Genomic DNA, 72,089 nt, shown 5'->3' with positions numbered 1-72,089 from the left:
GTTTTTTTGGAGATAAGGGAGGACATAACACTCATTAACATGACTTAAAATTTGTGTCCCATCAAACAAACTTTGGAAAATATCCCCTGTATTCATCAAGCAAATTTTGGTTAGTGATTTGGTTGCTCACAGAGAACTTTCTACAGGAGAGAGGATTGCACACCAGTCAACATGTCTATTTGCAACTCAGGACAAATGTATAAATTAGGATTTCTCTATCATGCTTGAATTTGGTTATCATGCATTAGTCCTCAGAGCCTCCTCACTTGGGGCAAAAATAGCAAGTACTTAATATGCAAGGCTGAGCTCCATGCCTTGGATGTATGGTAGCCATTCTATGGAATGAGGCAGGCCTTCTACTGATATTTTCTAAATGTAATAGATGTACATTATTTATTTATTTACTTTCTTTCTTTCAGAGGTAATTAGCTCTCTACTCTAAAAATTTGAGATTTGTCATGAATCACTAGAAGATAGTTTACCATTTTATACTTATCAGACTCTTTTTTTAAAAATAAATGTAATTATTTATTTATTTTTAATTTTGTCTGTGTTGGGTCTTCGTTGCTGTGTGCAGGCTTTCTCTAGTTGCGGTGAGCGCGGGTTACTCTCTGTTGCGGCGTGCAGGCTTCTCCTTGCGGTGGCTTCTCTTCTTGCAAAGTGCAGGCTCTAGGTGCGCAGGCTTCAGCAGTTGTGGCACACGGGCTTACTAGCTGTGGCTCATGGGCTCTAGAGCACAAGCTCAGTAGTTGTGGCACATGAGCTTAGTTGCTCCGTGGCATGTGGGATCTTCTTGGGCCAGGGCTTGAACCAGTGCCTGCATTGGCAGGTGGATTCTTAACCACTGCCCCACCAGGGAAGTCCCTATACTTATCAGGCTCTTAATTAGGAATTTCAAAAATTTCAAGTGGAGTTTCCACAAGTGTCTTTGTTGGATTCTGGGCACAGTGCTGTTTGGAACCTAGGGAGCCAAAATTTGAAGAGTGGGTACTCACTTCAGCCCTAAGCTCTGTATGCCTCTTGCTGCCTTAAGAATGATAGGTCTTGGGAGTCTCCAAAAAGAGCCCCTTTTACTCTGATAACTGACCCTCTCATAATGGACTCCATCAAAGCAATAATGCAGAATCTTTCTGGAGAGAACCTCAAAGACAAGGTTGTATAGGAATAACCTCTGTTCAAATAAAAGTCTACTGACCAGAAAATAGATACAGAGGGAGAAGTTGTTTCTTTTCGTTGCAGAGTCACTCATCCATACACATGGCTTTTTCTTAACATCTATAAGCTGCTTATTACCATATTTCTATTTCTAGTCTAGACTTCATATAAGAACTATAAATGACATATAAAATTACCTATACAATATGTCAATTTAAATCTCTCAGAGGTATTCAAAATCAGCATATTCAAAACTTAAAACATGCAAGAACCTCTAAAATGTCACCCTCTTCCAACATTTCACATCTCAGTGAATAGCACTGTCAGCCATATATATAAGTTGGCAATCTTTTCCCTCATCTCATATTTCATCCAACACAATATATTTGATCTCCTTACCATTGTTTGATTCTGCTGAGTTCTTTCTCTTTCCAGCCCCACCACTGAGTGGAGATTACCATTAACTCTTACTTGAACTACTCCAATTATCAGAATTCTGTATTTCAGGCAACAGAAATCAACTCTGGGTGACTTACTTAGAAAATTAATGTAGGCTTAATATTGGGTAGGTAACTGATGGTTGAATGCTGGAAAAGTGGTTTTAGCATATCAACAGAAACCATGGGAAGTAAGACTACAGATATCAAAGCCAAGGTCTCTTCCTTCAAAGTCACACTTCTGTTTGAGAATATTTGATTGGCTAAGACTAGGAAATACACCCATATCCCAAGTATCAGGGGATGGACATATCTGACTTATTTTGACATGAGAGTTTCCTCCAAATTAGAAAATAGACTTTGATGAGATGACAAAAATCATGTTATTCTCATAATTGTCAACTTCCTCTCTATGGTAAATTAAAGATGGTTCAAAATTCTTCTTCACCCATGGCAGGAGAGGGGGGATTGTGTTCTAAATCTCCTCCTCGTGAATCTGGGCTGGCTTCTCTGACTGCTTTAATTCATGCTGTGCCAATTTCGAGACTCAGGCCTTAAAAAACTGGCAGCTTGTACTTCTTATTTTTGTAGTATTTGCTCTTGGAACCTTGAGGCTACCATGTTATTAGGAGCCTAATCCATGGTCAGAGACACTGGAGGATAAGATATCTTGGAGGGAGAGAGAGGTGAGGGAAGGAAGAGAGAGAGAGAGGAAAGGCGTAGGGGGAGAGAGGAAGGGAGGGAAGGAGAGAGGGAGGGAGGAAAGAAAGAAAGAGAGAGAATGAACCAAGGCAGCAGACATTTGATTTTGGAGGCAGATCTTCCAGCCCCAGATGCCTAAACTGGCACCACACGAATAAGAGAACTACCCAGCTGAATCCTTCCCAAATTCCTGACCCATAAAATATGTGAAAAATAAAGAGTTGCATTAAATCACTAAGTTTTGGAGGTAGTTTGTTAGGAGCAATAGATAACTAGAACAGCCTCCTTGCATTCAACTTTGAATTTCTTCTATTTTCTATACTGCAGCCAGAGAGTTTTTTAAATGTATTTTTATCATATTAATATGCTGCTTAACACTTTTCAATAGCTTTCCAATGCTCTTAGGATCAAAATCAGTTCTTCAGCATTATCTTCAAGGTCTTGAATGATGTATCTCAGCTGTGTCTCATCTATTTCCACTGTCTGTCTCACTCTCTGAACTACAATCACATTGGCTATTTTAAGTTCCTCCAAAATGCCGCATATCTTTCGGTCCTACAGTCTTCACATTTGCTCTCCCCTCTTCTAGAAGCCCTTCTTCTATCCACGGGCTTTTCCCTAGCTAACTCTTACTCATTCTTAAGATCTTAGTTCAAACCTCAGTTTCTCAGAAAAACCTTCCTTCATTCCCCAGATCTCTCATAGCTCCTATACTTCTCCAACAGAGCGATCATTATATTCTAATTAAATGAGTCATTGTAAAAGAGTTTTTACCATGTCTTTGCTGCTAGAAGTACAAACTTTATAAGATCTGTACCTATTGTTTTTCATTTTATCCTCAGTGCCTTGAACCATTCTCTGCACACAGTAGACACAATAAATGCTTATTGAAAAATGGATACATGAAAACTGACCTAATATAGATGAATCAATGCTTCCCAAACTTCAAATGTGCAGATGAATTATATGGGGATCTTGTTAAAATGCAGATTCTGACTCAGTAGGTGTGGGGTGGGGCCTGAGAATTGAGTCTATTTCTAACGAGCTCCTAGGTGTTGCCATTGCTATTGGTTCTGTGGATCACCCTGAGTAGCAAGGCTATAGAAGAATCATAATTAAGTCGTGTGGGTAACATGGAGCAACCAGTTGGGATTGGTTAATATTTTAAACTTGTGCTATCATTTTAATTTGATTCAATTAATTTCAACAAACATTTATTGAGCCAACTATTTCCCAGGATAGGCTAAACATGAATAAGATATGGTTAGTGCCCTCAAAAAGCTCACAGTATAATGGGCATAACTAAAACATAAACAAACTAATGTGAAAAATGTACTATAATAAAAGAAGATTGAAAATACGGATTTGAGCACAAAAGAGGCAGTTGCCAATTCAATTTGGGGAGCTCAGAAAATTTGAAACACATTGGTGATCTGGCATGAATATAAACCGCTGTTTTGTTTTTGTTTTGTCTTTTGTTTTGTTTTCTCATTCTATATATGTCCATCTGAACTGAGTTATTGGAAAATTAGTGATTTAAACAATTGGCCTAACTTCCATATTCCATTTTCAGAATGAGCTGTGTAACTCTTTAGTCCTCCTCTGTACTATGGAAAACATGTTTTTGTTTGTTTCTTATGTCTGTTTATCTCTTTCGTTTTCAAGTTACTGTACAATCTGTCATTTCTATCTTCAACTTGGTAAATCCTTTCTAGTCTTTATAGTTAGACTTGAATTAGAAAACAAAATATGCTAGAAAAACAATACCAGAAAGATGAAATGGACAGGAGCTGAGGTGGAGTCGGTATTAGTTAGGGTTCTCCAAAGAAACAGAACCACTAAGATATATGTAGATATACATAAAAGGAGATTTACCATAGGAATTGTTTCACATGATTATGGAGGTCAAGAAGTCCCACAATCTGCTGTGTGCCAGGTAAAGGCCCAGGAAGCCTAGCGGTATAATTTGTTCTGAGTCCAGAGGTCTGAGAACCAAGGAAACTGATGCTGTAAATTCTGGTCCAAGTCTGAAAATCCAAAAACCAGAAGCCCCGACTTCCAAGGGCAGTAGATGGGTGTCCCAGCTCAAGCCAAGAGAGCAAATTCACCCTTGCCCTGCCTTTTTGTTCTCTTTTTTCAGGCCCTCAACAGATTGAATAATGCCCACCCGCATCGGTGAAGGTGATCTTTTTTACTCAGTTTACAGATTCAAATGGGGATCTCTTCTGGAAACACCCTCACAGAGATACCCAGAAATAATGTTTTACCAGCTATCTGGGCATCCCTTAGTCCAGTCAAGTGAACATATAAAAGCAAGCATCACAAAGTCCTTTATTCAGTAACTTGGTCTGTAATGAGAAATAATTCTTTTTTTCTTAAACATTTTTCTAAATGTTTAAGCAATAGGTTGAGCTTTTTTTTTAGACAGGTATTTCCTCATTCACAGGTTGGGATATAGAACCTCATTCAATCTCTGTGCCCACCCTTAGCTTTATTGCACTAATGATCACCTGGCTTCGCTAAGGAATAGTCATCATTCTTTTAAGTTCTTCCCTTTCCAGCACAACACTTTCCTTAAACACTTCTAAAACATCATTTCTCCTGAGAGAAAGCTAATTAACTATATCCTTCTGGTTATTATTTAATCATTATTTTTGGAGTACCCCAAATGTGTTAAATATCAGCCATTTCTAGCATCAAATCATTACTCAGAGTTTAGTCATTTCTTAATTTGGGGCCTTGACACCTCTTTATTTATCCCATTTATTAATATTTACTAGGACCCACATTGGGTCCTAATAAATGCTCACCTTTTTAGGAAAGCCACATTTCTTGTCCTCTAAGAGTTCTCCAGGCCTTGCTTCATCTCACTTTTCCAATCAACCCAAGGTGTTACTTCAAAATAGTCTCTTTGACCCAACTCTGTACTCTTTGACTTCCCTCCCCTATTGCATGCATCCACTAGCTTTTCACTGCCCAGGATTGAAGTATAAATTTAAATTTATCTGTGTCTCAAGCATTTATTTATTTTTATTTTTTCTTATTCTTTCTGTATCAGTCATCTTCTACAATTCATGCCTTTCTCAGAATGTCTGCTGTCTAAAAGAGAGATAAACAGAGGGGAAGATACCTCCAGGCTTGGAGTTTTGTGCCCACTCATATCCCTTTAGATAGAGGCCCACTTTCCTCAAGGTTGTGATGGTAGCTATTTAACTCAGGAGTCAGTGATGAAATGTTTTTACATAATGTATGCCTCTTAGGAAAACAGAATGCCTCTGTTTAGAAGAATCAGCACATTTTCACCTACCACTTCCCAAAATGCAGCCATAGTACTCAGCCCTGAGCTTGCTCTGTGTCAGTGTGATGGAGGGCACAGTTTCTCCGTTGGGGTTGTAGATCATATTCTCAGGGGTTGCATTTTACTACAATGTTTTTTCAGTTTATGTTTTTATATCTTCATTTCAATACTAATATAAATACAATTCTGGATTATCTGCTTGATCACATTATAAGTAGGTCCTGCGTATGGGAGTTCAGTGACCATTATGAACTTACTGATGAATACATTGGTGCCCATTGCTCTACACAGTGACAGTAATTTTAAGCTTTGTGGTATTGATAAGTACCACTACTACAATGAATGTTATATGCCTAATGACATGCATGTATATTTTTAAGTCTGAAAGAATTTTCAAACTTGAGGAACTTTCATCAATGCGTAGAACATGGACTCTGAGGAAGACCTTCCTATATTCTAATTCCAGTCCAATTTACTAGCTCATTGTTCTTGAGAAAGTTGCTTAGCCTTTGTAACTCTCAGCTTCCCAGTCCATAAAATGAGGTTAAAAAATGAGCTACTAAGACCACAGGAATGCAGAATGAATTCAGATCATACACATACGCTTATTTGGTATATAACAGGTATTTAGTAAGTGTTATCTATGATTATGATTATATTTTGTCCTGTGAATCAGTTTAAATTAAGCACCCTCTGCATTCTCTCTTTCCCTCTCAAAAGGAGAAGATATTTAAACTCATAGGCATAACTTTTAAAACAGAACTGACTTCTGAAGTGTGGCATAAAGCCACTGGCCACATACCTTGTATAGTATAGTACCTTATCTACTCTAAATATAGGTCTTTGTTATTATCACCTACGTAGTGTAGCAACTCGTACCCCAATTAAAGAGACTTCTGAAGGTGGGAGGAATAGAGAAGCCCAATCAGAAAAAATGAAAACCCAAAAAAGCAAGAGTAGTTACCTGCAGGATAAAGAATGAGCAATTCTAACACAGTTTTGCTATATTTATCTCAATATTACTTCCTGTGTGGTCCTAAACTAGTTCTCTTGTTCACACAGGCAGCCAGAAATCTTCCACTAGGCCTAATAAAATAAAAAGGGAAAATTGCAGGGGAAAGATATATCAAGACAGTAATCTATTGGTTTAGATAGATGAAATGCCTGCTGATATTGTTTATGGGACATAAGTGTCATCCCTCCCTGCTAAACTTCACTATTTTCTAAAATGAATCCACTTTGAGATGTGATTTTTTTCTCCCAAGTTAGACCAGTTGGATTCCATCGATCATAATTGTGACGGATAGCAAGTGATTTGTTTCATTATATTGTTAATGGCTGTAGTGGGAACATTTGAGCTATTACATGAAAAGCTGTGGTTGTGTCATTGTGAAGCTTCCAAGGATAGAATTTTCTCTTCACTCTTTGTTTCTGCAATAGTCTCCCTTTCCCCTAACGGGGATGCACATTGAGTTTTAAATCCTTTTCCGCTTGGCTTGAGGGAGTTTGCTTTTTTCCTGTGTGTCATTGAAAAGTCTGGTATACACGTACTTTGTAGCCAGCCAAGACATGAAAGTGGCACAAGCAATATGCTGGAACTGATGTAAAAAGTTACCATTCCTGATAGACAAATGTGGAAAAGAAGACATGCAAAAAGGAACACATGCATCTGAAAAATTCTTATGAACCTCTCTACTTGGCCAAGTATCAACTCTTACCTGTGTGGATCTCCTATAAATCAGTAAAAAGCTGAGTGGAGCTGGGCCCGTCAAAGATAAAATGCATAGGATGATGAACAGCATTTGTCTGATATATTCACAAAGCAGGTGGGCTGGTTTATGCCTTTCATGACAAGCATAATCTAAAACAAATTTCAACCTTAACTTAAAGATATTTTAATGTATTCATCTGACTCACAAACTCAAGCTCACATTGAACTTAAAAGAAAACCCCTCAGAGCTCAGTTTTTAAGATGCATCAAGTAAGATTTTATATATTTTAAAATTGGTCCAGATGTCATCAAGTTAGTTCCTAATTAACCAGTGTCTCCCCTTGAATCAGCGACAGTGGTGGTTACCGCTGGGAGTAAGAGAGGCAGAGACACCTCTGAGTCATTTTAAAGGTGATTTTAACATTCTCAGCAACCTTCATCCCTAAGGGTAAAACCCTATGTAATGCGGGCATTGAAACCCTAGCCCTTTTGAATACAGGTCAAACGTATTCACTTCCCCAGTAGTTAAAAATTTTAAACTAACCTACAAACGTATCCAAAAGTTGCTAATAAATATTTACCAGAAATTCGAAGGTGAGAATCATTCATTTGAATCACCTTGAATTCAACGATGCTTCTCCTAATGTTTAAAGTCCTTTCCTATAGGTTATATAATCCGTGTAATTATACCATCCTTGGGAAATTGGTAGGAGAGTTGGTCCGTTTGTCCCTAGTTTAGAAATGAGGAAAGAGAAAACCAAGTTGGTGACGAACTCAAGGTTATGCAATATCAGAACAAGAGCACACACTTTCAGCCTGTTCTCTGCCTTTAGACTGCCCGCTGCCCTAGTGGGTGCCTCTCCTCCCTTTGAGAACATACATATACATGTGTTTGAAGTCAGCCGTGGATATTGACACGGACTACAATGAGTTGAAAAGAGAGGGGAAGCTAAAAGAACGATTAAGACTACTGAAAGAAAATAAGAAATTTAATGATTGAAATGTCTTCTATTTCTTAAAGAAAAAAAAGAGAGAGAGTAGATGAACCAGATAAGATTCAAATAAAAAAAGAAAACAAAATACATGTAAAATGAAAAATGCAATTGGTTTTGTATCTTCAAATGCTTAACTTACAGGATGGGAGAACACACAATTTAGCTTGTTTGGGTTTAGTTCTCCTAATATATTCTACAGAGTAATTTATTTTCAGAAGAAGCCTCACTGCAGTGCTCTTATTATGATAATGGGAATTTATGCACATGAGTATTTGTGATCACATCGCAGAGCAATTTTTGGAAGAGCTAAGGGGGGGAGGAATTAGCATTTTAAAAATAGGGATGAAGGCTTAAAATAAACCTCTAAATTTTCAATCTTTCACTCAGTCTATCTACACACACACACACATGCACATGCACACACACACAAAATTCCACAGTGAATTGTCTTATTTGAGCTAAGTGCTTCTCTGGTGAAGAACAAAACTTGTGAGTGAAAAACAGCATAATGCAGAGAATGCCTGCATGGATTTGTTGACGAGAAGGTGGCCGCCCCTGAGATATGAAAACACAGCTCCAGCAGCCCCAGACCTCTCTGACCATGTTCACTTTGCTTACTCAGGAGCAGACAATGACAGGCAGGGACTTAGGGGGAGGGGATGAATCAAAGTCCCTCTTACCCTGTGTCTCTCTGCTAGAATTGCTGTCAAGCCTGGTGAGGTGACATGAAGTAGGGGATCAATCCAGTAGACACAGGATGAAAATGTAAACAGGGATAAGCTCTCTGTGCAGACACTCTCTTGCTCGCTCTCTTTCTTCTATCTCATTCTATATTTTTACACAAATTCCAGGCATTTGAGAGGGTAGGTGTTTTTTGCTGTCATGAACAAGAAAACGCTCAGCACTCAAAGTCACTGAACAGTAGGATCGTCTTCAGGGCAAAGCCACACTGCTTTTCGTGAATCGTGTGTGGCGATTTCAAGATTGTGTTACAGAGTGTGCCAATATCAGTGTGTATATTAGATCACTCCAAATACGAATACCCTCGGGGAATATTCTTGCAAAGTCACAGCTTGGGCATATTAGTGAAAATAAAGCTGATCGAAGTAGGTAAACTCATAGGTCCGTGCACCAGTTTATGGGCACAAGTCAGCTGTCACTGGGTAGGCAAAGGGAGACCTAATATTCCAGTCATTTCTCTAGTGGAAGGAACATTAGCCTACTCTCTCTCTTAATTGATATTCTGGGACTGAATCAAGCTCTGCTGATTGCTGACCAGCTCACACGTTCCCCATATGTCTCCAGATTGCTAAACTCAGAAACGTGAAACAGCATCCTGAGTTAGTCTGAGGACAGCCAACCTCAGTAGTGGTTGCTAGACCATTTGTTCCTATAAAGAACAGATAGATGCAAATCAGGAGTCTGGAAAAATGTGTATTTTCACAATTTTCACTGAAATTTATTATCTCATATATAAGGCACGACTCAAGGATTCAAATTAATTTCACTGAGCAAACATTATTAAATAGTGTCAATTTGCCAGAGTAGGTGAAATATACTGTACGAGAATTTTATTTTCTTCTTTTATATTTGTCCTTTGATGTACATTCCTGTTCTTATTTGCTTGTGAATAGTGGAAATAAAATTATGGATATAGTTAGCACAGATGAACTTCAGAGCAGAAAAGCTTGTATACTTCAAGTATCAATTGTTTACTAAAACTTGAGTTGTTAAAACCGAAAAGCAGAATGCAGAATTTCCTATTCTTATCAGAGTCAAGAGCTAAAACTGTAACTTCCTCAATCACACATAAAGATAGGCTAATATTTTACATTTTGTTTTATTTTTGGAAAAAGTATCAAATATAATGCCCAAAACCCCAAGATGCATGTTACTACTTTAAGATAATATCAGGGTGTATTCCCACATGCAAGGCCCTGAGCTCTTCTAAGTGTATTAATCATCCCAACAACCATAAAGGGCAGGGACAGTTCTCATTTTACAGATGAAAAACCAGGGGTTTATAAAGAGGTCAGTATCTTGTTCATTGCCCATAGCCCATCTATGGGAGAGCTGTGATTTGAACCCAGGCAGTCTTTCACTGGAGCTCAAGTCTAATCTCTTTGCTATATGGATCCTTCAGTAACATTAAATAAATTCTTATAATTGAATCTGGCAATGTGTTTCATGCATTTTGAACATTGAGAATGTTTATCAAAATAGGAGAATGGGTACCATGTTTTAAACATAAATGCTTAAAAATGGATTGTATCTGAGGTCGCTGTTATGACAGATTGAAAAGTAACATATATACAAATATATTTAATCAATTTAACAAAGGGGACTTACCTTTTAATTAACCTACTTTTTATTATTTAAAAAAGGGAGAACATGCTAGGTTACTCACAGTAATTAGGGGTCTCATATGTGTTTACATGGTTAGCAAGTGTAAATTATGCTGACCTGCTTAGGGCTTGCAAATAGCTTAGATATGATGATGGATCATGGTGTGACTTGCTGTGAGATCTCCTTGATTTTTGCTGGGAATATTTAAAAAGTAAAGGATGTGGCTTTCCCATAGGGATTATAACACTTCTTTGACTTAATCAGTTTGCTTTATGCTCTCAGAGAGAGAATTCTCTAGTTTCATTCATCTAGAGAAAACCATACTATTCTTGGTATTTGCAGTAGTGAAGAAAATCACTGTTTTCCTCAAGGGAAGCATTTGGTAAAAACTGTAAGTAGTTTCTCAGCAAAATCTGATTCGTTAATGTAATCGTAAAATGGAAAACCAAACAACGGAACAAAAAAGATCTTATAAAATTTAATAACCTCAGTACATAATCATGTAAACAGTAACCTCCTCTCTCATTAAAATCAAGGAGAAAGAGCTCCTAGTTTGAAGGTGTTACCATAAAACACAATAAATTGTTCTAAAATATTTTGGAGGAATTATGGTGAAATTTTTCAAGAGATACAAATCCCTTCATTTAATGTATTGGCTTGTGCTGTTCTTGAAATCATTCCATTTCTCCATGATGAGATAGGAGCCATGAGTCTTGCTCACTTGTTTTATACAGTAGCGTTTGAACAGAGCTATCACTTACCGCATGTTTGCTCTGTGTCTCAAGAAAATAAAGCAGCGAAATGAGTAATGCTTTATTACCACCAGAGTCTACTGAAAAGCAAATAATATTCTCAGGCCTAGAATGAAATCTTACTGAGTGTTGGTGAAGGAAAGGAAAAGAAAATGTAGAAAAAAAGATTTCCAGAATTTTATTAGGCAGACAGCTGAAACAGAGTCACAGGAAATGATTTGAAAGCATTGCTTGAAATAAAGTTTTTCTTTTCTGCTCATCAATTAAATGATTAGTGCACAATTCTCTCCTTTCTAGCAATGCTGAAGTTAGGGATGAGAATTCTTGATTTACTATTTTCTTTGTAATAAAGGTAACGTCCAACTTACAAATGGATTGTTTTACCAAAATGCATTTGTTAGATTGTCGTGTGGGACCCAAATGCCCTTTTCCAAAGAATCAATGTTATAAATCACTGTTTGATTTAAAGCCTGGTCCACATAAGCCTAGTGAAAGTGTAATGCTTCTCAGCTATACTACTGTAAGTATTAGCCTGAAGTCTGAGGTCTGAGCTGGGGGTAACTCATTTTGAACTAGAAGAGGGAGGAAGAGACTTTTTGTCCCTTTTCCTGGGCACAAGGCAATTCCAGGATATGGTGGCCATGCCTTCTGAATTAAAAACTGGGGCATATGGCCCAACATAGGAAGTTGTTTTCTATGAAAAAAATAAAATTAGAAAATAAGAAATTTTCTCCAAGGACATTCTACAGATATATGGAGATGATTTTTAAAATCAGTGCTACCCCAGAAAATCCAGTAGATTTGGATGCTCCACACTAGTAACATTTGAGGAGAGAAAGTTTTGCTTTGTTTGGTTTGGTTTTGAAAGCCCAGCTAGAAGCAGGAAGCCCAGGAGGCTATTGCAGTTGACCAGAAGAGAGGTGATGGAGACTGGAATAAAGCCAAGCCAGAGGGAACAGAGAGGAGAACAATTTATTGATATGATAGATATTAAAAGTTGGAAATATCAAAACTTGGTCTTTTGGTGTGAGAGATAGGGAGGAGACAAGATGCTTGGCGGAGCTGACTGGCTGGACAGACTGGGGGTGGTGGTGGATCAAAATCATCGGCGGGGGCTTCCCTGGTGGTGCAGTGGTTGAGAGTCCGCCTGCCGATGCAGGGGACACGGATTTGTGCCCCGGTCCGGGAAGATCCCACATGCCGCGGAGCGGCTGGGCCCATGAGCCATGGCCGCTGAGCCTGCGCGTCTGGAGCCTTTTTTCCACAACGGGAGAGGCCACAACAGTGAGAGGCCCGCGTACCGCAAAAAAAAAAAAAAAAAAAAAAAAAAATCATTGGCGGTAAAGGAAAATAAACCAATTAGCAGGGAAGACGAGTCTGCCCAAGGTCAGCTGTGATTTACACAGCTCCATTTTCTTCCCTACTTTGGACTTAACACATTCTCTAAAAAGCACTGAGATTTGGGCATTTGATCTTCACAACTATCCTAGGAGATTGTAGGTGATAACAAAGAATCAGAAAGGTTAAGTAACTCGCTCAAGATTATGGTTAAATGTCACTGAACTTCCATTAAAGAGATCTTTCTGACCAGTACTCTTTGCATTACTTAATCTTGCTACCCTTGTGTACACATCTAATCCTTCAATTCAATTCAATTCAATTAATTCATAAATTCAAAAAGTGCTTGATGAGTCCTTACAATAGGATATACTTGATACTGTCTCTAGGAATAGAGAGAACAAAGACATAGGCTCTGCCCTCCAGAAGTCTCATTAATGAGGTAGGCTTACAGAAATTTGAAAGCAAGGAGACCTCTCCTGAGAAAGAACCATATAAAGAAAGAAAGGAGTAGATAAACTTGATCCTCTGACTAGAGGTGAGGAATATTTCCAGCAGAATTACTCACAGACCCTTGCTGTATCATTAAGTGGTGGGAAAACCTTGAAACTATCAACAAAACCTCTATAAATCCCTGAGATGCAGGCAGTGCTGCTTTGGTGATGGTTGTCTCCTGTGGTGAAAAGAATGTAGACATTGAAGCCTAAGGACGTGGGCTTGAATTTCTGCTTAGTTAATTGTTAACAGTGTGACTTTGGGCCAGTCATTTAACCTCACGTGAAGTGGGTATAATGCTGTAAGAATTAGATGTGGTCTATATAAATAAAAATCCAACCTAGTGGCTACTATTATTACTACTATTAATAATAGTAGTATACTACTATTATTATATTTAGTATTATTAGATACTGCTCACCCACTTCTGAATGGTAAATGGGACAATTTAACCATGTTAAGGACCCCAGTTTATCAGACGCATGTGGCTGAGCAGGAGATAGCAGACATGGCAGAAGTGATGCCTTTTAAATGACTAATATGGGGGAAGGGGGTACTGGCAATGTGTGGGTGAGATGAGGTAGTTGGTAGCTATGGCAGAATCCAGAAGTCACAGAACTCACCAAAAGTTAGTGGTGATGATGCCCAAAGGATAGAGTCAGGCAAAGGAGGGGTGAAGAGGGAAGGGCGAAGTCCCACGGTAACTCATTCATGACCATGCTGGCGAATTCACTCATCTATTCCTTTAGTCCCTCAACAAATATTCACTGAACACCAGCTATGTGCTAAGTACTCCTATAAGCTGCAGGGATGAGGTGCTAAATAAGGTAGTCAAGAATGCTGTCCTCACAGAGTTCACAGTCTAATGGAGGTAAGAGAGATAATATGTAAGTAAACCGCAAATAGTCAAGATAAGAGAAATCAAAGTGAAGATGTGCTAAAGCACAGAGACTCCAAGTTGGAATGTATGGGAACAAAACACTAAAACTCTCTTTATATGCTGTTTGTGTCTATAAATTCATAATATTTAATTAATACTCTCCTAACACAGAGAGTGCAGCTGCTCCTGGGTCTGGCGTGCACAGTACATGATGCCCTGTGTCCTGAGAGAAGGGTGGGAGCTCTGGTCCCTGGGGACTAGCAGAAGTGTTCTCTCTTTCCCTCTCCCCATCTCTCTCTCTCTCCTTCTCTCTCTCTCCCTCTCTTTCTCCCTTTCTCTCACTCCTGCACTATTTATTGGTCTTCTCTGATAGATCTGAGACCTGGACCCCTTATATGGCACTCTTTTCAGCCACATTGATAAAAAAATGACAACCTAAACATATGTAATAAGAAATTGGCCAATATGTTTTCATATTATCAGTAAAGTTTGAAACGTGTATATATAGGCACAATGAACCTCACCCTGAGTGTAAATTTTACATTGTATTTATAGGCCCTATAGACATGGCATAGAGGTCATTTATGTAATGAAATAAAATATAATGTAATAAAATGAAAGTAATAAGATAACTTAAAATCAGACTTTACAGTTGTTGTATCAAAAATATTAAACAAGATTCTCTACCATGTGAACACAACCTTCTACATAAAATCAAGAAGTGGGCTCTCATCACACACCATGTCTGCTGGCACCTTGATCTTGGACTTCCCAGGATTGGGAGAAATATATGTTTGTTGTATAAAAAAAATTAAACAAGATTTTCAAAAATAATGAAGCACAATCACAGTGCTCTCAGCTAAAAATTAAAATTAATATTATTTTGGAGAGAGCAAAATTGTATTTACTTAATAAAATAAGTATCTTTAAGATATAAGCTATAATATCATATAACAAATAATATATCTAAAACATGTTCCAGAAACATAATGTTTTAAGAAAAGTGTATTATTACTTTCATGAGTTAAATTTCACTTACCCTCCACTCTGGAAATGAAAGCATTCGTATTTTTACTATCAGCATTGCTCAGCTATTTATAATCACTTAGAGACATCAACACCAGGTTTAGAGACATTTTCTTCTTTTATCTTTTCTTCATTCATTCTTTTTGCTTTTTTAAATTACCTACCGGGTTAAGACATTATCTAAAAAAAAAAAAAAAAAAAGAGATCACCCAAATAATGAAATACTCAAACTAGTTTGGACACAAGCCACAGTTTTAGTTCTAAACGTTACTGCATTTTTAAATTTCTCCTAATTCTCCTCGTCCATCGGTGTTAGGATAAAGTGCATGGAGTGTTGAGGTAGAGCAGAGGTAGGGGAGAATTATGAAGCTGCGTAGCTACGTTCTCCAGCTTCTCCCTCTCAAGTAAGAGCCCTTGAACTTTGTTGCCTGGCATAAAACGGAGTAGAAATTCTTCGCCTGTCTGAAGACAGGAGCTGGACGAGATAATCCATTGTGAAACCTGGGTGTTTAGGTTCTACCCTAAGTGGTCAGTAAAATCATTAGGAGAGTCTCCTAAAGTTGTTGAGTTATTCGTTTTTAAATTTTTTAGCTATGAATATGAGCATCAACTCATCAGTTTTGGCTTGGACTTCAGTCCTATATCTTAAAGAATAAATAATATAAATTTAATTATCTTCATCTAAATTGACCACCAATGCAGTAGTCATTTTGGTTATTCCTGGATCACTCAGTAAACCATATTTTACCTTACTAGTAATATGGAAGATTTAGAGATGAAATCCATTGGCTTTTGAACGCACAGAACACACGAATGATCCACTTCCTTTCGACATGCATTTAACCCCAGGAACAGTTGTTGATTTAGTAGTGGTCAGAGGACAGGGACGGTCCCTATGTAGAGTTCCATGGCCCTAGCAGGCCTTCATTAGAACTTTGCTCCTGAACTCACTGGCCCAGAAATGGGCAATGCTTTACACTAACTGGAGAGATAGGATCATTCAAAGCGAGGGCTGGAACATAGCCATTGTGCCAGCACAGAAGTGTCGTGGCTCATCACAGCATAAACTTCCCAGGCTGTAGTTCTCTGGAGAATGAATGACAGATTCCTGAGCTGCTGTTGTACAGTGGACCAAAGAGAAGCAAAGGCAGGCAAAGGAAAAGAAAATAGAAAAGCCTTGAAGTTTTCCTAGCTGCTCAAAGTCCAAGCACGTGGTGGGGATGCGGACCATGGGGGTAGACAGAGCAGTTTGGCATGCTGCAGTCAGAAGCGTGTGGATCTTTTTAAATAAAATATCTGGGCAGTCGATGAGTCTAAGAGATACTGAAAAGTAAGGAGCCATCTCTATATGTGGGAAGCATTATTGTACATTGGTTTCTTCTTCAACTCTTACATTTGGAGAGCAATCATAATGAGGAATGTCATCTTCAAATACTGAGGACAGTGGCAAGCTGCGAAGTGGTTTCGGGAGAACTTTTCTCATATGTGAGATCTGGCCTAACAAATAAACAAAAATAATGCCACTAGGTGAAATAATACATTATTAGAAATTCATCACTTTATAGCATCCATGGTTTTTATGTTGAATAATACTGTGGGGAAGAGAAGACTTCTAATGAGGGCGGTAACTCCTATTCAGAAAATATATTTATATTTTGCTTTAAAAAAAGGGTAGAAGGCTTTTGGTTCAAAATGTAAACAGTAGCATATATCAAAGAACGGATAAAGATATTGAGATTATAGTCTCTGTGTAACTTTAACATTTTTATCTTGGCATATTTAAACGCTAGTCTTGAGGTTTGTGTTTCATGTGAAATTTCTTCAGTCATCTCGAGGGGCTGTTACACACCTTCCAATCTTCCTGTAATTAAGGCAGTAGTTTTGTTGTCATCTTGTCACAACTCATGAGAAAAACTGAAAACTCAAGAGCATATTCAGTAGTAAGTCAGTATTAGACAGCTATATGTAATTTGACTTTGCATCTTGAGGCACTTCGCTACACTTGTGAATAGTCAGCTATTCCTTTCCCATTAACTACTTTTTCCCCCTAAAGATTCTTTCTTTTTTCTTAAACTTTCCAAGAGGCATCTTCCAGGATATTCCAGGAACTCAGGTGTTGGTAAATCTAGCAACAAACTCAATTTAATTTTTCTAGGATTCACTAAAATTAAGACTTACTCTCTAGTTTTAATGGAATTCTAAGTAATATATTATTATAAAATTAAGTCAGAGCTCATTTGGATGAATTTGTAACTATCCCATAATGTTGGCAATCATGTACTGAGAAATTCTTTTGTAATATTTAATGTTTATTGGTAAAAAAAAAACCCAGATCCTTTCACATAGAGAAAGATAATGTAGAATCTAAAACAATAAATTACAAACTTGTATTTATTATTTGATAAGCCTTAGGCAGAGCCATGTACACATTAAAAAAAATTTTCTTTGCTCATATTACTTCTAAACATTGAAAATATGTTGCAAATTTCTAGAGGTTAGATAATGACCAATAATTCATTACTAAACCAAAATGGCCTTCAAGGAGAATCCCAAAGATCTGAATTTATTTGGTTTTATTGGAACTTAGAGCAGAGATCTATTATCGACACAGTGAACACAGCTGGAGAACAAAATTATAATTGGAGATGTAGTAGGCAGAGTGACATTAAATCCCCCAATATAAGAAATCTCACAATGATTTCACAGATATAAAATTGGTCATGACTGGGAAGAGCACTGTGGATTAAAAAGATCTGAGAACTGGGCTTCCCTGGTGGCGCAGTGGTTGAGAGTCCGCCTGCCGATGCAGAGGATACGGGTTCGTGCCCCGGTCTGGGAAGATCCCACATGCCGCGGAGCGGCTGGGCCCGTGGGCCATGGCCGCTGAGCCTGCGCGTCCGGAGCCTGTGCTCCGCAACGGGAGAGGCCACAACAGTAGAGGCCCGCGTACCGCAAAAAAACAAACAAACAAACAAAAAAGACCTGAGAACTAACCCATGAGTCAGTAATGCCTGTAGGTAAGAGATTATTGGTCTTGAAAAATGTATAGATAAGGACATAGCATCAAAGGCCCCCCAGAGTGACTCTCCCTGTATCCAACATTGTTTGCTTGCCTTTGAACTCTATATTTTAATCAGCTGACAAGAGCATAAAGGGGGAAAGTGGAAATAACGAAAGTTCTGAAAAATGGGTAACAAAAGAATAGCAAAATGACTGGGGTTACTTGGTCTGTATAAGAGGAGGGGGATGATAATAATGTTGGGTCCATATAGTGATAGCATTGTGTATGGGAGGGTATACATTGTTTATCATTAGTACCAAATCTAGACTGTAATGTAACTGTTTTGAAATAATCTGTAATATTTTTCCCCTTAGAAAAAACTTTTTGATAAAAAAATAATGCCCTGGGACTTCTAAGTAAGTTAAGGGAAACAAAGGAGACTGATTAATTTATTGTTCATGAAATGCATACAAAGTTAAGTTCTTCACTTAAAATGGATAGATGAGATTCTTGGAAGAAATGGGACATCTGATGCACTTTAAATCTTTTCCAGGCCTTTTATCTTTGTGACAGCTGTAGCCAAAGTCGAAATTTCAGTCATTCCAATCCAGCTTTTTGAGCTCTGTAGACCCATGTGCCTTTAACAAGTAAAAAGAAATATTATAATGCCCTGAGAGGTACCTGATTCAGTTTCAGTGTAATTACCTTCCCGTTTCTCTTGCCTCTTTCTGCCATCCTGTATTTCTGACTTCCATGTTATACAATACACCTGTCATTTAACTTTCTGTGCTTTCTCAGCTTTGGAACAGTTGGTGGTAATCCAAACCTAACAGCAAGCATCATTCTGTAAAGAACAATGCTTTCTTCCTTTTTATCTTCTATTTTCTTTTCTTTTTAAAAAATAATTTCTAAATGAAGAAAGACAAATTGCTACCCAGTTTCTGTCACCTGTTCATTTCTTACTGTTATGTCTGCTTTCAGGTTTCTCCATGGAGTATCTTTGATGCTATTCCTCCTAGAGACAGGAAGAATCATCTCCTGCCTAAAATATTTTTTTCTGCAACATTCATTCTTGTCTGGAGATATGACACATTCATTTTGACATGTGGTGATAGAGGAGTTGAGACCAGCACTTACAAGACTGAGATTCTTGAGAAGGTGGAGATTAGGATCTTTGAGAGGGAATCTTAATCTTATAATGTAGGAGGCAGAAATTTTTACATTTGAGATCAAACTTGATGAAAATGCACTTTAGCAATTACCATTACGCAAAACATTGTTAATTTCATATATATGAACGTAGCATCAAGGACTCCACAGAGTGACCTCTGCTGTTAACTGTGACCTCTTCAAAGAATTTTTGACTTTTATTTAAGCTTTATTTTACCCTGGGGAATATTCTCCATCTTTTGAAGAAGTTATGCTTCTTGTGTGATCTCATATATTATACTGGTCATAGCCTCATTCTGATCTTTAGAATGACCTGAAGATTTGGAAATGAATTCATGAGGTTAAAAGAAAATTTAAAATATCCCTATGGATTTATTTATTTTCTCTTTTTTACCAATAAAGCTCAACATTGAAATAAATAGTTTAAAAGCAATTTTATTCATTTTAAAAAGCCACATTATCTTTTGAGTTTATTTTTCACCTTTATTCAGTTTTATTTCTTATTTCCTTATTCTTCTGCTTTTGATTATCAGATACTTTTATCATTGTCTTCCTCCAACTCAAATTGGTACCTATTTCTATTCCGTATACAGTTAATATTTACTCTGTTTAAGGATGTTATCAACTTCATGTTTTCAAGTCCTACTTTCTAAAAATATTTTAGTGAAATATTTCTAAAGATGAAAAATACTGTAAAGGTCCAACTACTTTGTATACTTCCCACTTCAAAGGTTTTTCTATTTAATTCTAAGGTAAAATCATCTCGATTTTTTTCCCCAAAATGCTTTTCTGTAGTCAATATAATAAAATTAAAAATTTTAATTTATATAATGCTGAAGAGAAAACTGTCATCAGACTTGCTTATTAGTTTGCTTTTATTTAGATTCAGCTTTCAAGATGTAAGAAACATTTTCTCTGTTCTTCCTACATGAATATTTGTGAACTGCTTGCCACCAAGTAGCAGGTTGTGTTATAATGTATCATATTCATACCGTTAAGGCTTCTTTCATCATTAAAGGAGTCGCTATCTTTAATTTTTGTAAGGGGTCTTAATTATTGGTGCTTATTTCATATTTTGATTAATTTTGGTTTTTAATTTCCACTACCTGTCATGGCATGTTTTGCCATGATCTTTCAGTTGGGTGCCATTTTAATTATTATTCCAGGGATTCATTTTCTAATTTATCATTACCTCAGTCCTTTTAGGTGCTTTCAGAGGGCTAGTATCAACTTTCAAGGATAAAGTGTGGAGAACAGATTGCCTTCACACATTGATCATTTTGAAGATTTACAAATTTAAAAATATGATTTCCATTAGTGCACTTAATAAAATTTGCTACAATTTAAGTAGTATAATCCTTGAAGTTTGCATTAGCAAAGTCTTAAGAAACCATATGGTGTACATCAGTAGGTACTAATAATATCTACAACTAATTTTAATTTACAGAAAGCATTTTAAGTGAGAGTAATGTAAAAAAAAAAATTACCAAAGCTGTTTTCTTGTAATAGAGCATCATTTGGTCATGAAATGGTATTAATCTTTGGTCTTGGGTAGAGAAGCTGTGTTTTACAGATTTAAAAAAAATTAGGTATAATATTATATGGAAGTATCATGACATAGTAAAAATAATTAGGATTTTAGAATTAAAAGAAGTGGACTGAATCTCTACTCTGACCATTATTACTTGGAAAGGTTATATAAACTGCATGTGCTTCAGTTTACATATCTGTAAAATGGGGACAGTTAACTCTAGCAAGTATGGGGGTCCTCTTTAGGACAAGGAAAACGAATTTAAGGTATATACCAGAGCAACTAGAATGACTGAATGACTCAAATGTGCTGTCAAATTACTGTTATACTACATATACGACTTATTAATTAACATATGTAGGAGTTTTATATCCAGATTTCTTCAGGCTATTTCTTCACTGGTGGTAATTCTGCATGCCATTTCCTTTGGAACCAACAGACATTTTTTTCAGAACAAGATGTGTCAGGTAGATTAAGAAGTGATTCAGTATGTTGGGATGCCCTAAATATGAGGTTCTCCAACATAGCACTACTATAATATTTTGCCCTAAAATTACAGGAATTTGATAAATTCCATTTTATTAAAAAAAAGAAAAATCCATGTTGGATTTATAATTATATTAGCTGTATATTTTAGCATATTCCTGACATGACATAACTTCCATTTTGACCAGGGATCAATGAGACATGAGCCTTCCACTTCTACGTCTACATTTTTGATGATTGGAAGAAGTTTTCCACAGAGTAGATTCTGTGCCTGTACATTTCCAATCTAGTTTGTCCTCTGTTGTACACGTACTTCTGCTTCTGGAGTCATAGGACATGGTCACATCATGACCTGAACTAGGCATCAGCTGCTGTGTTTGACCACTTTGGGTGAGTTGGCACAGTGGGGATATTCCTGGAAGCCATTCTTAGTCCCAGATGGTAGCAATAATTTAACTCCTCACAGAAGTGATTGCTAATCACACAAAGCTATCCTATAAACCCAAAGTAATATATTCCCAATTCACCATCCTCTTAGCCAGAGTTTAAAAATGCTTATAGTCATTCCAAGGCTACTCAACTTAAAGAAAAGTGCTATGGAGAAGAAGTCAGCATGGAAAGAGACAGGGAACTGAACTGATTGTGATCAAAATATCTTACATAACAAATTTGCAAAAATATATGACTGTTGGAGCCCACTGTCAGATCCCTCCCTGGGCCTTAGAAGAGGAGGGGCCAGAAGCTTAAGCTTCATTCGGTTTATGTTACATGTCTTTGAACCCTACCTACTGTGTAACAAGAGAAGCCTCAGGAAGTTAAAAGGCAGTAACTGGGCCAAGGAGGAAAAAGAGTTGAGAAATGTTTATGTGGTAAACTTAGAAGGACTTGGTGAGGGTCTGTAAGGGAAGGAAGGAAGGAAGGAAGAAAGGAAGGAAGGAAGGAAGGAAGGAAGGAAGAAGGGAATTTTAGAATGACCCCTAGTACTCTGAGTTAGAAACAGCCTGAGGAGCAGTAAGTTTTGACATGAAGAGGGTAGACAGAGGAAGAAATGATGAGAGAAATTTTGGACCATTTTGAAAATGTGGAAATATCTCTGGCACAGCCAAGGAGAGATATCTTGTAACATTTATATTCAATTCTGAAACTCAGAGAACACCCTAGGGCTAGAGATGGCAGATATAAGTATATAAGTTGTAGTTATAACCTTGAGCATGGATGAGACAGCCCCCCTGCCCTAACCCCTAACCCCTACCCCCAACACACACACATATCACTATGGACAATGACAATGTGCAGAGCAATCAACCACAGAGGGAGCCCAAGAACACTGGGTTTTAAAATGCGAGCAGAGGAAAGGATTTGGCATCAAGAGAAAGATAAGAGAAGAAACTGGAATGACCTATGCCAAGGAATTCCTGCAAATAAAGAGTTTCTAAAAAGAAAGAGGGTTCAAAACGGACAAAGTTAGAAAAGTTTTAGTTAAGTGGTGAGATTGAAAGCAGAGGCGGTGTAAAACACACATGGAAGAAAGCTGGCTGACTGAGAGAGTGGGAAGAGCTGGGCACTTGTTAGAGAGAAACACTGGGCTGATGAGAAGATTTTCCTTTCTTTTAGCGAGGGAGAAACTTGAGTATGCTTACAGAGTACAGGGAAAATATCAGTAGAGAAGGAGAACTTTGAAATTCAGGGATAACAGAAACAGCTCCCTAAGAAGCTCTTTCTAGCACTCCATCTTCTTAATTCCCTTCTACTTGCAGCATGGATTGAGTATCCCTTCTATCTGTACTTGTGACTCTTTATATATATATTAGACAATTACCTATTTATTTGTCAGTATATCCCGCTGGAGAAGTGGGGGCCCTATTTAGTTTGTCTTTAAACCTCTTTTGCTTAGAGCCACGTTTATTGAAGGAAGAGACAGAAAGACACAGGTTAGAGAGCAGAGAAACAGGATCTATCAACCAAGGGGACTCTTCATAATATTTTAAAATTTGAGTGAAATGATAAAGATGGGCTTAAATCTTGAGTCGAGTTTACAGAGTTCAGACCGTGCTCTTACTTACCACGTTTGCAGACCCAGATCAATTTCACCTCTAGGGTATCTGACTTTAATATTTTTTAGACTCTTTCCTGCTAGCCCCCTTTTTTGTGTTCTTTACTTCAGAGGCACACTCCTAGCTGTACAGTGCATGTAGAGAGAATATATAACAAGTAGTAGTGGTGAATGAGACCATCAAATAAAAACATTCTGAAACACAGAAACCTATGAGTATCTGAACTAATTAAAAACCCTCCAGGTCACTTTGTACAGGGAGCAACAACAACAACAAAACAACTCTGTTTCACAATCAAGGGCTACTTGTTTTGTCCTGAGCAGCTATTTCTTAAATTAAAGCTGTTGGTCACAAATTAGACAAGGTAAGAAACTGGGGATTATAGTCTACTCATCAGCGATACTTTTAACCCCCTAAAAGAAAGAAGAAGTAAATGTATGCCCGTTGTTTGTGAATCGATAGTGTCATCTTCATTTGCAAAGGACAGCGCATTAGAACATGTTGATTTAGAGTTCCTTATTCCTGTTGAATAAACACACAGGTTGCTAATCATCAGCTACTAAATATATTTTCCAAAGGTGAACAAAAGAAGTGGGCAATTTGATGCTTCTTAATTAAGCTCACAACACAGAATTTTTTATACTCTTAAAAGCATTTGTTTCTGAAAGCTAAATGGGTATAGATTTCTAATAGAAAGATTCCCATCCCCCCAACACACCAACAGCTGTGAGTGATTCTGGCTAGTAAATTATATGCTATCCTCTACATTGCCTTGTAGATGACCTCAACCCTGACCTTGATACAGCAGTATTTCTAAGAATAATAATTTATTCTCTGTGTTAGATGAACTAAGCCCATGGTGATTCTCAGCTATAATTCCATACTATTTACTGAAAAACTGGTCCTATATATTCAGATAAATTATAGGTGTAGGAAGAGAGAAAGACAGAGACAGAGAGAGACAGATAGGAGACATATAGGCAGATTTAAAAATAGAAGCATAGATGGATTGGAGGGAAGGTGACCAGGAGGTAGGCAGGGATAAATAGCTATCTTAGTAGTCATCTAGGTAGTGTGGTTTCATATATGTGAATTTTTCTAATTCCATGCACATTAATTGATTTAGTTATTTTTTTTTAATTTTAAAAATCTATTTAACCCAAGACATGCAAAATATTATCACTTTAAAATGTTGCTATAAAAATTATTGATATTTTACAGTTAATTTCTCATACTAATTCTTTTTTTTAACATCTTTATTGGAGTATAATTGCTTTACAATGGTGTGTCAGTTTCTGCTTTATAACAAAGTGAATCAGTTATACATGTACATATGTTCCCATATCTCTTCCCTCTTGCATCTCCCTCCCTCCCACCCTCCCTATCCCACTCCTCTAGGTGGTCACAAAGCACCGAGCTGATCTCCCTGCACGCACATTAATTTAGTGTTACTACACCTTATGTCAGACTTCAAAACCTGTTTTCCATTTGTAGGGTTATAGCCACAGATATAGGTATAGATATAGACATAATCTCTGAGGACTTTATAAGGTCATAACACTAATTTACATTCATAGAATTTCTATACCTTAGATTAACATACCTGCAATGAAAATTCCACAATTGTTATACTGACCCATAAACATTTCCATATATCACAGCTCACACTGGCCCACTTTAAAGCTTTGTTTACGTGTATGTAAAGCTCTACATTAATGTTTTGTATTCTGAAAATTTCACCCACACAGCACCAGTCACTTAATTGTGCTAATTATTATTCACACATTAGTACCTATTAGTCAGCATGGGTTTCTTTCCCATGTTTAAAATGTTTTAGCCAGCATTCAGATTGCACTTACTTGGCAGAAACGACTTGTTATAGTGGTTTTCAAAATCTGGCAGTAAGCCTAAGAAGCAACCTCTTTTGCTCTCTGAATTTCCTATTCCAGTCATCGTTACAGATCTAGACAATCTGTTAAACTCATTGAAACTTTATGGGGAAAACGGTGAAGAGGAACTTCAGAAGGTCCCCAAATTCTGTTGTCAAAGCAATGGAGAACAATTTTCTAGTAAATGGGGGTTCAGTTATACTGTGTTTGATATGCAGTTACTGGTAGGAATTCATCCTTTATAAACTGTTATAGTTTTTTTTAGTCAGTGTTATTTCACAGAAATCTTAGAAAAACATTTAAGCATACTCAGGGGCATGACCTGCCTAAACTGGATCCCAAATATAATGTATATTAAGATAGAACATTGAAGTTGTCTATAATGAAGATTGAGATTAATTTAAGAGTTTCGGTACATATAGTAATAATGAAGTTGAAGTAAATTATAAATATTATATGTAGCTTGCTGGGGATACTAACTTAAGAGCTGGCATTGATAGAGAGGCTATTGCATTAATTACTATTTCCTGTACAATAATAGCAGGCACTCTTATTTTTCTAAACTCTATTAATTAAAAATTTTTCTTTTGGTGGTTTAAAAAAAACCTCTCATTTTATGGACTGAATTCCTAGAAGGAAACAACAGATTTGTAGACAATAGGAGCAATAAAACAAACCATCACATTCTCCCATATGCTCAGTTTAGTTGACACTGTATCTTGCAGAATCTCAGACTTAGACGGACTTTAAAGAAAATGCCAGGAGAGAAGGAGAGGTTGAAGATTCATGAATGTCTTAGTCCATTTGGGCACCTATAACAAAGTACCATAGCCTGGATGGCTTATAAACAAAAGAAATTGATTGCTTACAGTTCTGGAGGCTGGAAGTCTAAGTTCAGGGTACCAGCATGGTTGGGTTCTGGTCAGGTCCCTTTTCTGTGTTGCAGACTTCCTTCTTCTCTGTGTATCCTTACATGATGGAAGGAGGGCAAGAGAGCTCTTTGGCGACTAATCCCATTCACAAGAGCCCTCTACCCTCATGACCTGATTATCTCCCAAAGGCCCTCACTTCCATCTCCATCATATTGGGGATCAGGATTTGGTCCATTGCACTGAAGAAGAGGAAGCCATTTCCTGACACTCTGTTCCCTCAGTTAGTTCCTTCCCCATGAGCTGAAAGTCTGTAAGTCTCTGCTTGCTGGTCAAGCTAAATCTGGGTTAAATCCTTAGCTCACAGTTCCTGGTTTACGCCATTTAAAATAAAGTGTTAACGTCATCTCTTCAAAATATACTATAGATTCTGGAACACTTGTTCCAAGGCAGTCAGTACTGTAGCATCCCAAAAGGATTAAAATGGAAATCTCTGGGCTCTTTGAAAGCTGGAGAGAACAGAGTGGAGCAAAGCCTTCAGGGAACCCAGATAGTAACTGTAGCAGGGCTGTCAGTATAATGCAGTACAGGTGAACTAAAAGAGTTAGGGGGTAAAAGCAAAATCAAAGACAAGGCCCAGTTAGTACCCACAGGATGAAGGAACCAGTGAAAGAAGGAACAAACTGGGAATCACCTGGATCTGTTGGGGTTAGATAAAAACAAGATCGCAATATAGAGAGGATTAAAGTCAAGCCAGAGTCATTACAAGGACTAAAGATCCAAGAAGCTATGAGAGCCAAGGAGCTGCTAAGAGGTCATTTTGGTGTGATAACCTGGGGGCTATTCCTGATCTTAAAGGATTCCGTAGATGTGAAAAGGCACTGGGATGGAGTGAGAGATTATCGGGGTCACCACCCAAAGCTTTTGCTGTTACCTTACATCTGGGTGAGAGCTCTTCTGGCTTTGTACCTCCATGGTACCTGGCTTGTCCTCTCTTAGGACCTGTGTTCAGCCACACATTCGTTACTGCCTCTCTCCTCACACTTTAAGCTCTAGAGGTCCAGACTATGCATTTATTCTGCAGTTCCTAGTGCACTGTTTTACAAAGTACTAGTCTAAATTAAACTATCGATATTAACTGAGATATAAATGGATTGAATAATAAATATGTCCACATCTCTGAGGTTGTGTTTCATTTCATGCAGTGTTTTTTAGACTCCTCTTTGGCTATTTAATTCAATTGCTTGGGGTGTGACGAAAATGATGCTGAGGTCACAAGTTCAGTCCTTGTGTGAGCAGCTTGCTGAGCTCTATTTTATGGCCACTGGGTCCATTGGCCAGCTGTTTTGAAAATGCGTAACACTGGCCACCAGAGGATGAGAAAAGATATGGGGGAATCAGAGGACCCTTATCACTTCTGATAACAATACACCTCAGAGTATTTGATTCATAATAAATCGGTCTTTGCACATAGGGTCCTGCTGTTTCCCTCAGGAACACTATTTAAAATATTATAGTACTATCCTTTTGGAAGTCCAGGAAGGAATGAGCCCCAGATAGAATTAGGCAGCAGAAAGGAAAGAGCAGGAAAATCCTCTTTAAGAGAGACCAAGGCTTGAACCTCATCTATGCTGCTTGTGGCTAATGTGACAAGTAGTCTTCCTGAGCCTCAGATTCACTATATGTAAAAACTTAATTTATAGGACTTTTGTGAGAATTAGAGGAGATAATATTAATGTCACAAAACTAATATCACTGTCACAGGTAAATACTTAGTAAATGTTTGCTGTTAGTATAATATTTCCATAACATCTTATGGAAAAACCCAAATGAACTTTTTGGCCAACCCAATAACTTAGAGTTGCAAGTAGACTAAAAGAAAATGGCTGGCCACATATGAGAATAGCAGGGGTGTAAGAATCAGAGTTATCACGGCTGTCAGGAATCTCAGAGAGATATCCAATCCTGAGTTTTACAGATAAGAAATGGAAGAATCTCAAGTTTAAGTGCCTTGCTTGGTCACAAACTGGCAAAGCTGAGACTAGAACCTCCATCTCCATGTCTAATCTCATCGCTCCTTCATTCTTAGCAGTAGGAGGCAGTCTGAATTCTAATGAGGAATTTAATATTTAGAATACCTTAGTAAGTTCTCTACTGAACACAGAACACACTCTAACTTGGTTACTTAATGTAGGCAATACTTATTGAGTGCTTATCTTATGCCCAACCTTGCCCTAGGTATTGGGATGTTTGAGATTTGTTAAGAGGAATATAAAACTGGCCCTGCCCTTGTGAGGACAAATCTCCAGAGAAGGATTACCATGTAAACAAACAAATACAAGTCAGTGCAGCAAAAGCCCAAGGAAGGAGCTGTACAGTAAAAGAAGTCCTGGAACTTCCCCGGGAGAGGCAATTGAGCTATGCCTCCGAGCAGCTACATGATGCTCTGCAAGTGCTATCAGAGAACGCCAGTCAGTCACTCCTTCTCCTCCTACATTTGCCCATAGAAATGTCTGTCAAATAATATGTTAAGAAAAACTGCCAGAATTTTACACATCATTTTAGTATGTATGGTTGCGCTATGGCCATTTGATAGTAGGATATGAACTTGAGATTCAAACAGAAAACAGTCTTAAGTTTACTTATGTGGCTTTTTAATACCCTGAATTGCTTGGTAATAGCAGAAATTCTTTTTTTTTTCTTCAGTGTTTATACTATTCTCACTCTCAAAAGAAGGGGGAGGCATTTACAACCATCCTTGCTCACCGTATGCTGCATCTGCCCTTGGGTCTTATTCTCATGTAGTCACTTACAGTAGGAAGCCTGCACTCAGGAAAAAGTGCTGGAATCATTGTTCTATTGCATTTGTTTGGAGGAACCAATGGTTAGATAATATTTTGCTTGGTTGAAGAATAACTCTGATACATTGTCGTAACTTTTAAAAGTAGATTTACAACCTTTTGAATATTTCCTCAGCATTACCTTCTGTGTTCTGCTTTTTGTGATCTTGGGCTGCTCTTTGATCAAAGAAATTATCCCTTGATCAAAAATTAATACTGACAAAAATAATTTGATGGATGCTCTGAGTACTCATGTTAAAATTCAAGAAACAAGAATTTGTATTATATTCAAGACTATAATGAATTAATCTAATTTGAAAAAAAGGATACATTTTCAATCTAAAAAATTAATTAAGTAGAACCCCTAATGTTGAATAGAAGTAATGCCCTAAGTAAAATAAGATACTGCTAAAAAGATTCTTGTTTGGTTTTTTAAAAAGGGGTAAGGACTGGGGAGGAAAATAATATTTTTCTTTAGATATTCAAAAAGATCTACATTGTCAAATGTTACAAATAACCCCTCCTGCCAAAAAATAAAAATTAAAATTAAAAAAGCCACCATCTTCGATTTCTTTAACCAAATTGAGCAGGTATCACGGTTTTGCAGCTTTACATTAGGTTAATGTAAAGGTTGTGTTCATTTCACTTACTGTATAATTAGGATTTGAGTCCAAATCCCAGAGTGCATATGATAGGGATTTTTCTTAAGGTGACTATCTGCTCTTCTCAAAATGGTCTTCTTATTTCTTGTGTTTCTAAAATCAGAAAAGTGAGTATAAACAAACAATAGATGACCTTTGTGTGTAAAACATCTGAGCATAGAAAGATTAATCGACCTGCATCAGTCAGTCATTAAATCAAATAGGAGCTTTTCTTGTACTTTTAAACCTCCGATTTACAGTCAGGCAAACTGTATAAAGAGGCTTGTAATACAGTGACGCCCAATGCCACTGGGCTTTAGAAAGCTGACAGTTCCTGTAAAATAGTCATTAAACAACCTCTAGAAGAGACTCATCAGCAGATGCCCCCAGGTGAAGGAGAGAGAAAGCTGAGAGAATGAAGGAGAATCTAACATCTTAGCATGACTGAATTAAACAGAGCATATTATGCTGATTTTCAGAGTCAGCCCAGTAATTTAATTTTCAGAGCAGTTCCTTTGATTGTAGCAACCATTTTATGAAACATTAATAAAACTTTGTGTGTGTATGTATAACACACATCTCTTTTCCATTTCATTAAGAAAAAGGAGTCAACATAGTCAAATTTGCTGACCATTCTGTAAGTGCCAAAAAAAGAAAGATTTTTGTTGTTTTTGTTTTTGAAAAAGCAAAGGAACAGAATAATATAGCTCCCACTGTATTATTCCATAGTAAGCACAAAACAGGGAAAGGAAATAAAGTACATAAATTTATTACATGTTGGTCCATGGGATTTTACATTAAGACTCTGAGCTAAATCATTACTGTAATGTATAATCCAAATGTGATTTTGTACCTCCTGGATAATGATGTCTACCGTGCATCCAAATTAATTATTGTAGAATATACATTGCCCTGTATACTGAGTGTTTAGCAAAGACATCTAAAACGATAGATATGTCTGCATCAAGATACCCAGTGGAGAGTTGTTTTTAATGATTTTTGTTTTACATTTTGAATAACAGAAGATTCACAGATATGAATGTGTTAAAGAAGGAAGGACCTTTAAATAATTAATACAGATGGGCCTCACTTTACAAATATGTATGTTCTTGAAATGTGCATCATAAAACTATTTTCTTTGCAAGTTAACTTGTATTTTCTCATTTATTTCCATCATAAAACTGAAGGTCCATTCTCACTGAAGTAATTTTTGGCTCAAAGACAAGGATCACATTTAAGAATGAATCAACCCTTTTAAATCAGTGGTGAATCTTATATTCAAATCTAGTAATTCTCCTTAGTCTGAGCTTTTTGGTTATAACTCTCTCTTTTCTTTCATGACACAGCCCTTATTTTAGCCTTATTGTTAGATACCTTGTATTCCCCACTCCTCTATATTATTTTTTTAAAGAAATAAGCATATAAAAATGATTAAAAAATCAGAATATTCTTTCAAAGTAACATATAAATACAAATAATACATTTGTTAATGAATAGTAAAAAATAGACCACACTGCCAGTCACAGCAAGGATGTGGGAAATGTCACAGACTAGGCAGCTCTAGAGGACATTAGGGGACCAGAGACCTGAGTTCACTGCAGATGCTGCAGATGACTCACCACAGATCTTGCTAGGTCACTTGGCCTCTCTGGGATTTGGTTTCCTCATGTTTAAAATGAGGAGGCCACACTAAAGGGTGAAATGTTTTTTTCCTTCATTATAGCTCTGAGATCCCAATAAGGGCTATGTAGGCCTGGTTAGTACTTTCTATAATTCTTTTTTTTTTTTTTTTTTGCGGTACGCGGGCCTCTCACTGCTGTGGCATCTCCTGTTACGGAGCACAGGCTCCGGATGCGCAGGCTCAGCGGCCATGGCTCACGGGCCCAGCCGCTCCGCGGCATGTGGGATCTTCCCGGACCGAGGCACAAACCCGTGTCCCCTGCATCGGCAGGTGGACTCTCAACTACTGCGTCACCAGGGAAGCCCTATGATTCTTGACGTGCTTATTAATAATAATGTCTTTGTTAAACTTGGCAGTCCTTCCTCATAGTAAGATAGATACCACTAAAAAGACCATGGCCACATGTTATCATATCCAAGAGAGCCATTTCCCAAATACTGTGCGTGTTTAATGATTATTCTTATGTTTGATTTTCACTTTTTATGCTTATGGGTTCTCCCAACTCTTCTATTAAATTATAAATTTCTATAAATATTTCTGTTCTGAGTTTACAATTTGGACCTTGATATTTGTTTCTATATTTGAGACTCAAAATAATACCCAGGTGGCACAGATAGAATTCAAGTTCTCTTGGGTATTACTATTGTATATAAAAGCCTGGAGAGGATTGTCAGAATTTGTTTCATCTCATTACACCAAACATGTTAATTAACTCTTTAAGTTCCATAATCTTATAAAATGAATAATCTGTTGGGAAACTCATAAAGATTCACATTTAAGCCCATACCTTAGGCACTTGTTAATCACCAACTGTAAAATACCCATAAGATTAAGCACCACACATTCAGGGAAATGAAAATCAGTTGTTTAACAGACTTTCATCTGGGAGAGATTTTATTAAGAGCCTCTTTCATATATGCCAAGATATGAATGCTTGAATATAATTCAATTTTATACAAAATAAAATTCCATTCAAATCTAAAGATAGAATATTTCTATTCCAAGTTACTTTCCACTGAATTACTGAGAAGAATTGAAAGATAGCAATCCCAAATCCTAAATGTATGAAACAAGTCTTCAAATAGTTTAAAAATAACATTCGCAAATTCTTGGAGCCACGGTTGACAGCAGAATGAGGCCGACTGCTCAGTGGGTTAAGGTTAATTCCATGGTGTGTAGGAGGAGTATAGTCAACTTGAATATTGGTAGCAAACCTTCTTGGTGAGTGAGGCCAATTTCCTGTGATTCTTTTAAAAGGGAAACACAGTGTGGAATCCCAAATGCCAGCCCTAAGTCACACAATCCACTGGGCTACACTTTTTTCAAAAGTTTAATTTCCATTGTTAGTCCTATGAAGAACAGCCCTGCCCTCTCTATTTCCTTACAGAGCTGCTTTTGATGGAAAACTTTGTGGATGTTTGTGATATTGCTCAGAGCCCATTGGCAGATGAGCCTCTCTTGCTGTGGCCTCCATCATTATTTGCCTGTCTTGTCTATTAACGAGCACTATCATCCCATCGTGGGATGACAGCTGCAACACGTACTCAGGCGCAATAAACAGCTAAATGAGGCGCACAGCAATTTCACTTGTCACCAGCGCCCTCGGCACGACTGGCTGCACAGCTTGATGCATAAATTCATGAGGCTGTTGCATATGATGGAGTATGCTTGGCTGAAAGAGGTGATGGATAGCAGGGCAGCTAAAAATGGCCATCACCTTGACTCTGTCAGGACATTTTTTAAAACTACCCCATCAGCTTTTTGGTATTCAATGCACTATCATAGCAGAGAAGACTCTAAGGTACTGATTTGATACTTTTCTTCAATAAAGACTTTTTTGAGGGAGTTTTCTCTAAAAGGAGGTACCATGAACTGAGATGGGTTTCATTTATTCATCATTACCTTTGATGCTGCTAGATTAGCTTACATTTAAGAGTAGAATTTTCTACATAAAAGTCTCAGAATAAATTTCAACCTCAATAATGGGATGAAAACAACATGGAGTTTTGAAAACATTTCTGAATTGTACTGTAGAGCAGTGGATTGGCTAATGTGAGAGTTGAAGAATTTGAAAATAAAGCATAGGGATATTTAAACACATAGATTCCAGAGACAGAACTTAAGTACAACTCTTTATAACATTAAATTAAATTCCAAGACACATCATTACATCAGTGTTGGTAATTCATTTTTTAATTGGTATACAAAACACAAGGACTAATACTTTATAAAAGTACTTCCATCAAAGAAGTGCTACAGGACTTCCCTGGTGGCACAGTGGTTGAGAGTCCGCCTGCCGATGCAGGGGACATGAGTTCGTGCCCCGGTCCGGGAAGATCCCACATGCCGTGGAGCGGTTGGGCCCATGAGCCATGGCTGCTGGGCCTGCACATCCGGAGCCTGTGCTCCACAACGGGAGAGGCCACAACAGTGAGAGGCCCGCATACCGCAAAAAAAAAAAAAAAAAAAAGTGCTACAATGGGGACTTTAAATATAATCAATGATACAATGCATTCATTTCTCTAAAAATATCCCTTTAACCTCTTACTTACTCTGCTGCTTGAATTTAAGCTAGAACTCCAACCCCCATAGGCAGGGCCCTGGGTGTCCCACTGAAATGAGCTATACATCCTCCATCTATGTTAGTAGAAGTCATCTAAAGAAGACAAATATAAAGGCAACAAAATCAATGAGACAGTTTCCTGCAAAGCTTTATGCATTAATCTCTATCACACAGAGAAATATACACACACCAGTGTAAGGGAAGGAAGTCACTTGTTCTCTAATAAAAGAGAAAACCCTTGATAACAAGCAATTAATAAAGTTGTCATGATTAGTTATGCAACTATGAATCAACATGCACAGTAAAAATGACCACTTTCTATAGACATAAAATATCTATGATTCAATCATAGTGAAAACAGTCATTAATGTGGGTGATTATGAATGATTCTTATGGCTACTTTCCTTCTCTTCCTTTTGTAATAAAGTAGGAACTCCTGAGCGAGAGGTAATCTAACAATTCAGACATATGTAATCTAGATCAGAGAGCAAATTTATTAGCCATTGCCACTTTTGTTCTTATCTTCCCATATCTAGACTCATGTTTCTCAAACACACATGTTCAAAATCCCCTAAACTTAAGCAAAAATATTTTTAAAAGCAAGCAAGAAAAAGGTGAAATCAGTGGGGGTAAATTTTAGTATTCATATGAATGCAAAGTGCCATTCCAAATGATGAAAAACATGTCCAAGGATGTAGGAGGAAAATACTTTTGAATTGTTTGAGAGGAAGGGGACTTTTAAAGAAGATACTCCATCTTACAGAAAAACCCAAACAAACATTTTGGCCAACCCAATAATTACATGGCATGCTATCTGATGATATCCTTAAGATACTGCTTTAATAGCTACTCACCTGACTAGTCCCAGGACTAGGTGGCTCTGATATGGGTATGAAGGTATAGATACTGGCCATTGGTGGGGAGGGCAGATGGAGAAGAGAAACTTTGAAAGAATAGGGAAGATTAAGGAGATTCCTTATCAAAAAGACTAGATTGGAGGACACTGTGAACTAATAAAGATAACAACATGCATTGTATACCTACTTGAAGTCAAACATTGAAAGAGCAGGACTAGAGTAGGTAAATGAGACGATCTACTCAAGTACAAAAATTAACGGAGTACCAGAAAAGCTCAATCATCAAGATAAGTGATAATTTAATACAAGATATTTTAAAATAGAAATTAATGCAAGATATTCATAATTGTATTAATTCTATTGTTGCATAAAAATTACTGCAAATTTAATGGCTTAAAACAATAACCATTTATTATTTTAATTTCTGTGGGTCAGAAGCCCATCACAGGCATGGTTGGGTCTACTTAGGATCTTACAAGGCTGAAATCAAATTGCAGCTCATAGTTCTCTTCCAAGCTCCTTTCAGTTAATAGCAGAACTCAGTTCTTTGTGGTTGTAAGACTGAGGTCTCCATTTCCTTGTTGCCTGAACCTATCGATTATGTACATTCCTTGTAGCTGCTCCCTAGTACTTGCTTGTGGCTCCCGCCTTCAAATGCAGTGCTGGTAGGTTGAATCCTTCCCACACTTAGAATCTCCCTGCCTTCTGCCTTTCTTTTTCACCATCAGCCAGAGAAAGCTCTCTGTGATTAAAGGCTCACGTGATTAGATTAAGCCCACCCAGATAATTTTCCTATCTTAAAGCCAACTGTGACATACAACCTAACATAACATAGCATGACATAAAATTGCATAACATAGCATAACAACATAGCACAACATATCATAACATAATCATGAGAATGATAGCCCATCATGTTTACACATACTGGGGATTGGGAAGGACATTTTTGGGCAGCTATTTGAGATTCTGCCTACTACAAAGATGAATAAAATATCAAAATTTTAAATAAAAACAGGATTTAAACCTGCCCTTGTATGACCCTGACTCACTTCCTCACCCAAGGCCCAAATGTGTTTCTGATAAAATCTTTTTTTTCAAAAACAGGCATCTGGCCTATGAATCATTATTTCCCACTCTGAATTTTTAAAATATTGAATTAAAATATTATTTATTTATTGGTGCCACTCTCTCCTTAAATTTTTGTACCCACAGTGAGTGCCTCAGTCACCTCACGCTATCCTCAGCCCTTTGTGTTTCACCTGCACCTTCTCAGGTAATTTTCCTCACAACCTTGTAAGTTGGGCCTGACCAATCCCTATCACAAATGGGCTCACAGAGAAGTTAAGTAATTTGCTCACGTTCATATAGGTATTAAAAGACAGAGTTGGGATCCTAACTCAGATTCACCTGACTCCAGAAACCAAGCTACTGTCAGCATATTGTGGGCCTTACTAGGAAGGGTCGATGAACAGAGACTATGTCAGCAACTCAGATCATGGATTCAGAATACTTTACCCAGCACTCCCACACTGTTGATTTAAATCATTAAAATGTTTAAGCCTCAGGTTGAGATAATAAGAGGCACATTTTATAGTCTATGGAAAAAGTAAGTGACAAGACTATAAATTTTTTAAGATCAGGGACATCTTTGATTTTATATATAGCTAGCATGCAATAGTTTTGTGAGCAAATTAATATAGAAGAAATGAATGAGATAAAATCATATAAAAACTCTATGACTGCTATGATCTGTGAAGTACCATGCAATCATGATATGCCTTCTGCAGAAACATCAGGTGCTTCTGTTAGGGAAATATCCAATTCTATAATGTTTTATGGAGTTATTTCCCATGATCAGTTTCCTTAATATAATAATTAGTTGAGTCTGAAGACCTAGATTATATAGTATTAGACAAACATAGTGGTTTAAGGTTGGTCTCCTGTGCTCTCTAAATTGATAACATAAGACTAAGCAATGTAGTGACTAGAACGGGCTGTAAAAAATGTAAACCAAAAACCCCTCAATGATAAATTAGCTTTTATTTATTTATCAGAATGCACGTTCTGTTAGACCGTGGTCTATGAACAGGAAGCAACCAACAACCACCTGGTTAGTTTACCTAAGGAAAGAAAAAAAGAGAGAGGAAGAAAAAGAAAGAAAGGGAGGAAGGGAAGCAGGAAGGCAGGAAGGGGAAGAGGGGGAGAGAAAGAGAGAGGAAAGAAAGAAAAAGACAGAAAGGGAGGAAGGAAGGAAGGAAAGAAGGAAGGAAGAAAGGGATGAAAGAAGGAAGGAGGGAAGGGAGGGAGAGAAGGAAGGGAGGGAGGGAGGAAGGGAGGGAGAAAGGGAGGGAGAAAGAAAGAAAGAGGGAGGGAGAGAAAAGACCTTTCTTGGATAAACTCAGATAATTAGATAACATGATATTTTGAAATATGTTACCTAGAGTCATAACCAACTCTATAATTTGAACTTTAGAATCATTTGCATTTCTTAAAGAACTTACTCTAGAATATTTTTATATTGAAGTAAGTTTTCTTCTTTGAAAAAAAAAGTGACAATCTAACCTAAATGAACATTAGCCAAAGCAGAGTGCAAAATGTTGGAGAGGAATCAGGAGTACATTTTATACTCAACTTTTGGCTAGGCTAGGGCTCCGCACTAGTGCACTCCAGATGATAGATTGGAGCTGTGCTTGGCTCGTATGGATTTGGCTGATATCTGGCTGACCAGAAACACTTTCTTCCTCTGGAAACCCAAATACCTATTTTTTTGAGCAAAATTATCCCAACTCAATTCATTTCTAATATCCTTATTACACTCATTTCTGATTATCTGTCACATTATATAGCCACATCTACAGTGATATATATTTAAAATATGAAACAAATTATTAATTTGTTTCAGGTCATATGCTTTTAAAAGTTTTAATAAAACTTCAAACTTTTATTAATTATATATTTTAATCCATGGATATGCAAATACTAGATTCATATGCTAAAACATGGTAAAGATGCTATTATCTATTATTCCTGTATGCATATATGTTTATAAGCAATATATGTTTCCATTCTTTAATTTTGTCCTTTCTTTCTTTCCCTACTCATTGACAATGATGCATTATGTGGCATCATTTTTATAAAGAATACCACATAGACTATACATATGTTTCTAGATATGATGGCTCGAATTAACACTACCTTTTCTGTTAGCCTCCTGCTTTAACTTGTCTTTTCTTTAGATACATTATTTTTTTATTTTATTTTATTTTTTTGGCTGCATTGGGTCTTTTTTTTCCCCCAATATCATATTTTTTTTAGTTTCTGCTTTATAACAAATTTAATCAGTTATACATATACATATGTGCCCATATCCCCTCCCTTTTGCGTCTCCCTCCCACCCTCCCTATCCCACCTCTCCAGGCGGTCACAAAGCACCGAGCTGATCTCCCTGTGCTATGCGGCTGCTTCCCACTAGCTATCTACCTTACGTTTGGTAGTGTATATATGTCCAAGCGGCTCTTTCGCTTTGTCACAGTTTACCCTTCCCCCTCCCCATAACCTCAAGTCCATTCTCTAGTAGGTCTGTGTCTTTATTCCTGTCTTACCCCTATGTTCTTCATGACATTTTTTTTTCTTAAATTCCATATATATGTGTCAGCATACGGTATTTGTCTTTCTCTTTCTGACTTACTTCACTCTGTATGACAGACCCTAGGTCGATCCACCTCATTACAAATAGCTCAATTTCGTTTCTTTTTATGGCTGAGTAATATTCCATTGTATATATGTGCCACATCTTCTTTATCCATTCATCCGATGATGGACACTTAGGTTGTTTCCATCTCTGGGCTATTGTAAATAGGGCTGCTATGAACATTTTGGTACATGACTCTTTTTGAATTATGGTTTTCTCAGGGTATATGCCCAGTAGTGGGATTGCTGGGTCATATGGTAGTTCTATTTGTAGGGTTTTTTTTGTTTTGTTTTTTGTTTTTTTTTGCGGTACGCAGGGCTCTCACTGTTGTGGCCTCTCCCGTTGCGGAGCACAGGCTCTGGACTCGAAGGCCCAGCGGCCATGGCTCATGGGCCCAGTCACTCCGCGGCATGTGGGATCTTCCCGGACCGGGGCACGAACCCATGTCCCCTGCATCGGCAGGCGGACTCTCAACCACTGCACCACCAGGGAAGCCCTATTTGTAGTTTTTTAAGGAACCTCCATACCGTTCTCCACAGTGGCTGTACCAATTCACATTCCCACCAGCAGTGCAAGAGTGTTCCCTTTTTTCTACACCCTCTCCAGCATTTATTGTTTCTAGATTTTTTGATGATGGCCATTCTGACTGGTGTGAGATGATATCTCATTGTAGTTTTGATTTGCATTTCTCTAATGAGTAAAGATGTTGAGCATCCTTTCATGTGTTTGTTGGCAGTCTGTATATCTTCTGTGGAGAAATGTCTATTTAGGTCTTCTGCCCATTTTTGGATTGGGTTGTTTGTTTTTTTGTTATTGAGCTGCATGAGCTGCTTATAAATTTTGGAGATTAATCCTTTGTCAGTTGCTTCATTTGCAAATATTTTCTCCCATTCTGAGGGTTGTCTTTTGGTCTTGTTTTGGTTTCCTTTGCTGTGCAAAAGCTTTTAAGTTTCATTAGGTCCCATGTGTTTATTTTTGTCTTTATTTCCATTTCTCTAGGAGGTGGATCAAAAAGGATCTTGCTGTGATTTATGTCATAGAGTGTTCTGCCTATGTTTTCCTCTAAGAGTTTGATAGTGTCTGGCCTTACATTTAGGTCTTTAATCCATTTTGAGCTTATTTTTGTGTATGGTGTTAGGGAATGTTCTAATCTCAAACTTTTACATGTCCCTGTCCAGTTTTCCCAGCACCACTTATTGAAGAGACTGTCCTTTCTCCACTGTACATTCCTGCCTCCTTTATCAAAGATAAGGTGACCATATGTCCGTCGGTTTAACTCTGGGCTTTCTATCCTGTTCCATTGATCTATCTTTCTGTTTTTGTGCCAGTACCATACTGTCTTGATTACTGTAGCTTTGTAGTATACTCTGAAGTCCAAGAGCCTGATTCCTCCAGCTCCATTTTTCATTCTCAAGATCTCTTTGGCTATTCGGGGTCTTTTGTGTTTCCATACAAATTGTGAAATTTTTTGTTCTAGTTCTGTGAAAAATGCCAGTGGTAGTTTGATAGGGATTGCATTGAATCTGTAGATTGCTTTGGGTAGTAGAGTCATTTTCACAATGTTGATTCTTCCAATCCAAGAACATGGTACATCTCTCCATCTATTTGTAACATCTTTAATTTCTTTCATCAGTGTCTTATAATTTTCTGCATACAGGTCTTTTGTCTCCTTAGGTAGGTTTATTCCTAGATATTTTATTCTTTTTGTTGCAATGGTAAATGGGAGTGTTTCCTTGATTTCACTTTCAGATTTTTCATCATTAGTATATAGGAATGCCAGAGATTTCTGTGCATTAATTTTGTATCCTGCTACTTTACCAAATTCATTGATTAGCTCTAGTAGTTTTCTGGTAGCATCTTTAGGATTCTCTATGTATAGTATCATGTCATCTGCAAACAGTGACACCTTTATTTCTTCTTTTCCGATTTGGATTCCTTTTATTTCCTTTTCTTCTCTGATTGCTGTGGCTAAAACTTCCAAAACTATGTTGTATAAGAGTGGTGAGAGTGGGCAACCTTGTCTTGTTCCTGATCTTAGTGGAAATGGTTTCAGTTTTTCACCATTGAGGACGATGCTGGCTGTGGGTTTGTCATATATGGCCTTTATTATGTTGAGGAAAGTTCCCTCTATGCTTACTTTCTGCAGGGTTTTTATCATAAGTGGGTGTTGAATTTTGTCAAAAGCTTTCTCTGCATCTATTGAGATGATCATATGGTTTTTCTCTTTCAATTTGTTAATATGGTGTATCACGTTGATTGATTTGCGTATATTTAAGAATGCTTGCATTCCTGAAATAAACCCCACTTGATCATGGTGTATGATCCTTTTAATGTGCTGTTGGATTCTGTTTGCTAGTATTTTGCTGAGGATTTTTGCATCTATGTTCATCAGTGTTATTGGCCTGTAGTTTTCTTTCTTTGTTACATCCTTGTCGGGTTTTGGTATCAAGGTGATGGTGGCCTCGTAGAATGAGTTTAGGAGTGTTCCTCCCTCTGCTATATTTTGGAAGAGTTTGAGAAGGATAGGTGTTAGCTCTTCTCTAAATGCTTGATAGAATTTGCCTGTGAAGCCATCTGGTCCTGGGCTTTTGTTTGTTGGAAGATTTTTTATCACAGTTTCAATTTCAGTGCTTGTGTTTGGTCTGTTCATATTTTCTATTTCTTTCTGATTCAGTCTTGGCAGGTTGTGCATTTCTAAGAATTTGTCCATTTGTTCCAGGTTGTCCATTTTATTGGCATAGAGTTGCTTGTAGTAATCTCAAATGATCTTTTGTATTTCTGCAGTGTCAGTTGTTACTTCTCCTTTTTCATTTCTAATTCTATTGATTTGAGTCTTCTCCCTTCTTTTCTTGATGAGTCTGGCTAATGGTTTATCAATTTTGTTTATCTTCTCAAAGAACCAGCTTTTAGTTTTATTGATCTTTGCTATTGTTTCCTTCATTTCTTTTTCATTTATTTCTGATCTGATTTTTATGATTTCTTTCCTCCTGCTAACTTTGGGATTTTTTGTTCTTCTTTCTCTAATTGCTTTAGGTGCAAGGTTAGGTTGTTTATTCGAGATGTTTCCTGTTTCTTAAGGTAGGATTGTATTGCTATAAACTTCCCTCTTAGAACTGCCTTTGCTGAATCCCATAGGTTTTGGGTCGTCGAGTCTCCATTGTCATTTGTTTCTAGGTATTTTTTAATTTCTTTTTTTACTTCTTCAGTGATCACTTCGTTATTAAGTAATGTATTGTTTAGCCTCCATGTGTTTGTATTTTTTACAGCTCTTTTCCTGTAATTGATATCTAGTCTCATAGCATTGTGGTCAGAAAAGATACTTGATACAATTTCAATTTTCTTAAATTACCAAGGCTTGATTTGTGACCCAAGATATGATCTATCCTGGAGAATGTTCCACGAGCACTTGAGAAAAATGTGTATTCTGTTGTTTTTGGATGGAATGTCCTATAAATATCAATTAAGTCCATCTTGTTTAATGTATCATTTAAAGCTTGTGTTTCCTTATTTATTTTCATTTTGGATGATCTGTCCATTGGTGAAAGTGGGGTGTTAAAGTCCCCTACTATGATTGTGTTACTGTCGATTTCTCCTTTTATGGCTGTTACTATTTGCCTTATGTATTGAGGTGCTCCTATGTTGGGTGCATAAATATTTACAATTGTTATATCTTCTTCTTGGATCAATCCCTTGATCATTATGTAGTGTCCTTCTTTGTCTCTTCTAGTACTCTTTATTTTAAAGTCTATTTTGTCTGATATGAGAATTGCTACTCCAGCTTTCTTTTGGTTTCCATTTGCATGGAATATCTTTTTCCATCCCCTTACTTTCAGTCTGTATGTGTCTCTAGGTCTGAAGTGGGTCTCTTGTAGACAGCATATATATGGGTCTTGTTTTTGTATCCATTCAGCCAATCTGTGTCTTTTGGTGGGAGCATTTAGTCCATTTACATTTAAGGTAATTATCGATATGTATGTTCCTATTCCCATTTTCTTAATTGTTTTGGGTTTGTTATTGTAGGTCTTTTCCTTCTGTTGTGTTTCTTGCCTAGAGAAGTTCTTTTAGCATTTGTTGTAAAGCTGGTTTGGTGGTGCTGAACTCTCTCAGCTTTTGCTTGTCTGTAAAGTTTTTAATTTCTCCATCAAATCTGAATGAGATCCTTGCTGGGTAGAGTAATCTTGGTTGCTGGTTTTTCTCCTTCATCACTTTAATTATGTCCTGCCACTCCCTTCTGGCTTGTAGAGTTTCTGCTGAGAGATCAGCTGTTATCCTGATGGGGATTGCCTTGTGTATTATTTGTTGTTTTTGCCTTGCTGCTTTTAATATGATTTCTTTGTGTTTAATTTTTGACAGTTTGATTAATATGTGTCTTGGCATATTTCTTCTTGGATTTATTCTGTATGGGACTGTCTGTGCCTCCTGGACTTGATTAACTATTTCCTTTCCCATATTAGGGAAGTTTTCAACTATAATCTCTTCAAATGTTTTCTCAGTCCCTTTCTTTTTCTCTTCTTCTTCTGGAACCCCTATAATTCGAATGTTGGTGTGTTTAATGTTGTCCCAGAGGTCTCTGAGACTGTCCTCTGTTCTTTTCATTCCTTTTTCTTTATTTTGCTCTGCAGCAGTTATTTCCACTATTTTGTCTTCCACCTCACTTATCCATTCTTCTGCCTCAGTTATTGTGCTATTGATCCCATCTGGAGTATTTTTCATTTCATTTATTGTGTTTTTAATCGATGCTTGATTCATCTTTAGTTCTTCTAGGTCCTTGTTAACTGTTTCTTGCATTTTGTCTATTCTATTTCCAAGATTTTGGATCTTGGAAATAGAATCTTGGATCATCTTTACTATCATTCTGAATCCTTTTTCAGGTAGACTGCCTATTACTTCCTCATTTGTTAGGTCTGGTGGGTTTCTATCTTGCTCCTTCTCCTGCTGTGTGTTTTTCTGTCTTCTCATTTTGCTTATGTTACTGTGTTTGGGGTCTCCTTTTTGCAGGCTGCAGGTTCATAGTTCCCGTTGTTTTTGCTGTCTGTCGCCAGTGGCTAAGGTTTGTTTAGTGGGTTGTGTAGGCTTCCTGGTGGAGGGGACTAGTGCCTGTGTTCTGGTGGATGAGGCTGGATCTTGTCTTTCTGGTGGGCAGGTCCACGTCTGGTGGTGTGTTTTTGGTTGTCTGCAGACTTTTTATGATTTTAGGCAGCCTCTCTGCTAAAGGGTGGGGTTGTGTTCCTGCCTTGCTAGTTGCTTGGCATAGGGTGACCAGCACTGTAGCTTGCTGGTCGTTGAGTGAAGCTGTGTGCTGGTGTTGAGATGGAGATCTCTGGACGATTTTCGCCATTTGATATTATGTGGAGCTGGAAGTCTCTTGTGGACCAGTGTCCTGAAGTTGGCTCTCCCACCTCAGAGGCACAGCACTGACTCCTGGCTCCTCAATTTGGGATGATTTGTTGTCTATTCATGTATTCCACAGATGCAGGGAACATCAAGTTGATTGTGGAGCTTTAATCCGCTGCTTCTGAGGCTGCTGGGAGAGATTTCCCTTTCTCTTCTTTGTTCTCACAGCTCCCGGGTCTCAGCTTTGGATTTGGCCCCGCCTCTGTGTGTAGGTCGCCGGAGGGCATCTGTTCTTCGCTCAGACAGGACAGGGTTAAAGGAGCAGCCACTTCGGGGACTCTGGCTCACTCAGGCCGCGGGGGAGGGAGGGGCACGGAGTGTGGGGCGAGCCTGCAGCGGCAGAGGCCGGCGTGACGTTGCATCAGCCCGAGGCACGCCGTGCGCTTTCCTGGGGAAGCCGTCCCTGGATCTCGGGACCCCGTCAGTGGCGGGCTGCACAGGCTCCCGGAAGGGTGGCGTGGACAGTGACCTGCGCTCGCACACAGGCCTCTTGGCGGCGGCAGCAGCAGCCCCAGCGTCCCAAGCCCGTCTCTGGGCTCTGCACTTTCAGCCGCGGCTCGCGCCCGTCTGTGGAGCTCCTTTAAGCAGCGCTCTTAATCCCCTCTCCTCGCGCACCAGGAAACCAAGAGGGAAGAAAAAGTCTCTTGCCTCTTCGGCAGCTCCAGAGTTTTCCCGGACTCCCTCTCGTCTAGCTGTGTCACATTAGCCCCCTTCAGGCTGAGTTCTCGCCGCCAGCCCCAGTCCTCTCCCTGCGCTCTGACCAAAGCCTGAGCCTCAGCTTTCAGCACCGCCCGCCCCGGCGGGCGAGCAGACAAGCATCTCGGGCTGGTGAGTGCCGGCCGGCACCGATACTCTGTGCGGGAATCTCTCTGCTTTGCCCTACCCAGGTACGTGGGGGAGTTTCTTGCCTTTTGGGAGGTCTGAGGTCTTCTGCTAGCTTTCAGTAGGTGTTCTGTAGGAGTTGTTCCCCGTTTAGCTGTATTTCTAGTGTATCCGTGGGGAGGAAGGTGATCTCCGCATCTTACTCTTCCGCCATCTTCCCTGGAAGTCTATATACATTATTATCCTTTCTCTTAATTATTCTCTTTTCCTTATACTACACAATGATGAGTCTTTCTATTTTAAGAGGTATGAAACAGAACTTCTCTACCAGAACCTGATCCAGATTCCTCTTCAAAATGACAAATAACTAAACAGATACCCTGGTATGTTCCAGAGTGAAAAAACAAGTTTAATAATTATCATCATCACTTCTTTGCTGAGCTTCAACATTAGTCCTGTATGATAGAGCTGATCATGTTATGTCCCTGCCTGAAACGATACGAGGTTTTCTCCAGGTCTTAGGATAAGAATTTAGGCCTCCAGAGCACATGGCCTGGCCCTGCTCCTGCCCAGCTGCTTCCATGTCAGCCTACTCAGTACTCTCTCCCCTCTAGCTATACTTAATTTCTTCTACTTCCACCCATGTGGACTGCATACTCATATGGATTAACTCTTTTAGTATAATACTCAAAATGACTCTAGGAATTAGACAATAACATTATCTTTACTTATATGTGAAGAAACTGAGACACAGAGAGGCTAAATAATGTACCAAGGACATGTATATAAGAAGTAACAGAGCTAAGATCTTGACCCATAGGACAGAACTTAAGCACTCCTGGGAATTTCTACAAAGAGGAAAGTCTACAGATGTTCCTCAACTTATGATGGGGTTACGTCCCGCAAAACTCATCATAAGTAAAAAATATTGTAAGCTGAAAATGCATTTAATTCACCTAACTTACCAAACACGATAGCTTAGCCTGGCCTACCTTAAACATACTCAGAACACTTATATTAGCCTACAGCTGGGCAGAATCATCTCTACACGAAGCCTTTTTTTTACAATAAAGTGTTGAATATCTCATGTAATTTACTGAATACTCTACTTAAGTGAAAACCAGGAAAGATGTATGGGCACAGATGGTTGTCAGTGTATCAGTTGTGTACCCTCACGATCACATGGCTGACCTGGAGCTGCAGCGCCTGCTACTGCTCAGCACCACAAGAATTTGCATTGCATATCACCAGCCTGGGAAAAGATCAGAATTCAGAATTTGATGTATGGTTTCTAGTGAAAGGGTATCACTTTTGCGCCATTGTCAAGTCAAAAAATCCTAAAGTGAAACATTGTAAGTTGGGGACTGTCTGTATTTTGTTGTTTTATTTGGTCTAGTTACTTGGCAAAACATCTTTGGAAAAACAAGAATAATTAACTACTTTCTAGGCAGTAAATGTCAATGTACCAGTCCTCCAATTACCTTCTCTAAGAACCTATTTATCCACACCTTGATCTAGTTTGATGTGCATTTCTGTGTAAATACTTCTAAATAGTTTACAGACCAATCCCTCAAATATCTATAATGAATTTGACATTCTTTGAACATGTGTATTCTCAAACTATTAATTAGTTTGTATAATATTTTTGAGATGAAGATATTGATTAGTTTGAATGGTAATTTTGAGACATTATGACTAAGATGATCAATATTTCTGGCAAATGCTCATCTACAGGAAATCCAAATTGAAAGATTTTCTTCTAAAAAGCTATTTGCCCAGAGATAACTTTTTAAAAAATGGGCAGGAAAACATCAAGTCAAATTTATGTATGACTATACTATTGTAGTAGTAAATGACAGTTGCAGAGATATGATAGGAAAGATAATTGTGATACTTTTGCGATAAAGTATCAATTCCTATCCCCTTCTCCAATGACAATGATATTAAATGCTTATTAATGAATTCTTTACTATTTACTGGTAGGGAGCATTTTTAGTGAAAGGTACTTGGACTTGGAAATTTATAAACCTTTCTCTATTAATTACTAGATGTCTGCCCTTGGGCAAGTTAAACCTTCTGAACTCCCATTTCTTCATTTATAAAATGGGTGATTTTACTTGCCATGTAGGTTTTGAGGATTAAATGAGATAAGATGTAAAATGTATAGCTCTGCACATTTACATATATTAGAAGTTATATACCTAATGCTGTCGTTTTATTTTTAACTCCCCTCTAATTAGATAGTCTAGAAGATGTTGATAGTAGTTCTTTCTTTTTAAAACTTATTTCAGCTTTCAATATTGTTGCGAATTATTCTAGCCATACAAAATAAGAAGTGACTACATCATGGTGCTGAGATTTATAGGTGAAATGAACACCCTGATCACATTACTGTTTCTTTTAGGATATAGATTTCTCTTAAATAATTATAAAGTTCAGATTAGCCCAAAATAAACTTGAGTATTGCTTGTCTGATACAAAATAGAATTAGCCAACCTAGCTTTTGGCTTGATAAAGATGAATGAAATTTAAAAATCTAGAGTCCCATTAAAAACAAATATAAATGAGAATTTCAACTCTTAATTGGAATATTTCCCAATATATGTACATTTAATAACACATGTCCAAATGCCTTGATTTAGGAATAGAATTTCCATACTCATGTGAATATGTGTCACTGTTTTACATATAAAAGAAGTATAAAAATAAGGAAATGTTCAGAAAAAAATATTATATTTATGTAAAAATATTAACATGAAAGGATTATTCTTAAAGATTATTTGGAAGAGGAGTTTAGAGGTTCATAATCTATCCAAAATATAAGTAAATAATTAAAACTTCAATTACCCCAGCATCTACTGTAGTATGCGATATCCTTTAAATGATCAGTGAATGATACATAACAAGCAAATGAAGGAATGAATGAATACACTTAAAAAAGTGATATCCCATTCTTGTTATATACATCTTCCCCCTCTGGTGCAGGTGACAGAATTCTGTAATTCAAGATTCAACAAAAAGAAACTGTATCAAGCTATAACTTCTAAACCAGTACAGTTTATTATTGTATGTTGGCTTGGTATACAATAGAGATGCTAAGGGAGACTACAATAGATTCAAAACTTAAACCAAAATCATGTTTTAAATAGAAATGCACACACTCTTTCAGTTAGTGACACTGTAAGTTCTCAGTCATCCATTCTGAAAATCTGAGTTAGTATCTATTCTACTTCTTACAACTAGCCTTTTTTTGTAAATCAAGAAGAGTTGCTGTTTGATTTTATAATATCAAAGCCACATCTTTTCTATTCTTTAGTTACCACCTAGATTCAGACTCATACAGTCCCTACCCCTCATTCAACCTACCCTCTCCATTTTTCCCAGTTACTTGTTTAAAGGTCTATACTGGTCATTTCATTGTCTTGCTCAAAAGATCCTCATTTGTTCCTTTTGCTAATAGTTGTGTTTTTCAAGCTGCTCCACAGTTTCTAGGGGTCTTTTGAGAGGCCTCGGGGTCTTCTGGGAGTGGGGAGGAAGGAAGATCCAAGGGATGCAGGAGGGTAGGAGTCTAGACCTTAAACCTACTTCAAACAGAGAAGCAATTGCTTTTATCTGTTCCATAGATGAAGCTTCTGTTAGAGATTTTATTTCATGAAAGTCTAAAGACTGTTTGAAAACCTTAGGTCTATATATGGTCTCAACTCCCATCAGAGTCCCAGCCATGGTCTTTCTCCAATGAGTGAGAGCACACTTGTCCAGATTTGTATTTTGCCATACTTTTCCAGGTTTCTTGTTTCAGCCACACCAGGACACTCATGGCTTTTGCCATGAGTTTTGTATTCTCCCTCAGGTTTCCTTCATAGGCTCTTCAATCCTGAATCCCCTCCAATCCCTCCTTGTTGAATTCCTCCTACACTTCAAAGCTCAGTTCAAATGCCACCTCCTTCTTCTCAACCTCAAATCATTCTCCTTTTGATTCTTTGGAATCTCAGTTGCTCTTTTTTGAACCTCTATTGTAACTATTACCATATTTTGCCTATGTAGTTGAATACATGTTTACTTATCCGTGAGACTGTAAACTGATGTCAGAAACCATAATAAATTCAAGTTTTCTTATTGCACGCCTATGTTTAACTCTTAATACATTTTATTAAGTAATAATCAAAGTAATAATAAGTAAATTAAGTATACTGTACATTTATTAGACTAACTTTATTCGATTACTGAAAAAAATCTGTATCCTGTTATACTAGATGCTAAGGATGGTATTCAATATTTTTTAAAATAATATTTTAATGAATATGGCTAGAATTGATCTTACCAGTCAAAACTCTTAAGTTTTCCAAAGAGGGATCATTACTTCTGATTTTAAAAATGTGGAAACTGAAGAACTAGGAGATTACAGCATTTTTTTCACTTTGGAAAATAGGCCTAGAGAACCAGAAAGCTATATTTATTTTCTCTACTTAACCCACTAGGGAGCCCTTATTTCACCTTAACTTTTCGTTTTTAGTTTTCTTCAGAATGTTCCCAATAAGCTTCGCTTAAACTTCCTCGAAAACTTTCCTCCCTTTCCTCAGCATGGGAGCACCTTCCATTTTGTGTGATACAGTCTCTATCTGGATAAGCCATACATATTTAGTTCTTTTTAATCTCACTTCACATCAGCCCTTCCAGCCCCTCAATCATTTTTGTAGCTCTCTCTGAATTCCCTCCAGAACGATGACATCCTTCTGCTACTGAGGTTTTCACAAATGGACACACTTTTCTGACTCACGATGTGTTATCTCTGCTTGTGCTGCCCAAACAGTTTTTATAAACCACTATATCATCCCGTGCAATCTCATACTAATTTTCTGTAACTATCACTCCCAGGTTTCATTCAACATTACTACTTTCCAAGTACAGTAGCTTCATTTCCCTGATTATCTGTGAATTTTCATCCAAGATGCATTACTTTACATTTTTCAAAGCCTAATCTTATTTTGATATTGCCTACTCAGAGCTGTAACCTCTCTATGTTCATAAATATATTTTCAGTTATAGCTAGTGGTTGCAAACCACGCAAATTTTGTGATATTTCTAACTGTAATATATGATTCAGCTACCCTTTCTAATTATTAGTCTTAAATCAAGTTAATATATTATACAGACCCTTGCCATTTCCCTTTATCTCTTTCCCAAAAGAGAATACTTACACATCTTAGGTAGTCTCACCCCTCAGTCTATTGTCACATATTTTATCTTTTGCTTACATGCTTTCATGTGGATGAGTGACTGATGCGTCACACATTTCCCAGCCTATTGGGGTTAGTTTTCTAAGTCATATTTTTAATATAACATATTAAAATACACATCAAGCCATGTAATGCATCCTCTAATGCATAAAAAGTGTTTTCTTTCTATTGTTTTTACTAGGCTTTGAAAACTGTAATTCAAGAATTACAGTATTGAGTTTAAGTTACTCTTTTGGATCAAAAGAAATAATTATTCCTTGCACTCCCATTTATAACGGAGAAAAGATTTCTTTTTAGGAATTATCCCTTTATTCATCTTAGTTGGACAGACAAAGCCTCAGAATTCCTTCTACACTTCCTTCTAAGGCATTCCTACCTGTAGCTCCTGCAGGGGAAAGTGGCCCAGGTGATCCCTTAAGCATAAAACGGATGATCTGTTGTTCAGACCTGGGGTGAGGACTTGATACCAAGGCAGTCCATCTGGAGCCTACTAGGTAGTCTGATGCAAGAATTCTGTCCATATATAGATATAGTGATGTAACATATATTAATATTTTTATATATCTGCAAAGGTAATGAAAGTATTATTAAAATTTTAGTAGTGGGGGACTTGAGATATAAAGAGTTTGAATGGCTTAACTCCAAACATATCAGTCAAAAGGCGACTTTTGCAGCACCAGGAATCCAATATTTATAACTGCAGAACAGCCCAGAGTTAACCCAGTATTGGATTTCCATTGACCGCAGAAGTCTCTCTTCTTCTGCACATGCCCTTTAAAGCCAAAGCCTGGGGTCACCCAGGACTATAGTTTGCTGATGGCTACAGGACTCACCGACATCCTGGACCTGGAGGATTTCTATTACTATCTTGTAAGGTCATTCCTCACAAGAGGATGCTATATGTATTTTAACTGGAGTATTTAGATGTTTTGTAGTGGGAAATTTTCAGGACATCTAGCTTGCCATTTTGCCAGGAGGAAAAGACTGCAATGGCTTCATGCATCTGTGTGTATCCTGACCTGGAAAGTCCTTGAGGCCTCCTCTGCATGTATGCCCTCTGCTAAACCATGCCCGCAGATTGAAGGTGGCAACACATTTTTTTTAAAGTAATTGAACAAATGAATTCATCCATTTGATTCATTAGTTGACTAAAACAATAGATCAATGACAATTTATTAAAACCTCAGCCTGTTAAGCATTAATGTCTTGTGGAGATATCTTCTAAGGAACAGGTGGAACTCAGAAATGGATAGGGCATCTCAGTAATGCTGATCTACTCAAAGGGTCTTGGCCCATCCTGGGTCATGAAATCCTTTGCCTATCTGAGGAAATCCAGGGATTCTTCTTAAAGAAAAATGCATGTATGCAGAGAATATATGTGGCCTATGGTTTTGTTTGGTTCATAGCTCTCGGACACTCATCCACAGACCCCAAGGTATGCATGGCACAGCCAAAATTCCTCACAAGAAGAGTTTGATTAGTTTGTAGCTACTGGCATTATTACCCCTGGACACATGACCATACCTCTGTTTTACACAGTCACTTAAATTCACCCATTACTCACTCCCGAAGTCTCAGAGTCATGGACAAGAATGTCTAATGGGCTCTGCCTATGTCACACTCCTGAAGGATTAGATGCAAGGCTGCTGGGGAAGGTACCAGCTACCCCTTCTCTGTTGCGGGAGACCCTACCACCCACTTATTCTGGGATATTCTTCCAAAGAGGAAGGGTGTTTGAATCTAGGTAGTCAAAATCACAAATATTCATTGAATCCTCAAAAACAAAGCAAAAGCACAAAATTCTTGCAAAGCTGAAAAAAAACATTAACCACATTCCACTACTCCAATCCAGTGTTAAAATGTTTCAGTATTTCCTTCATTTTTTCCCTAATTAATTATTTTTCTTATCATTGCCTTATCTTCAATTTTGTTTTGCTTCTCACTCAATATCAGTATTACACAATAAACAACAAACTATAAGCTCTATAATTAGTTATATTTGTATTTATGTAATATCTGTTTATATATCTGTGTATCTATCTAACTATCAAATAATCAATCCATCTTTTCCTGGAACAAAATAATACTAATAGCATTTATGTCTGGATAGTACAATTTTTTTTTTTTTTTTTTTGCGGCACGCGGGCCTCTCACTGCTGCGGCCTCTCCTGTTGCGGAGCACAGGCTCCGGACGCGCAGGCTCAGCGGCCATGGCTCACGGGCCCAGCCGCTCCGCGGCATGTGGGATCCTCCTGGACCGGGGCATGAACCCGTGTCCCCCGCATCGGCAGGCGGACCCTCAACCACTGCGCCACCAGGGAAGCCCCGATAGTACAATTTTAATTGTTATATTTTACTGTGTCTTATGGCTTCTAGAGTGTGTTCTAAGGTTTCCTTTACACTGGGAATTCCCTGGTGGTCCAGTGGTTAGGACTTCTAGCTTTCACTGCTGAGGGCCCGGGTTCAATTCCTAGTCAGGGAACTAAGACCCTGCAAGCCGTGTGGCTTGGAAAAAAAATATATATATATATATATTGCCAAAAACAACCAAAAAAAAAAGGACTAGGGTTTCCTTTTTACTAGAAGAAATGCAGTAAAAGTATCAAAATAAATCAGTTTCCATATGTCCATATTTTTCATAGCATGGTATTTGTAATACTAATTTTCAGTTGTAGCATAATTTCCATTGAGTAATTGAGGACAGTAATATTAGCTCTTATTTTTTTTTACTGTCATAAAAATGAATATTTTTTCTATTTTTGGATTTCTTTTCCAAAATAATTTCCATAAACGCAGTTATTGGCTCAAAGGTTACAAACATTTTGTTACTCTTAGTAGATATTGCCAAACTGCTTTCCAAAATCTTGTACTAATCGATAATACCTCCAACCAAGAATGGTAATTTCATGGCCTCCTTGTCTACATTTGTAATATAATTAAAAATTTTTGATAACCCAATATAAAAAATGGCAATTGATTTTTGTTTTACTTTGTCTGCCCCTGGTTATCTGAGCAAGCTTAACATGTTCCGTATTTATTTGCAAACTTATTGCATTACTCTGCATATTCTATTTTGTGTAGTTTCTGTTCTATATATACTCAAGTATTTCACGTACCTGAAAGTGTAGCATATACTTTTAAGTGCTTCATTTACCTAACCATCCATTTTGTTTATAAACAGGGAATCACATATTACACTCATCTGCAATAAGCAAGCAAACTTATATTTTCAGATTTGCTCAAATGGGTCTATTTTCCTTACTATGGCTACATCTTCCTTTTCTTCCCAAGCAGAAAAAGTAAGCAAACACAGGCACACACAAACACACAAAATCAAAATTGTCAATAGATAAATTCAATGATTTTTTAAATGTTAGTTTTTCTTAGTGACAACTCCAGATCACTCAATCTCCCAGATAACTTTTTTCCCCTGATTTTGAAATAATTTTCTTTCTGTTTGTTTGATGAAAGTAAGTTTGCTTGCCTGCTCATGGAGTATCAGATGAGTCGATAGGGTTGGCTACTGGAGAATTTACAGCTTCAGGTCAATCATCTGTATTAGAGACAGTGGGGATTTATGATGAAGAGTTATGGTGGCAAAGGGATAGATGAGAAAGATGTTTGTGACCCTGGGGATTTAGTCCAACCACAATGAAGAGAATAGAAGGAAAGAAATGTGTGCTTGTCTGGCATAACAAGAGCAATGGATTTGGAAGAGAAGGGTGAAAAGAATTAGGTTTGACTGAAAGTCTGCTCCATGAACGAGGTATTTGAGTTGTTCATTTGCTCCAAACAAAACATTTTCTCATTTTTACTCCCAGGACAGCAGGAAAAGAGGGAAATGAAGAAAACTTAATGATAAGTTGGAAGAAGCAGATAAATAATTTTGGAGTAGTCTGGTTATGACTGAATAGCAAATATGAATAAGAGAGGAAAACTTTTGCATATTATAGAGATGAAAAATCAGCATGAAATTTTGAGAAATAATGAAGTCTTCAGTGAATAATCATGCCCTGTGAAGGTATTAGCAAAACACTGAGAAAGGCAAGACTGGCAGAGGAGACAGCGATGAAGACAGAAACTGGGGATTTATCTACACAGACAAGGTAGTCAAAACCATCTGAAGCACAGCTCTTTAAGAGAAAAAAATTGCATCTATCTCCCCAAATACTATACAGGAAGGTACTGTGAGAAAGCTGAGGAGTCATCAGAAAGGATCCATAGAATCAGGGAGCAGTATTTATGGAAAGGCCATTTTGTGGCATGTGCTAATTAGTTATATATGTAGAAAGATGAATAAGATGTATTTAGTATGAAATATCAAAATTTTGTTCAAGGAGTAGTAGGAAAATAAAACAAAAGGAAGAAAAAAGTTTTATCTAGTCATATTTTAAAAATCCTTTCAAGAAAGTAAAATAATTATGTTATGTTTTATTTGCCCTGAAATCCTAAAATGACAACTAACAGCCAGAAAGCCACAATTATGCTTTGTGCTGAGGTTTCATGAAATAATTTAGTTTTTATAAAATCTAGCATACTGTGTGTTTCTATTATGAATATAATAATAAATATTTTAGAAATTTTGGAAATTACTGAGAAATAGAAGAAAGATTAACAAAACCATCTATAGTCACATCATTTGGGGGAATTGCTTGAATGCCTTTCCACTAATCTAGCCTTGCATGGTATTTGTTTTTTCGTTTGACTCTTTATTTTTTTGGTATACTTATTTTCTAATAGCTATAGTCACGTGTGAAAATAATATTGTGATGTCTTTTTTCACACACTTTACAAACGAGTGCTTTCTAAGTTATTTCTGCACTTCAAAAAATTTCAAAATAGTCAAGCAAGCGGTTAAAATACAATTTACCTATTTCCTTAATATTGAACATTTAAATAATGCTGAACTAGGTAGCTTGATAAATTTTAAGTATTTTTATTATCATTAGTATTATCCACTCCCATGAGAATTGCTATTTTAGGGAAATCATCAGAAAGTACCTAAATAACCTTAATATAAAGCTAATACCTTTTTTCATTTAACTACTTGCTGCATAGTAAACAATCTTAAACTTAAAAAAAAAAAAAGCTCCTAAATCTACAAATTGAACAGGGTTTGGCAGGCACAGTTCAAGATGACCACAAGCTAAGTCATCATCATTAGTATCCAGAAGTATCTATTGAGCCTCTGTAAGACTTGACGCTTATCTCATTGAAAGACGTGAGATGGTATAGAATTTTCCCAGAGGAGAGCATGTGGTATGTATTCAGGAAGGGCTGTCTGTATTCAGGTATGTGACTGCACTTGAATGCCTTGAATGAAAGACCAACAGGTAGAGAACAATTTCAATATGATGGTAAGGGGCAACTCTGAGGCATCACCTTAAGTCTTTCTAAGGTCTTAATAAATGATATTACCATCCTTGATTTAATCTTTGGCCAGGATTAGTTTCTTAATTTGAGAATGGTTTGCCTTCAGGAGAGATGGGAATGAGAAAGAGTTTTATTTTGGGACTCCCATAAGTCCTGGATCATTTATATTTCCTCAAATTTTGCCTATAAACAGATCAGTTCTTAGCTCATCTCTGATCTCTCATTTTAGTCTAGGCAGCTAGAAAAAGTCAGGTGGTACCTTCAGTAGTTTTTCTGGAAATCTTCTTAACTAGCTCATCGAGTTCATTAGACATTTCTTATTTTCCACATTAACTCAAGCAAGTTTTGTCAAACTTTCTGGTGCTACATAAGAAGGGTCCTCTTCCCTCCAGTGTCCAATAACACTTTTTCACTGATCTTTAGGGTCTAATTGATAGCCTCCTCTAGTCTCGTTAGGCTTCTGCTAATACTCTCTTCGAAGCCCTGTGAGCTTTCATTAACTGTCCTTGAGACTTTTGCAGCTTATAGTTGCTGTCTGATCCCAAAGGCAATGCCACATATTTTAGGACTTTTGTTATAGGAGCGCCCCACTTCCGGTACCCGACTATATTTCAGCTATCTATTGCTGCATAACACACCACCCCCAAAAGCCATGGCTTCAAATAATCACAGTCATTTAATTTGCTCAAAAATGTGTAATTTTGAACTCAACTATTACAAAGTCAGCAGGTACAGATTATCTCTGTTGCATTGGGTGTTGAGGGTAGATCAACCTGGGGTTGGGAGATCTAGTTTCAAGTTGTCAGAGAGATTGGTGCTGGAAATCAGCCAAATGTGGACCAGGACCCTGGTGCTTCTCTACATGGGCTGCTTGGGCTTTCTCACAATATACTGGTTGGGTCTTGGGAGCAAGCATCCCAAGAACATCAGGTGGAAATAGTACCATCTTTTACAGCGTATCCTTGAAAACCACACAGTGTCACTTCTGCTATAGACACAAATCCACCCATGCAAGAAGAGGGAACCTAGCCCGTGCCTCTGAATGGGAGGAGTGGTAAAATCACATTGTAAGAAGAGCATGTGGGAGGACAGATATAGTTGTGACCCCTTTTTGGGTAATACTATCTGTCACATACCCACCAATATTCTTGAGGAAAATTAAAAATTCACTATTGATAATATGCAGTATTCTGTTTGGTAATGTAGCTGTGGCCATTTGTATTTTGGGAGGGAGTGTGTGTGTGTGTGTGTGTGTGTGTGTGTGGTATTATATGTTTGATTCGGGCATGTTGGGGTGGAAGTTGGATAGAAGTGTGAGGAAACATTTCTTTGTGGAGCATAAACTAAAATAGACCTTGTCAGAACTGTTGCTTTTTGCTTGTTCCTATGGAAATGGGCAATGTGGGAGGTGGAGGCAGGAGAGTGTTTTCTTGTGTGTAGGGCAGGTTGAAAGTTACTTGTATGAGAAAAAGAGCAGAGCAGAACATAGATGCTGAAAGAAATAATCTTATAATAGTCAGGTGACAACCGGAGTTGCTTAGAAGGCCAGCTAATTAAATATGGCTGAGACATTAACAGAGGGGTATTTCTTCTCATTTCCATATAAAATCTAGTAATTCTCTGGAGGGTTTGAGAACATGGAGATCCTTGCTTAAACATAGGTGTCTTATGACTGCCACATCAACAGGACCACTGTGAGGTTTCTCTAGATGGACTTGAAGGTGGAGGATGGGCTTGAAGGTGGAGGACCTCAACTGGGCACAGTTGTAGCAGAAAAGAGGAGCATGGCAGATGCCCTTAGGAATGGAATTTGACAGAACTTGTTTGTGAATACATATGATATATACCCTCTCTGGGGGTTCAAGAAATAATTACAGAATAATTCTGGTGGGATAATTTCTGACGGAGGAATTGTTTTGACATTTGACAGTTAAAAGAAAGAGCTTCAAGCCAATGTAATGTGGGCATAAAAATTAATGTGATGTCATTTTACACTCATGGGCTGGAGTGGCCTGGACAGCTCTTTCCACAGCTACCATAAGGTCAAAGACTGTGACTCGCCTTCTTCCTGGAGAGTTGTTACCCAGGAACTGTTGTCTCTGAATGCAAGTGAGACAGTACCTTGGGTGAAGTGGTACCCTGACCACCTCAGTCAGAATAACAATGCCAGTTTGGGTTATTTTATTTTTATTTATTTATTTATTTATTTTGGTGAAACTAACATTTTTGAAGTGAGATAGGGATGATATGATTGTGAAAAGAAAGTGGGGAATGCATAAAGAGGCTTCCTATCTGGTGTGTGTGTGTGTGTGTGTGTGTGTGTGTATGTGTGTGTATGTATGTGTGTGTGTTTGTGTTTCAATGTCTTCTTATGTCCTCTAATAGGAATTTGGGGAAGCTGCTAGCCCGATGTCATTTTAATTGGGAAGCATAATCTACATTTTATGAAGAAAACAGAGAAGAACATTTCTGTCATCTGTCTGAGGAGATCATTTTCTATGAATGATAATCTGGTACAAACAAAAGACACTTTTTAGACCAACATGAAATACTATGAATAAATAATTATAGTGGTACTCTATTGGTTATACTATGAACTCTGTTTTTCATGACTTATTTTTCTCTACTTTCTGAGTTATTTAAAATCCAGGATTTCAGTAATTCCAATGTTTTCTCATATAATGCCCTCTGTTCTATAAACAGTGGGACAAATATATTAGTATAAGAGATAAAAAAACACCTGAAACGAGGGCACCTCAGGATGGAAGATGTTTGCTGTGCAAAGCCTTTGAAGAAAGACATTGCTTTCAGGAGTTATAAATTTGCTATGAACAAGGCAAGATCAGCACGAAGTTTTAAATCACTTCTTACACACAAGCTCTCGACAGGCATGCAAGGAAGCAAGACAAAGAACATTTGAGAAAATCTAAACTAGCTACCTGAAAATTGTACTTTTAAAGAAAGCATCACTAAGAAAGAACACACCTCATCACCTCTTAACTTCATCAGATGCCAGCACTTGGCGATTTTTAAGTGGACATGCCTTCTCTAACCATTTATGGTCTCCTCTACCTACTCTGACCCACCACCTCTTATCCAGAAAGCTATTTCCTACTCACCTTTTAAGATTCAGTTCAAAAGTTGACTCCTAATGGAAGTTTTGCCTGATTCTTCTGCACAGCCTTCCCACCCCAAGCACTAGCTTTGGCCAAGTGTCCTTCCTTTGGCACCCAGTTAGAATACTTAATCCCCATATTCTCTTTGTTGGTTTACTTTTCTGATCTGCCTTCCTGCTCTGACCCCAACATACATCCAGTGACTAAAACATAAAGTCTTTTAAGCAGGAGTGATATAGTCTCTACTTTTCTATCATCCATATTCAGTATAATATCTGACATGAAGCAGATGGGTGCTTAATCGCTCTCCCATAAATGACTCAGTGGGCAAGAAGCAAATCAATGCATACATTCAGGGTACAAAATAGTCTGCTACCTCTTCTTTCTCTTCTTCTAGGAGTGTTTTTTTTTTAGACAAATGCTGAGCAAAAAGGATTTTTCAGACTCTACACAGATATTATATCATTCTATTACTGAGGAAAGAGATTGACTTGACAGCTGACACAGAGAAAGGAAAACTACACAAGTATTTTGCTTTTGTCTTTTTCTTCAAGGAGAATGACTTGCAAACCGGAAAGGCTAAAAATGATGAAGAGGTAAATGTGAGAAGACAGTAGGGAAGTACTGAGATTCTTTAAATGAATCCAAATCTCTAGGCTAGGTGAATTTCATGCTACAAAACTGAAGTAAGTTACAGACATGACTGCAGAGCCTCAACTGATAACCTTTGACAAAACCTTGCTAGAAAACCAGAAATGGGAAAGCTTTTTCTGATTTCCAAAAAAAAAAAGGAAAAGAAAAAAAAGTCTGGAAACTTCAGGGAAATGAGTATGACCTATCACCGATAAAATTCTGTAAAAGTTTTTTAAAAGGTTATTAGCTTAGCATTCGGAAAATAAAGTGATGCTCATTACTATCTTGAAAGGATTCACCTAGAACAAATCATTCTAAACAAATCCATTTATTTCATCTTTTATCCTTTTCTTTCTGAAAAAAATGAAGACAACATAAATGAATGAAGAATTTGCAGTGGACATCAAATGTGTGAATTTTAGAATAAAATTTGATCACAGTCTCAATATTTCCTTCATGATAAGAGGATCTGACTTATCTTGGTGAAATTTGAACTGAATTGGTAAGTAGATTTATAAACTGGTCAAATGACCATACCCCCCAAAATCATGTGATATACCATTGATACCATGGAGAGATAGGGTCTTATCCTTAGATAAGTAGCTTACAGTAGCTATTTATTTGGATACATATGTAGAAAGGACAAGATCTCGAATTTGTAGATCAAAAACTGGTAAGTTGGTTATCATCACATTTTGAAAATATGTGAAAACTTTGAAAAAATTGTCCAAAAGTAATTAGGTTAAAGATGAGTTGAAATAAATGTAAATTGAATAATGACAGCATGGAAAAGAATAGGTCTGGTTTCAGTTCACAGGCAAAAGAGCCTAGAATACAGCAGGCATTATAGGGGAACACTTTTCCCCCCTTCCTCTTGTTTTCATGTGGAGGGACCTCCACTGGAGCAGCACTGCTGGTTTCCACTCTCACCTTCACTCACTTGTCTCTGGAAGAAGAAAGTGCTACTAGATTGGTGGGTGACAGCCATTGGTATGTCCCCATCCCCTCACTGGGTAAAACTACTCAAAGAAAAACTTGTAATTGATGGACATTTGCTTTCTCTGCTTCTGCCTCAGATCAGTTGACCCTCCTGGGTTAGCGCATTGTGCCTGCTCTGCAGATGAAAATTTCCTCCATCTGGTCTCTCCGGTGTCTGGACTGGGGGGTCTGTGAGTGGTAGCTAGCAAAGTGTCAGCAAGCCCCTTCAGCTAGACCCTCAAGATGTGTCCTCCAACCTAACTTCTTCAGGAAAATAAATCACATCATGATCTCCTTCTGTCTGATTCAGTTCATCTCACATTTGTTCACAAACCCCAACAGTAGGGGCTTAATCGATGTTTACTGATTATTAAATGAAAACAAGAGAGTCTAACAGTGACCACAACACTATTTCCTATTATGTGGTGCTCATAGCACTGATTGCTTTATTTAGATTGTTTTCTTTGATCTCCCTGTCCCGTTACAGACTTTTCTCAAATATCTACTGATATCTGAGTGGGCAAATAAAAAGCCAGGTTGAACCTCTGTATGTGGAGGTAGGCATTGTCAACGTGATATTTTTTTAGCCATTTTGGGGTTTGGGGATAAAAACTCAGATGTCAGCAGCTTTAGCCCTTTTCTTGTGGGCTGGTTAATAAAGTCAGATTCTTCAGAAAAATTCCTTCCAGCCTCCTGCTTGGGTGGCATAATCATGGGTGCTAGCATTTCAGGACTTGGGTGGGAAATAAGGTTGGAGATTCCATATTCACCATGAAAGCTTTCACCAACAACTCCAGTTTCAGTATGGTACTCTTGACCTCAACTGTGCTTAGCTCCCTTGAGTCCAGTGACCTCAGTTTTATTATTTCCAGAGAATAAACTTCCAGTCATTTGCCAGTTGGTAAGGAGGGTATCGTGGGGTTCTGATTGCTTCCTAAATAATCTTTTAACCATTCTTTAAGTTTTTAGCCCTATCATCATCCATGCTTTCAGAAATATTTGCTATCACCCAGTTACTGAGCCTTCTGAGAATTTTTCAGGGCAGTGTAAGTCAGATTGCTTCTTGGCTCCTTCCATAGCAAGGTAAGGATTCATCTTTTCAGATCTGTTAAATCAGTTTAAAAGTTTCCATTTATTGTCAGTTGTTGCTGCTCTCTTCTTTCCCATTTTCTTTGTTTCCATGAGCGCCTTTCTCTTTCATTCCCTTACTGAGGTTATACTAGGGCTTTTCTGGGGAATAGTGGGAGCAGTAGAGAAATAATGCATGTGTCCAGCCAGCATCCTAGGGAGCTGTTTTCATTTCACAGGTTTCTTATGTTTTTGTCTCCTGGAGCGAGAGTGAAGGCTAAGTTCAGTGACTAGGAAATGATGACCAAGTTTTTGCTTTGCAAATGCTTCCCACTGATCAAAGGGCTCCCTATTGTCATTAACCATTTAATTACAATATAGCTAATGTTTTCATCACTTGTTGGTCTAGGCATATAGATGAATAAAAATTCAAGAAGATAATTAAGGTCAAAACCAAATATATTTCTTCATTTACGTAGTGCCTCTCTTCATTATCAAGTGATTAGTAAAAATAGTTCCATTCTTTTCATTGAGGACCTTTTTTCTTAAAGTAGGCATTTAAAACATCAGTTATATTTATTGACACATATAGTTAATTTTGATTTTGAACTGTAGTAACATTTTCATTGTATTTATTTTATAATTTCTTTCCATTTATAAAAAGTGATAGTGGTGTTTTACTGATGGCAATGACATAAAAACTTCTTTAAAAAAATTTTAGGTACAAAAGGAAGAAAATTTAAAGAAAATCATCAAGTTGTACTGGTGGTATCTAAATATAGTAAAATTGTAATGAAGATATGAGAATGAAAGGTTTAGGAAATGCTAGAATACAAGGTAACATACTGTTCAACAAATGAGCTAAGAGAACATTATTTGATGTGTACTGTCCACATTAAAGGACAATAAGGTCTTAAAGTGTGCAAAAGACAAATTGCTGATGCAGTACAGTGCAAAATTCTAGGATTATGGAAGGAATGGAAACATTATTTTAGTGCCAATCCCAGTATCTGCCAGGTAGCAGTAACTCAAATATTTGTTACTTAAATGGAAGAAAAATAGAAGTGAAGATATTTAGCCCGAAGAATAGAAGGTGTGGTGGGGAAGGTGTTTGACGTCTTTAAATATGTGAAATAGTTTGAAACAAAAGACTTAGAGGAGTGTTGAGGTGTAGACTTACATTTATGAGTAGAATGAGAGGGTTCCAAGTTCATGGGAGGGCTAATTTCAGTAAATTTTGGAAGAACATCAAGATTTTATGTATCTAAAATCAATACATGCTTTTGAAATCCTCAGTTATTGATCATTAGAAATGTTGGAGGAGTGTCTAGATAATGATCCTACAGGGAAGTTGTCAGAGAGAACTGTACTTGGAAGCTAGCCAGCGGAAGAGTCTTCAGGAAACTTTGGGAAAGCAGGTTCTGGTACTCAAGCCAAACCTACTGAGATAGAACCTGGTGACAATACACCTCTCAGCTGCCTTCCAACTCTCATCTGAATCTAGAATTGGGACTGACTTCTAGGGTCTGTGTGCAGGCATGTTCCCAGCAGTAGCCGAAGTTTCCAATTTTGTTTGGACATGAAACCTGATCATCAAGTCTTTGATGCCTCAAACCTAATCATTCATCCATGGTATGGACACCTAATCACTCTCACAGTTACCTCATACTCAAAGGTACAAAATATAACTTATTACCACATTATATTATCAGATTGTTTTAAGTACTGCAAAATAAATAAGTGAGGTTCTATGACCAAGAGTGATGAAAGAGGACCACTTTAGGAAGAAGGGTCACGGAAGTCCTTCCTGAGCAGATGGTGTTAGAGTTGAGTCCTGAAAGATGAGAAGAAACTGGCCAAGCACCCTGCTGGCCCAAGAGTGTCCCGGCAGAGTTAAGAACAGATATAAAGCTCCTAAGCTCAGAGTTTTCAAGAAAACGATACATCGTTGCGATGTGGCAGGAGAGAAGTGAGCAAGGGGAAGAGTGGAAAGAGGTAAAGTCAGAGCTCAGCCTGGGGCATATCATGGATGCCTTATAGGCCATTGGTCCCTGCTTCACATCCCATTGGGCTTTATACATAATTGTATTATTGACAATCTATACTTTGTAATTCCCTTACCAGTTTTATTCACCTGATTCTATGTATAAGATATAAGTTCCCTAAGGTCAGGATCCATTTACTGCTCTCCTGAATGTCCCTTCATTCTAGCACCTAAAACAATGCCAGTATCCTCTTAGAGGCAGTGCTCAGAATAGCTAGTTGAGTGAAAACCTTAAGGGAAACTGGATAAAACATATTTTCTGTGTTGATACAAAGTCTTTAGAATGGCCACTGATGGCTTGAGATTCTGGCCGAAGTATCCTAACAACTAAGATGACATATTGCTATTATTAAGCTGATACAACATTTTGCCAGTATTAAGACACCAAAAATGGTTTTAATTTGGCTTTTACATCTGTTGATTTAATCCACATAGACTTAACACAATGGATAAATCCAATTGCTATGTAACTTACCAGGGGGTATGAGTTTTCCGTTTTTCTTCTATACCTACTATAGTACATGATTGTGTCTCATTATCCTTGCTCTTCCTGCTCACTCTGTTTTGACTAGGGCTATGCCAGAGGCTGTTTCTGAAGGTGGTACCACTTTTGAGTGAGCCTGGAGTCAAAAAGGCAGGGTCTAGGGAAATCTTGGCTCCGTCACACACTAACACAGTAGTTCAGTGCAAGTTATTTAATCCATTTTAGAATTAGTTTCTTTACCTATAAATTGGGGATAACAATTATACTTCCCTCCTAAGATTGTGGCACAATTAAGATGATGTGTATATAGCGTTTAGCCCAGTCTCTGGCATTTTGGGATCACCACATCTAAGTCAACTGCTACTATTTTCATAATTATTGTAACATTACAATATTCAAGCTTGGCCCCAGGTTTTTTTATTTAAAATGATCAAAATTTATACAAAAAAGTCTTACAAAATCCTGGCAGATCAAGGATGAGACAACTAGTAGGCAATAATACAGTAATTCATTTACATCATGTCAAAAATGACTGAAAATAAAACTTTATGGAAGAGTATATTTTTATAGAAAATCTTTGCTTCAGAGTTTTCTGATAAATATTCGTTTTGGCCTGAGAACTACATAGTTGATTTCTGTATGAAACTGAATATTTTTTGAAAGTTAGAACTAAATTAGTTGGGTTATTTTTGCATGATGAAAGCGTGAAAACAAAACACCTTTTTTGCTAAAATATTATCTGGTCCTCGTTTCAGCCCAGAGGACTGAAAATACTATGAAATTAAAATTTCAAATGTGGGAAGGAAATTCTATAATATTTGTTAATTCTAGCCCCAAAATGTTCAAAGTTATTTTTGCTTCAAAATCTGGAACTGAACATGCACTTAACAATTTATTTCAATTCATACTGTTAGAAGCTTGCCCTATCTGCAGGTTTGAAGGTGTATTTGAAGTATTTCTCCTTTCTTTAGAGAAAGTTGCATAAAGTGGTAAGAGGAGCAAGTCAAAACGGCTGTCTTTTAACATTGCTAGGGTATGCAGTTGTAAAATTTTTAAGGAATTAATAAATTATCTATATTTTAAACCAGGACATCTAAACACCATGTCATTGGTGTTCAAGGTGCATGAAGTTGTGCATGATCGGTAACATTTTTCAGAAAAAGAACAAAAAGCATCTCATTAGATATCACCCTTAAATAATTGTCTGAGATCAAATAATTTTACCCTGAATTCTCTATAGAACACTAGGATTATAATGGGCTTTATATATCAGGTGGGATAAGGAGTTAATACTGCAAAGGTGTTGGTTGAGAAATGCCACAGACACATATGCCATTACATTCCTGGGTTTGGGGGCTCTGCAGCAGTGACCATTTGGGTTTTCCTATTAAAGGAAAATGTACTTCATATGGCTACATGGGATGGCACCGAGTAATTGTGCTAATGTGGCTTCACTTGCTCTACTTTTCTATTTCCTTGTTTGAGAAGCTTAAATTTCAGTAGAACATGAATTTAGCATATATCTTGCATTTGATTAGATCACATTTTATATATTTTATGCATTTTAATCCAAGTTTGGCTCTGTGAACCTTACCATCTGTCTGGAGTTGTCATTGCATTTTATTTTTAATTTTAATTTACCCCATTATATTTTTGACTAAAAAGTGGTTTTATTTTTGGCAATTTCCTCACCTAGTGTCTTCTCTCCCTCTCATCCAGTTTCCACAATGCATCCAAAGATGACCTTCTAAAACATAAATCTGATCACATTATTCCCAATTTAATCACATTATCTTTATGATAAGTCCAGAATCTTTAATTAGACTCATAAGACCCTGTATCATCTGGACCCTTTGAATATATCTCTGCACCTTCCTCTAGCCATGCTCTCTTTTGCCTCTGAGCCACTGTACATGCTCTTCCCTCTACCTGGAATCATTTCTCCCACACTCTGCCTCAATAGGTCCTATTTCTTCCAAGAATTCTTCACTTACAATCTTACCTTTTCCCCACACTATATACTATAGCCTCCCATCTCATAGATTAAACAAATTGCATAAGGTCATGAAGCACTATGTGTCTGCCACACTAGAATGTAAACTCCAAGAGGAAACAGATACCATCTACCTTATTTACTGTTGGGACTCCCACATCTAGTCTAGGACCCGGGACATGACAGTGGCTCAGTAAGTGTTTATTAAAAGCCTGGATGGATGAGAAAGAAAAGGTACCATAGAAAATACTATACATATATTATTTATGACTTTTACTTATTAAATATGTACAAATTAAAAAATAATCTGTAGGTATAACTGAAATCAAAAGCACTTGTAGACTTTTATTTTAATCTTTTATTCTATAGGAGCAGCAGCTAACTGGAACTGCTATATTTTGTGGGCTAGTGGACGGTAAATGCAATAAAAATTATCTCACATCATAAGATGTTCTTTGTAATTAGACATTGTTATCTGAGTTTCAATTATTTATGATAATGCTTCATTGCACCTAAAATAAATAGCTATAGAGATTTAAAAATCAATACTCCAATTAGAAGCTTACTACACATAAATCTACAAAATTGCACAAGTTTAAGTTTGTGGCCAAAACACCCTATAAAAATGCCTCTAGGAATCAAGAAGTTTATGAGATACAATTCAGACTGCTGCTAAATCCAAAATGAGAACTGCAGTTCCAGTCATAGGTAAGGTCTTTGGAGAACTTTACTATGCAACTCTGCTGATATGTTGAATATGCTGATTATGTTGACAGCTGCCAGCTTTTTCTCTTGATAGAAAACAAAAGGTTGCTTAGCCATGGACCCAAAGAAAAAATAATTATAAATTCTGGAGTTGTTTTTTTTTAATTTTTCATAAGAATTTATTTACTAATTTAGTTTAGTTTAGTTTTTTTTTTTGGTTTTCACTACTCTTTATTTATTTATTTATTAACATCTTTATTGGAGTAAAATTGCCTTACAATGGTGTGTTAGTTTCTGCTTTATAACAAAGTGAATCAGCTATATGTATACATATATCCCCATATCTCTTGGAGCCCCACATTTAGTAATATCACATCTATTGGAATCAGGTGGGGAAACCTATTCTGGATGTGGATGACCTTGTTGATATCATTTCCATCACTGTGCTGCCAGTCCTGTGGGTTCATAGTTTGCAGGACAATACACTAAGCATTAAGGAGTTTATAAATTTAGTAAATATTTACTCATCACATATTTTGTGACACACACTATGTTGGGAATACAGTGATGAATAAGACAGAGAAAAAATTAACAAGTAGATTACAGATTGTTACTGAGGGCTATAAGGGAAACAAAAAAGTGATGGGGGACGGTTACCAAAAGGGAGTAAAGTGGGAACCAAATTTAGTATAGCTGGTCTGGAATGCCTCTTAGAGGAGAAGCAATCAGTGAAAACACTGGGACACACATTCTAGGCAGAGAAAGTGGCGAGTGCAAAGTTTCTGATGTAGAAGAGGGCTTGCTATATTTGAAGATAAGAAAGAAGACTAATGTGACTGGGGAATAGTGTGCATGAGATCAAGCTGGAGAGGTACTCAGATGTCAGATGAGACAGGATTTGCAGGGGTTTGGGTTTTAGTCTAAAAGCAAGGGAAGCCCTAGAAAGGTTTTATGCAAGGAGATAACATAATCTGATTTACATTGCTAAAACTCTCATTCTGGCTACCGTATGGAAAATGGATAATAGAGGAATGAGAAAGAAAGCAGAGAGCCCTTTTAGGTGGTTATTGTTGTAGTCCAGGTGTGATATACGGCAGCAGAGATGATCAAATATATATTTTGGAGACAGAATTGATAGGACTTGTTCAAGGATTGGATGTGAGAGGTGTGGCAAAGAGAAGAATCAAGAATGATTCTCAGATTACCTGATTTAAGCAACTTGGTAGAGAGTGGTCTCAATTATTGCCGACAAGTGAGTCTGGGGAAAGAACAGAATCCCGGATAAAGGAAAGTTCAACATCTCCACACTGGGCATGTTAAGTTTAAAAGACACACACACCTGAAGTCACTTGCTGACTCAAAGACAGCCTTACCATATGGGAGAAACTTGGTAGCTGAAACAAATCAGGGAGTCAGGTAATAACTTCTTTGTGCTTACTTGTGAAAGGTATGTTATTTGCCTACTGGTAGGAGACAGAGACAAGTGCTTTGGATTATTTGTTATGGGAAAATGACATACTAAACTCTAAAATCCCTCATGAACAACATCTGCATTCACAAGACAGAGATCAGGGACTCAGGGTGTTATTGTGACGGTGACATTTTAAGCAATGGCTGCGGAATCCCTCCAAGGTCTCCGACTACACTCTGCTGGCAATAGTCATTAGTGAAAATCAATCTGAAATTCTCTCACTTATTTGCCTCTTTAAAAAATAAACTCCATTTCCTTCCAGTGCTATTCCAAAAAAGAAAAATCTATTGCCTTTTTAAAATCATAGATTTTTAGGAATATGTTTTTAAAAGAGCATCTGGTTTATTTCTCACTGAAAGCTGGTGATAAGAAGTGAGAAACATGGATCAAGTCAGCACCAAACACAGAGACTGTGAATAATTTACTTCATAATTGGCAAAAAAATCTTTTATTCAAGTTATGCGCCACCATTACCTGTTATTAAAAAGCCTTGGTATTCACTGAAGGACAAAATTTGGAGGACTTTCTCTCCCCAAGAATTATATTTCTTACCTAGACATTTCCCACAATAAGAAAGTCAAGGTTATGAGAAAATATCTCTTTTGAGCTATTAATTTAAGTTTTCACCTGGGGTTTTCCCCTTTTTTCTTCCCCTATTAGCCACGAAACAGAGCTCTGTGCTTACTACTTCAGGGTTCAGTGAAAGCAGAATTTGCCTGCCAACTACTTCCTACCTAGTTCACTTTTTTTTTTTAATGAATTTATTTTATTTATTTTTGGCTGTGTTGGGCCTTCATTTCTGTGCGAGGGTTTTCTCTAGTTGTGGTGAGCTGGGGCCACTCTTCATCACGGTGCGCAGGCCTCTCACTGTCGCAGCCTTCTCTTGTTGCGGAGCACAGGCTCAGTAGCTGTGGTGCACGGGCTTAGTTGCTCCGCAGCATGTGGGATTTTCCCAGACCAGGGCTCGAACTCGTGTCCCCTGCATCGGCAGGCGGACTCTCAACCACTGCGCCACCAGGGAAGCCCCCTAGTTCACTTTTAACGCTGAAGCTTAAGTCAGTTTTGCTAAGCATCCTGGAGAGACAGTAGGGTTGGAACCGAGAGAGACTTCTATTGAAATAGGGCGTCCAGATAAAATGCAGGAGACTCAGTTAAATTTGAATGTCAAATAAACAACAAATAATTTTTAGTATATCCCAAATATAGCATGGGATATACTTAAATTTAAAATTATGTGTTATTTATTTGAAATTCAAGTATACCTGAGCATCTTATAATTTTTATTGTTGTTAAACTGGCAACCTTACCCTGAAAAAGACTTAGAGAGGGAGAGACCTCCTCTAACTAAAAACAAAGAGGGGGAAAGCTTGGGACTTTGGCTCTGTTCTAGCAATATATGACTGTACCTGACAGGGAGGTAGGAAGACCTCTAAGGAGAATGGCTGCGTGTAGTGCCTGTGGGACAGAAAATTTGATACGTATTTATAAAATTGATATTTTAATCATTTATAGTGTTCTGATTCTCTATACTTATAATTACTCCCCACCCAAACGAATAGCATGTCATTTCATTGACAATATATTTCTATCACCTTCACACATGAATGACACCTTCACTGGATATAGATCATTTGTATACAAACTTTTATACCTTAAACTCTGAAGATATACTCTATTGTCTTTTTTCATCTAATGCTATGAGCAGGCTTAGTGTAGGTATGACTTTTCTTCCTTTATAAGGAACTTGTTTTGCCTGCCTGGTTATTTTCACAATTAATTCTTTCTCCTTGGAGTTAATGACATTCAACAGAATATGCCAAAATATCCATCTTTTCCAGCCCTGCACAATGACTCTGCTTCCTAGGCCTATTCTGACAAAGATCACTGCTTCTAAAGCACTCCGCCTCCTGCCATCACCTCCACCCTCAGGGACTTGCTCAAAGGTGACTGCTCAATAAATATAACAGTTTGAATCTCTGCCTGTTCCAGCAGCCAGTGTTCTCTGATGCTCTGCTTTCTTGGACTGCCCCACTCCCTGAACATCAATTAACATTAGTTTTCTTTACTTCTCTTGACAATATGACCTCCCTGTGCCAGTGGCAGCCAAGGAACTCTAGGCATACCAGCATGAAAGAGGCCACTAGCTTTTTTTTTTTTTTTTTTTTAGCAGACTTTATTTTTTAGAGCAGTTTTCAGTTCACAGCAAAATTGAACAGAAGGCACAGAGATTTCCCATATCCTCCCTGTTCCTACACATGCACAGCTTCCCCCATCATCAATGTCCCCCATCAGAATGTGCATTTGTTCAATCAGTAAGCCTACATTGACATGTCACTATCACCAAGGTCCGTAGTTTATGTTAAAGTTCACTCTTGGTGTTGTATATCTATGGATTTGGACAAATGTATAATGACATGTATCCCTCATTATAACATGATACAGAGCAGTGTAGCTTCCCTAAAAATCCTCTGTGTTCCACCTATTCATCTCACCCCTACCTCTACCCCTAAAAACCACTGATCTTTTTACTGTCTCCATAGTTTTGCCTTTTCTAGAATGGCATATAGTTAAAATCACATAGTATATAGCTTTTTCAGAGGCTTCTTTCACATAGTGATATGCATTTAAGGTACCTCCAAATCTTTTCATGGTTTGATAGCTCATTTCTATTTAGTGCTGAACAATATTCCATTGTCAGGAAGTATCACAATTTATTTATCCATTCACCTACTGAAGGGCATCTTGGTTGATTCCAAGTTTAGGCAGTTAGACTAAGACTGCTGTAAACATCTGTATGCAGGCTTTGGTGTGGATGCAAGTTTTTAGCTCTTTTGGGTAAATAGCAAGGAGGGAGATTGCTGGATTGTATGGTAAGGATATGCTTAGTTTTGCAAGAAACCGCCAAACTGTCTTCCAAAGTGGCTGTACCCACTAGCAATGCATGAGAGCTCCTTTTATCATCCTCTACAGCATTTGGTATTGTCGGTGTTCTCGATTCAGGTCATTCTAATAAGTGTATAGTGGGCCACTTGCCTTTTATGGTCGCCTGTTACTCCCTAAGTTGTCATAAAAGAGACTATTGATTCAAATCAGCTTGAGGTGGCCAAGAGCACTAATTTTCTCTTCTCAGCAGGAGAGTCCAGTCAGATTACAAGAACAGAAAAGCATTAGGAGTTCCATCTCTAGGTCCTCATCGTAGATTTGTTGATTGAATAAATGAATGAGTTATCGAATGAATGGATGGATGAATGAATAAATGAACTTAGGTAGCACCTAGTTCTGGCCTCAGAAGTCCTTATAATAGATAATCTTTAAGTTTCCTTCCAATTCTATCATTCTCTCCTTACTCAGAGAAATATTATAGGCATTTTGATTGACCTACCAAAGAGATGAGCCACTGCAAAAGCTTGTGCCTCATCACTGAAGCAAAGGTTTTCGCTGAGTTCCACTAAGCCTTTAAGTAATCTCTGTGGAAAGAGCCTGCTCATGCAGGACTCTCAAAACCAGCCCGAACCTACTTCATCAAACACCCAGGTTTGCATATCTTTCCAGAGCCCCAGAAACACACGTGTGGGTTTAGGGTTTTTTGGTTTCATTTTGTTTTTTAGTGGTAAAAGCCTTTCTATGTTGAATAAACTAACAATATCTACTTTCCTCCTTCATAGCCATCTTGATTTTGAGTGTTTCTTCTAAGTCCTGTGGAACTTAACTTGTAGGGTCCTACGGACTGAATGTTTGTGTGACTGCAGAATTCATACATTGAATGTCTAATCCCCAATGTGGTGATATTTGGAGATAGAGCCTTTGGCAGTAATTAGGTCATGAGGGTGAAGCCCTCATGATGGGATTAGTGCCTTTATAAGGAAAGAAAAGAGAGAGCTTGCTTCCTCTCTCTCTGCCATGTGAGGATATAACAAGAAGACAGCCATCTGCAAACCAGGAAGAGAGCTCTCACCAGAATGCTACCATGCTGGCACCATGATATTGGACTTCTCAGTCTCTAGAACTGTGAGAAACAAGTTTCTGTTATTTAAGCCACCCAGTCTATGCTATTTTTGTTATAGCATCCTGACCAAGACTTAGGGCTTCCCTTATATTGTAAGAATATCTCCCTTAGAGTTCAAACTCTAAACTGTGTCCCTGATCCCTGAGGGCTGAGTGGGGCCAGCTTATCCTGCAGAGCCTGGTGTGATGGAAATTGTCCCACTAAAGACTCAGAAAACATAGTGTTCTCCACAGTTACTTCTAGTAGTTCTTTTCTGGATGAAGCAAATCCAGGAAAACTTTCCATTTCCCAAAGAAATGGAAAATACCCGAAAATATGATCCAAAAAGACCTGAGTATGAAATTAGTGGTTAAG

Source organism: Mesoplodon bidens (genome assembly GCF_964165515.1).
Source record: "Mesoplodon bidens genome assembly, chromosome: 12".
Taxonomy (NCBI): domain Eukaryota; kingdom Metazoa; phylum Chordata; class Mammalia; order Artiodactyla; family Ziphiidae; genus Mesoplodon; species Mesoplodon bidens.
Note: the sequence above shows the minus strand (reverse complement) of the source record.